Raw genomic sequence first — 72,089 nt, 5'->3', positions numbered from 1 at the left:
GGACGAAACTTGTAGGATGGCTCTACAATGCATGGAAGCCACACAAGCTCGACGCAAGGCTTACCATGACAGCTTCATCAAACACAAGGAGTTCAAAGAAGGTGATTTGGTCCTAGCCTATGATTCACGATTTGGCAAGTTTCCTGGCAAGCTCCAACAACAGTGGATGGGCCCCTATAAGGTACTTGCTGTCAACCCTAATGGCTCTGTCCAAGTGCAGACTGTTGATGCCTCTGATGATCCCTTTATGATCAATGGATATCGCCTGAAGAAGTACTTCCCTCCTTGGGGATCTTGACAATTACGGTCACTTGATCCTTTCCCTCGTTGGCGCAGAACTGTACTTCTTATGTTGCTACTTCTGATAGCCGTTCTTCAGTCACTCCTGATGAAGTGGACGCAACCCTCTATCCCCTCAACCCTACCTTCCAGTCTTGATCTCTTATCCTCTATTTTCCACCAGGGTGGCGAGGTTGGTTCTGACAAATGGTCTTTCTACCATTCCCTTGCTCAATTCGAGAAAAAAAAAAGAAAAAAAAAGAAGAAAAATATACATATCGGTCATGGGAGAAAAGGACTAAGGTCCTTGTCATGCCGAGCTATTCTTCGAGAAAAGGTGGAAACACCCTTAGGAATAGGGGAAAACAAAAGAAAAAATAAGAAAAATAAATAAGAAAAACAAAACTATTATGAGAGAAAAGGAAGAACTTCCCTGTCATAGCAGGCCTCGTTCCGAGAAAAGGTGGTAAACACCCTTGGGCGAGAAGCTGGCTGTGGAAAAGGTGGCAACACCCAGTAGTCCAGAAAGTGGATTCATTAATTGATATCCCTAGGATCCAATTCCGAAGCTGCCTCCCTTGGTATACTGTGTTCTGGGTCTTTCTGCAGAGTGTCTACTTGTCCTCTCGCAGACTACATGTCCTATCTAACACAACATTTGATTTGAGGGCTACCTCCCTGGGTACGCCTCTTCAACAACTGACGACGCGATCTTCATCGACAAACAATCAAGTGACGTGAGCTTTCATCCTAACCGGATGGGGAAGTGAGTATGGTTGCCCTCTATAATTATCAACAGAGAGTGAGACAGAGGGTGGGGCGAGTGACCAGTCTTTTCCCTTCAAATCAAATGAGAGGTGAGAAGTGTGAATGAAGCGTTGCACGCACGGGATGGGCCTCTCAATGCACAAAGCACAATTTGTTTCTGTGCACTGCACCATAAGGCTCCCTGGCCTTCCTTCTCGCACCGTATGCCGGCACAGGGCGGGATGCACACTTGCACCATCAAATGCGCACAAGGCATACAACCTTTGCATAAGTGATTGTGAGGATAATATCAATGGGTTTCAGGACATGGTTTCCCTCTTGTATCTATCAACCGAGCATGAGACAGAGGGTGGGATGAGTGTGAATGGAGTTTCTTCAATCAATTACCAAGAGGTGAGATTGAGGTACGTTACGACACTTGGAGTAAGGTATGTTCCCGTTTCCCTATGCACCCACTGGATGGGTCTTTGCCATCATCACAAGACACATCACCCTGTTCTGTACACTGCACTATCAGGCTCCCTTGCCTTCCTCCTTGCACTTATGCCAGACGGGTTCGACGCACTAATGCACCATCAACTGTGCACCTTGGCATACTCCTTCTACACCATTCCCCCTTGTCGATTCCTCAACCGGGTACGCGATATGGATTTCAATCCTTATTCCTCGAGTGATATTAGTCATGGGGCGAGTGACTGTTCTTTCATTTCATTTGAGTGACTGTGAGTGGAGTGTAGTATTCCTTATCATCGGCAAATTTCCTGTGATTTCTTCCATCAGCTACCTCCCTGGGTGCTGCCGCGTGGTCCCTTCCATGATGGATGTGTGCCGAGAAGATGCCTTGGTACCTCCAGCAGCAGCCGACAACAACATAGGACGTGCCATCGACACTCAACCTTGCTTCTTGACGACATGGGCCAAGTTTTTCTAACTCTACAACTTCTGTTTCTCAGTGATGTCATGTTTTAAGTGTGGGGACGTTAGTGGATGGTCTATGGCGTGGTCCTAGGTCCATGTTGCTCAGTTAATCCTATCCATTAAGATCTTAAGTGTGGGGACGCGTCCCTGCGCGTCTACATTGTATATCCTTTTGCATATGCCTCAACCTGCTCATCCATGTATGCCATGCCTTGCTGTTACCCTGATGGGGTCCCTTCCCACCCACCCGTTTATGTTCCACCTTCCCTTGGGGCTATTCCCTTACAGTTTTCCTTCATTCCCTGTTTTTGAGGATCTGCCATGTGAATGCATCCTACGTTTACCAAAGTCCAAAACCAACCTTATAGCCATGTTCCTCTCTTTACAATGACCATTTTTTCTTTTTACCTACCCCTGTTCCGGTCCACGATTTTTGAGTTATTAATTTTTGAAGCATTTTGCACAAATTAGCCGGTTTTCCATATGAACATGCTTTTCTTGCTTCGGAACCGTGATCTGACATCATAACCCTGACAACCACTTTTCCCTTGATATTTTTCCTTTTTATTCCGAGTTCTTTTGATGCACGGTTTGTCCAATATTAATTTTCCGGTTTTTTACGACTTTTTCATGCGTCTTTTTGACATTTTTCCATGCGAACCTGCCCTGTTTGCATCGGAATTCCAATTTGATTTGACACTCATGTCTCCTGTACCTTCCCCCACCTTTTTCCTTTTTCCTCCACCCTCTTTCGACTTCTGGATTTTTTATTATTAATTTTTAAATGTGTTTTCGGGAGTTTTTTTGGAGTTTTTCACATGTGAACCCCTCCTACTTCCACCGGAACTACCATTTAACATGATAACCCTATGCCACTCCTTCCTGGGCCATTTTTCCTTCTTACTGCATGTCATTCCGGTGAACGGTTCGTCCGCTATTAATTTTCGATCCCATTTTCGAGGTTGTTTTTTGGGTTTTTCCCACGTGAACGTGTCTTATCTCAGTCGAAATTATGTTTTGATGTGATAAGATTGTCGGGCACATCTTTCTGCACAGTTTTTCTTTTTTCTCCACCTCGTTCCGCTGCATGGATCTTCCGATATTAATTTTTACTTGCATTTTTTGGTTCGTTTTTTGTGTTTTTTGCGCGTGACCACCCTTTACCCCCCCCCCCCCCCCCCCGGAACCTCTGTCACACATTTTCCTTGCTTTCTCCCTATCGTCCCGCCCACTTTTTGTTTTTACGCTATTTCGTTTTGACGTTCGGATTGGGAGTTATTAAATTTTCTTTATTTTTATGTGTTTTCTCGCGCTCCGTCCCGCGTGTGAACGCGCCTTTTTCAATTTTACGCGTTTTAACGCGCCCCGATCGCATCCGCGTGTCTCGTCCCTATATCCGGGCGCCCTTTTAATCCCGTCACGACAAATTTTTTTTACCCCGCCCCGCGCACGTGCGCGGGACGGGGGTCCGCGTCCCTCTTGGGCCCCTACCCACCCCATGACCCTTAGCCCTACCTTCTCCCTTGGGCACCCTACCCCCTGGGCTCCCCTACCCCACCCCCCCCTTGGGTGCCCTTATCTCCTCCACACCCTTCCCTATCCCTCCCTACCCCGATCCCTTCCCACCCCAACTGTCTCTCCCCTCCCTCTCCCTCTGCGTGCTCCCCTCCATCCCTCCTCCTCCATTTTCTCCCCTCCATATCTTCTCCTTCCTCCCTCCTCTCCTGCCTGTCCTTTTTTTTTTTTTTTTTCCCTCCCTCACGCCGTCCTCCCTCCTCCTACTCATCTTCTCCTCCCTCACTCCTCTTCTCCACATGGCTGTGCCGCCCGCACCTCCTCGCCTTGTGGCCCGAGCCCCCGCCATTCGCTGACGTGCCCGACGCCTCCGCCGCCCTGACGAGCCTACCGCCCATCCTCGCCGTCGTCCTCTGCCGCCCCGCCACGTGGCGCCCCCGTGTGCCCGCTGATGAGCCTGCCGCCGTGACGGGTCCGCCCGCCCACGGCGCCGTCAGCAGCCCGCCCCGCCCGTCGCAGCGTCCGCCCCGCCCGTCGCAGCGGCTGCCACCTTGTCACCTCCGCCGCCGCGAATGACGCCTCAGCCGCCTTCGCCAGCCTCTCCACCGACTCCATCCGCGCTGTCGGTAACGCCTTCGCCCCGCCCGTCAGCGCCTCACCCACGTGCCCCCTGCAGCGCCTTCCTGCTCCACGTCACCCTCCTGTTCCAATTTCCCGCCTTCCCACCTATTAAAACCTTTCCCACCACACCCATCAACCTTACTACCTACTAACCCCCCATTCCTACACCACCTCCCTACTAACCCCCCTTCCTACCCAACATTCCCCACCCCCCATTCCTACACCACCTCCCCACTAACCCCCCTTCCCACCCATTCCACCCTACACCCCCCCCCACTAAACCCCTTTCCCACCCACCCCCTACCCTTCCCCCAACACACACATAACCCCACCACCTCCCTTAATCCTTGTTCCTGCCCCCCGCACCCACTACCTCTCTTACTCCACACTAGTCCCCTTCCATACCCCATTCCCACACGCACCCCCCCCACCACTCCCTAGGCCCTCTTTCCCTCCACCTTTGCACACACCCACCCCCCCTATCCTTCTGTAAGTCCGCTATCCTACCCCAGCAGCCTCGCAGCACCTGACCCCTCCTTAATCCCCCGACACGCGGCACCTTGCCCACTGCCCCATCCCCACGCCGGATTTCCTTCGAGATGTCGACACACGTGCGGGTGTGTACGCGCTTGTAGTTGATCGTGCGGTTGTTCGTACGCGGCTCCGGGATTTTGATCGTTGGTTGCTGCCACGCAGCTTATTGTTGGGTATTTTCCCAACTTTTTAATTCACACACCCGCAAACCCTTTTACAATTTTAAAAAAAACAAAAAAAAAAACAAAAAACAAACACAAACATTGAAAAATACAAAACAAATCATTAAAAACTACTTTCAATTCTGAAAAAAATCCCAAAAAATCTAGAACACTTTCCGATTATTTTTGCAACCCATGGCCTTATTTTTCTAAACCTGTAAATTTCAGAAAAAATACTGTTGCCTATTTTTAAAATTCCAACATCTTTCAAAATACCCAAAAATATGATAAAAATTCATTAAAAATGCTAAAAATTTCCAAATTAATTTTTGAAAAATTCCTAACATTTTCCTTAACATTTTTATTTATTTTTGGTGTATTTTTCTCAGCTGTCATAATATTTCCTTTCCCACCTAAATTCCTCGCAAATTAAACCGAAACAAAAACAAAATATCAACAACACCTTTTTCATCCAACACCAATTAACCGTCTAACAAAAATCCAGATATTTTTGGATTGAGGAGAGCGCATTCTTTGCATTTTCATACACCCACTACCAGATATTTTCCCTTTTATTTGTTATTGTTATTTTTTTTAGCTCCCCCAAAATCCACGGTTAATATAAAAAATAAAAAATAACCATGAACAAACAAACACACTAACCAACACACACCCAAATAATTAACATAAATGAAACCTACACACCACCATGGCACGCGCATTCGCACTCAACACACCATATTTTTTAATTAAAATAAACCCGCCGTTCACTTCGCACGCGCTACGTGCGCTACAGAGACACTTTAATTTTTAATTAAAATGAACCAGCTGTCACAAGAGCATACGCTGGCAAAAAAGCGCTCCACATCACCTTAATTTGTAATCAATGAACTTGCATTTAGAGACCCAGTCTGGGTATCGCAGTCCGGGATTCGAATTAAAGCACCGTTTTAACCTAATAATTGGTAATTAAATTTATAATAAGGAACCGCCGTTTTCTTGCTAAGGTTTATCACCTAATAAAAATTCACCCATTCTTAATAATTTATTAAAATCAACCCTTCAGTACATTAATTCCCCCTCACTGCACTTAATCCCCCTTTTTAACAAACCGTTTCGTGGGATGGGTATGCGCAGTCATTGGAGTTATTTCCATGGTCCAACACTGGTTTATCAACGATGTAGTCTTGATATGTGTCGGATGTGGTATTGTTTTGGTTTACTGTCTTTGTTACGGTTCAAGGTACGGTATGCAATTTTTTCTTTTATTGCCTGATACGGGGTTCTGGGTGTTTGTCTGATGCATAGCATGAAGCTTTCGGTCGCATTTGTCTCAAGGTCATGTCGAATTTTTTCTAGGATGTGGTTTGCTTGGGGTTAGTTGGTCGAGTCACGTTTTATTGTTTTGATTGTTCTCTTATCCTTGGTTTTTTGTATGTTGCTTTGCAGGCATTCTCCTTGATTGTCTGTGTTTGTGGTGTGTGTGTAACCATCTGAATGGCGCCTTCTCATGCTCCTCCCCCTATCCAGTACGTCCCATTAGTTAGTAGGGATTACTCTTCCCTACTTACTTTTGAGCCTCTCACGAAGGCGGGACTCGCTACTTTTGTGGCTACCTCTTTTCCATTGCTTCCAGAGGATCCGTCGTTATGTGATGAGTTTCTGGCCTCTTACAGCAAGAAGACAGGACTAGTCCAGGGTATTTCTATGACTTTGACACCTCGAGGCTTAGGGAAGGCTCTGTCTCTTTTCTCCAAAGGTGAACCTTTTGTTACCACTCGTCAGCTTTTCTCTAATGAAGAGATTCTGAAGCTGTTGCAAAAGCAGACACGGGAAATGCTGGATGTTAAGAAGGTGATCAACTCTTCAGGAGTTTCCTTTTCTATGATCACTGATCTCGTATGGAAGACGATCTGTCAGTTTCTCCAGGACAGGTTTATGCCTGCCAAAACGCCATCCCAGTACTTGTCCAAAGAGCTTTTTACAGCTTCCAGGATGGTGTTGAAAGGAGTTGCTATTGATTGGAACACTTACCTCCTCACTAAAATGGATCAACATTTCGTCAAAGTCACCTGGGGTAATGTTACCAATGTCACATATGGATCATATTTGTCTGCCTTCTTGACCTATTCCGGTTTACAGAAGACTGTGCCTCCACCTCCTCCATCAGATCCAGTACCTCCTCCTCCACCTTCAAATGAGTCAGAACCCATTGACATAGAGGATGATGATTCTCCACCTCCCCTGGTCATCCAGCGCAAACGCTTGAAGCGGGTAGCAGATAAAGCTCCTTCGGTTCTTCCTTTAGTGCCCATTCCTGCTACCTCTGGTAGTGATCTCCCTAGTTATCTCACTTGTAATAACATGTTCAGAGCACATCGAGAAGGATCCTTGGACATATCAGTTCCCTCCCTGAACAGTCTAGTCTCAGGAGATGCAATTCCTTTCCTCTGTAAAGATATTCAAAGTTCCATTGAGTTGTCAGTGAGACAGCCTGTGTTCAACAGCTGTACGCGTCTTTTTATGAAGAGCTCATGCAGTCTAAGGACCAGTTGCATAAGGCAACATCCGAGTTAGCTTCTGCTAAGGATACCCTAGCAGATTTGTTTAAGCAAATGGAACAGCAAACCCAACTGGTTGCAACCCAACGAGATGAGATCTCTTCTTTGAAGATCCAGTTACTAGAGGCTCAATCACAGGTTACTAGCCTTTCAGAGGAGAAGGAGAGGATGTCCAAAGAAGCGCAGGAGTTCCAAGCTATCTTAGATGACAAACTTTTAGCTTTACAGATTGCTAGTGACACAGTGGCCTCCCAAGCCTCCCAAATCCAGCAGTTGCAAGATCAACTGGCGAAGTCACGCTCTGTTCCTCCAAGCCCTAATGTTCCCTTGATCCCTTGTCTTTCATAGTAGGACTTGGCTGCTCTTCAGAGACAGGCTACTTTGTGCCCTCTATTCCAAGCTAAAGTGGAAAGATTGCAGTCCAGAATGGACTTGTTATGGTCTACATTTGAGCAGTTTCAAGAATATGTTCTACCAGACCATTCTTTCTTTGTCCACTACCACTTATAGAAGTTGGTCTTCTACATGAAGCTTTCCACGATGGATTTACCTCTTCCAGAGGATGGATGGAGTGGGGCTTGGTCTGCTGAGTTATTGACAGAGGTAGTAAGGATGGTGTTTGAAGATTCTGTCACGCCAGATACCATGTTGATGTCATACATGTATCTATGAGGAGACTTGTAAATTCCAGATGAGGTGGATATGGCATGGTATGTGGGAGACGTGGTTCTACAAGCTGTTTTGTATGTCAACCATTTGGAGTTGCGCATAGCTGACATGTTTCAGAGTTACTCCTCCAAAGTGGTTGATTGTCATGATAATTTGTGGCATCCCATGATTGACTCTGTGATCCTGAATCAAAGACAAAACACAGCTCCTACCTCTGCCCAGAGTTCTAATCAACTGAGGATGGATCTCTTAGCCTATCTTTCAAAACATAATCCGTTTGATGCTACCTTCTTTGATGCCTATCACAGACGATCTCTCTTAGGACCTTCTGTTCCTCCCCTCCTCTATTACCAACAAATGGCTCACCGATATGCTCTATATCTTTCCCTTTGTCAATCTAATTGCACAATTATTTTACCCCTTCTTTTCCAACCTTCATCTTTCCCTCAAATTCCCATTTTCACATACTGTTCCTTTATTGAGGATAGGGTATTTTGCCCTTCTCCACCATGTCCTTCTCCATCCATTCATGTACCCTCCACATTTCCTATTTATCAGTTAACACCCTTCCTTAGTGATTCCCTCCAAATTTTTGCCACTCCTTCTTTAACATTTTCTTCCTTTTATGATTTTGCCTATCCCTCCCTTCATCCACTTTTCCTTATTCCACTACCCTCTCCTAACACTTCTATATCTCAACCACCTCAGTTGGTTAGTGACTGTGACGGGTTTGATAATCAGATTTCTAGAAGAAGGGGATGGAGTTCGGATGATTCCCTTACAGGACCTCAAATTAATTGGCCAGTAATTCCAGGAGAATGGACAGCTTCCAGTCAAGCTTATCAGAACTATGTTCATTTTTCTCAGCAGTATTCACAGTCTGCAGATCCCTCAGTGAGATTAACTGCTCACTTTGCTTGGTACCTGGCGTATATGCATAGGCACTCTCATAATGATTCCAAGCATATTCCAAAGTTGTGCATGAATGTCAATGTGAGCATTGATTCCCAACAGCTGGATATATTGTATTTTCATGCCCTTTGTTTGCCTAGCAGATACCTGGTCCTGTTAGAAAGGATGTGCTGTCTTCAGTTTTTTCAAAATCCTCCCAAAAACTTTGTAGATGAATCCTTGTCTATGGATCGTTTCCGACAACATCAATCTTTCAAGAGGGATCATCTTCATTGATACCTTTCCAATGTATGGTGGAAGCTTTTTAATGAAAATCTCTCTTTTTGAAGGAGTCATTCAGATGGTTGTGTTGTGTATTAGTGTTTGTGTTGTGAGTTCATTTATGTAAAACGAACGTGGTGGTTTCCTATTGGATTGGATTTCGTGTGCGAGCTACATTTTGGAGAATTGTGGTGATGGGTTCGTGGTTGCAGAGTTGAAGCTGATACTGACGAAGAAGAAAACTCTTATATCCTTTACAAATTTGTTGTGATTTTCTTGTTTGATAAGAAGTGTTAATGTGTAACGGGTTTTCCTTTCTTTGTATTTTTATATCAGAAACAGGTTATAAGTTGGGGTCGTGGTGGATGGATTCTTTTTTAGAAGAGATATTGACGATTAATGTTGCGATTTTAAATGCACTTGTATTCCCTTTTTCCTGGGTCGCGAGGACGCTTCCTTATTAAGTGTGGGGATATGTTGAGTGTTGAAATGACTTGTTTTTTGGCTGATTTTTGTTGTTTTTGAGAGCTGAATGGTTGATTTTATGAGATGATTGATTGATTTGGAAGTGGTTTGAGAGTGTTTTGGATGATATTGATTGTGTTTTGGAAGTTCATGATGTTTATTAGTGGTTTTGTAATGTTCTGATAGGTTCTGATTGGTTCTGTATACCTTCTGTTTTGCTCTGTTTTGGTCTGTTTTGTTCTGATTGTCTTCTGTAAGGAGGGATGGAGTATTGATTGATGAAGATTGAGATATTGAGAAAGCTTATTGAATGGTTTGTGAGAGTTTGGAATGGTTTGAGTATGAGTTATGTGGTTTTGATGACCTTCTGTAACCTTCTGTAGGTCTTCTGTAGAGCTTCTGTCTCTGTTCTATTCTGTACTGAAGCTGTTCTGGTACTGTTCTGTGACTATTCTGTATGCTTCTGTATGTGTTCTGATGGATGAGAGTGTAGCTTGGGAAAGTTTTCTAGCCTTGAAAAGAGGTGAATACAAGTGCAAAAGAGTTGAAAGAAGTGAAAGAAGTAGCTGTTGAAGACGCAAGTGAAGACTAGAGTGAAGTGACAGTAGTGAGCTATGAAAAGACACTGTAGTGGCTCTGGTGACTCTTCATATCAGACATACCTCTTGGGAGGGGTATCCACGACCTAAGAAGGATTATTGAGTGTGATTTTGAGAGATTGTAGTGAGGATATGATGTATTATTGATGGAGAGAGAGAGAGAGAGTCATAGATAGCCAATTCTACTCAACCAAAGTGATTGTATATGAGAGATTGAGAGAGAAGACTATGAAGATATTAAAGTTGAATACTATGTGATGTATTTCCATTCAAAGATGGTGTATTCCTTTGCTTTCTTTGTTATATTGATGGATTTTGTGAAGATATTGAAGAATATGGTTGATTCTATCAAATCCGTGGGAGATCTACATGATGCTGTATGAAGATTTGTTGTGCTTGGTGTTCTTTTCTTCATTGTGATCATATGAAACATAATAAACAAGCTTGTTGATGTTACAAGATAGATTTTCTTGCAAGAGAATTCCCTTTTCCTTGGTGTTCCTCTCGGGGCTCCAGGAAGTTGATTGAATTGAATCAAAAATCTTAATATACTAAGTTTGCAACATGATAAAAAGGAAAGTACACTAGACCTCCCGCAAGGCTAGTTGTGGGTCCCTTTTCCAAGAGGGATTAATTTTCACCTCAGAGAGTTTCAGACCCTAATGGAGAGAGATCGCTCCATAGGGAGATCCTTGGGCAAGAGGAGTTGAGAGTGCTATGAGGGCTCTAGTCGGCAAACTCTTAGACTCTTAGTAATCATCCAAGCTCCTACATGACTCAGGATGGACTTCGTGAAGCCCTAGTAATAGTTAGGGTTGGAAATCTTAGAAAAAAATAAAGGCCTTCATGTTGTTCTTCTGTATGAGCAGAAGGTGAACACTTTTATAAGAATTACTATTAAATAAAGAAGTTGTCTTCAAAAGGGTTGTTTTCATTGTTTGTGTGTTGTGATTTAAATAACGTGAACAAACACTGTGATTAAAAGGATTAATTAAGGAAGTTGATTTCACTTGTATAACTTAAATATGTTAGATAAGTAGACAACTAAAACTACCTAACCAAAGAAAGTGGGAGGGCATGATTCCTAACAAATTCACCCTAAGGCAAGGTAGTCTTGGTAAGTCGAGAGCTTCTCACAAATTTGATGTGTTAAGTATAGGAAAAATTTTGACTCCAAGAATCAATTAGAACCTTGACTCTGTATCGTTTTAGGGGAACGGAGTGAGACTTTTCCTTATAGAGGTAGAGAGGTCAACGTACTCATGTTCTCCCTCGTTTCTCATTCTCCTTGAACCAAGTGTGATATGAGTCGAGGCTTCAATTTTCTAACAATCTAGCGCAAGAAGTTGCTCGAAAAATGACACTAGTTAACCCCAAATAGGAGACCTTAGCTTACTTAGAAACCAAAATTCAAGTTGATTCTCATGGGAACAGCCAAGATGAAGATTACAAAGTGGACACAGAGCATCTAGGTAGCAGTCCTTGTGTTATTCAAATGAGTACCCGGAGGCATTGCCTAGAAAATCATCTCAATAGACCACTAAATTATGCTACTAAGGATGTCTCAAGCAAGCACATCACACCTTTTTTCATCACTAAATAGGTTAATGATGATGGGTCCCTTCATTAAAATAATACCTACCAACTTGAAATAGCATGGAAACTCCAATATAACCAATGCCAAAGCACACCACAATCCAATATCTCACTAATTGAAACAATTAGCTAGCTCACCACCTTTAGAATTGATGTCATTGTTGTTGAAGACTAGCATTTTGACTCCATAATCTCATCAATTGATTTTCTTGAAGATGACTATCAACTCTTTATACTATTGCTAAGATGCCAAAGTAAAAGAACAAGACTACCTCAATCAATACAATTATTGCTATAACTACAAAGTAGCAGTCCTATATAGGAAACCAATGTCTATATCCAAGCAAATTGATGGTATTTATATTGTAGTCTCCTTCTCAAGAATAGGGACTTCCTTGATCTCACATCCCTCATAAATATGACAACCACCTCTACATTATCTTCCAGCTTCTCCTTGATAAAGCGACTATGACTCAAAAATTCTCAATCTAGCATGATGATCTTGCATATTTTGATCACCATAGTAATATATAATGTTAGTAGTTCAATGTGTTGTAGAGAATCAATCATGTGCATGTCTACAAAGAAAGTAGTAATTTATATTATGCATATATATTATCCATCCCATCAACTCTGAACTTTGGTAAGCTATCCACAATCTATTTTGATTGTGTAATATTCAAACATTGCACATTTACATGATTAATGTAATTATGCCAAATTTCAATATCTACCACAACACCTAAACCTTATGCAAACATAGTTGCATCCATTTCAAGTAGACCTACATCAAGAGTAAATAATCTACCACCATGCTTGCCTTTTGCAATCAACATGTAACCATTTGTAGGTTCCTTTACATAATAATAATCATATGTGAATTGAACTTGTAATCCCTATTTCACCATCTAACCAATAGAATCTAGGGTTGTTTACATAATAATCATCAGATGTGAACTAAATATGTAATCCCTATTCCACTATCCAACCAATAGAATCTAGATTCTTAGTTATGTTTGATACATGCAGTACATCTACTAAGTACTTTGTTTGACCATCCTAAATACTCAAGGGAACATTTTCAATCTGAGCAATGGGGTGGGTTGTATCATCCATTGTCCCTATATAACATGGAGACTTTAGATTGCACGTCTCTCTACACCATTAACAGGCCTTCCATGAAAATATTAAGGTGGAAGAATACCAAAAATCTCAAGGCTATAAAAAAAGTGAAAGTCACTACAAGCATAGCAAGTGCAACAACACGTGCAATATTAATTTTCCAAGCACATATAGTTTTTAAAAAATCATTTTTATCTAACTATGAGAGTCAACCTCACACCTATGAAAGTTGTGAGAATATTTTTAGTTAGAAAAATATCCATTTGGTTAACCTAGGTTGTATGCATAAAAGGAAGAAGGCCCCAAACTTAACTACACCTACGTAGTCCACTTTTGGTTATGGCACATTCATTGTATCTACTCATCTATCCTTAATGGGTTCACACTTGCTAACCACATGTAAACATGTTCTACTACTTTCAAATCAGTCTTTTATCATGTTGTAAACAGTTTTTTTGTGTGGAATAAGAGGAAGAAGAAGATTTCATCCCTACATCTCTATGTGCTCAAGTCTTCATCGTATATGTGTGCTCTTGCTTCCTTTAGCTCCCTCTTTCCTCTATCTATTTACATGGTATCACAATAAATCCATGGTTATGTAAACTCAATTGAAGGATGAAGTAAGGGGGACGACAGAGCATAAAAGAAAGCAAGTAAGAAATGGGTAAGAAGCTCTTTCATGTTGTTCAATTTGCCTTAGAATATAGCTATAGGAGGCTCCTAAGGCTACTAGGGCTAAAATCTCCTATTATTGCAGTAGAACTTGCTGAGCATGAAGAGCAATGTTTATATTCCAAACAATTTCTCTTATGGTTTTTACCATTTGACATCGTTTTTCTCTGTATTCTAGCCCTGCAAGTTGATCAAAATCAATTTTTGGATATACTACAAATTTGGCTATATTTTTCTTTTTTAAGTGTAGACTTTACGGATTTTGGATCTATAAGGTCTTAAGTGTTTGCTAGTTTGTAGACACAAATGGCATTTGTACATATATTGCATGTTGTAGTTATTATTGTACAGTTAGTGAAAAAGACAATGTGTTTTGGTTAAAGTGCACATGGTATTAGCTTGGTTGCAAATTATAGATTTTGCAAGGTTACTTATCCTATCAAAATGTTTCATAATTTTATTGAATGGTTAGTGAGAAGCTTGATAAAAATAATTATATTGCATGAAAATTCAAGATGATAAATTTTTTTAAGGAAAAGGGCATTGAGAATTACATTGAAGGAGGCATGGCAATGGCACTCAAAGTCCCTCAATGAAGTGCTACTATAGAACAGATAAAGGCTATGAAGGATTGGAAGAAAATATAGAGTAAAGTGATGTATTTGCCAATGAGTATCATAGAAAAAAATATGACGGACTATTTGCAATATTTTGAAATCCTCACTCTACTGCTTGAAAGAATTTGGAAAGGTTGTTTAAGGTGAACACAAAGCCTAGAAAGTTGCATCTCAAAATCAAATTAAAAGAGAGAAGCTATTTGTCAATGACTATGCATTAAAGATCAAGAGTATTATTGAAGCACGGATCTATTAGTGTAGCCATTGATGATGATAATATTGTGCGAGCATGTTTAAATGGACTTGGAGAGTAGTACAAGGGCTTCATGCCATCTATGAATACTACGATTGATATCCCTAAAATTTTTGGTTTGATTTCTACGTTGACACTTGAGAAGAAGAACCTGGAAGAGGTTAAGGTCTTGGTTGAGGTTAACGTGGTTCTTGTGGTCAAAGTTATGGTGCACAAAAAAATAGAGGAGGATAGTTCCAAGGCGGAGCCAAAGAGGGCAAGTTGTAGGATTTAATCAACAACATGGAAAGATAACATTATGGTGAGAGAATGGCCATATCTTTAATAACTATTTCAAAAATAATATTGAAAATAGAAATGGAAAAATGCAGCAAGGCAGTTATGCTTTCATTAGCAAAGATAATGGTTACATAAGTGAGGAGCTCTTTTTTCATGCATTATTTTAACGAATATTATGATTGCTAATGGTTCATCTAAGAATAATATATGGTATGTAGACTCAAGTGCCTCTAACCATGTGACTTCTCGTGGAGAATGGTTTAGAGATATATGTAATATAGAGTCTCCATGTTATATAGAGATAAGGGATGATACAACCCACCTTATTGCCTCAGCTACCTCTAACCACATGACTTCTCATTAGTCTGAATGTATTAGCCTACACTAACATGTTTACGATTAGAAACAAATATTGCAGCAAATATATAGTAGGGATGAATACATGTTATATTTTAGTAACACCTTGGTGCCAATTTGCATGCATTCTATACCAACGTGTTTTGGGTTAGGAAAACAAATATGTGTAGGATAGTAACACCTTGGTATCATAGGATAGTAACACCTTGGTATCATAGGATAGTAACACCTTGGTATCATGTTACATTTGGAGTTATGTGTTTAGGATTAGAAAAATTATATCCTAAGAACAAATATGCCTCAAGCACTAACACTGAGAAATATCTCAAGCACTAACACTAAGAAAAAATATGTTTTAGGTGACTAGAAAGATTTTAAATTAGTGTAATCTTCTTACGTCTTGCACCGTCTAAAGAACAAATTGAAGATTCCTCTATAAAGACTTTTGAAATGTAGTGATACACCATTTTTAGCACACTTGTATATTTATGTCATACAGCCATACTTTGACATGCTTTTTTGTGCACTGGTGTGCTTAGGCTAGAAATATCCTAGAATTTCATGCCTAAATTTTAGCATTTATAATAAATTTTTAGCAAAGAATCAACTTGCAAGACTATTACACTAAAGCCTATAGTACTTTATTAACATATAATGATCAAATAAAAAGTAATAAAATAGTTTTTGTAGAACAATTAGATAGCCTTTGTAGTTTGACCATGAATAGAGAATTTATAATATAAATTCAAGGTTATTTAAATATTCATTTCAATCATAAAGTTTAGTATTCAAAGACACTAACATGAATGAATGACTTTTTTTAATTTGTAAGATCAATCATTATACTTTGACACAAACACATGGCTAACCTAGACGACCGCATTGATCTAATAAAAGTGCACAAGATCATTGATGATAGATTTAGAACATTGAGGTAAGTTAGTCCCTTTCACTTATTGTAAGTCCCTCTATGATAGCACATGTGAGGATTTATCTTCGTGTAGTTTTAATGAGGTCAGGGACTTGTGTCCAAAATGCTTCCTAAGGAAGGAGTTATTCCACAAATTAGGTATGTGCAAAGATATAGCTCTCTTAAAGTTTCTTGATTACCAATACATGGGGTTGGCAAATATACTTCTCAAGTGATTCATTGAGATTGAAAGGCAATTCCTCATAATAAATAATTGCCTTTGTACCTTGCGCAATAGACTTATATCCATGATATTCTGAAAAGAGAGGTGAATTGGCTGGAGAAGCCTGTCAACATTGGGATTGGCTTAGAAAGAGCCAATATTGCAACAAGCAAGAAGAGATAGATAGTCCATGATGAGAGAGATATGAGGCTAGAATGAGAAGGAGTCATTAAGAGAGTAAGTGAAAAGTCTCTCAAGCAAGGATCATGACCACATGGTTATGTTTCTGTGATCTCATAATAGTAACATGTCATTAACTCTATGTTTGTATGTTAATAACATTAAAAGTAATATTAACTAGGTGAAACTTAATATGCTAGTCAACCTAGAGGAGTTTTCATGTAACTTGGAGGGCTACTTGGTTTTTTTTAATAGCCCACTAGGCCTATTGGTGTATGAAGAAAATCATGTGGGGTTAAAACCCTAGAAATTCCACTATATATAGAGGACCCTAAACACATTTCCCACTTTTTCAACTCTTGGGTGAATCTCTTGGGGAGTGGATTGTTGTTGGGTAAAGAACTCTTTTATAGGAAAACCTGGAGAGTATCTTCTATATAGAGTAGATGGTTTTGTGAATCTTTCAATAAGACAAATTCCATTTTTGTAAAAACAAGCAACTAAAGCATGTGCAAATAAGATCAAGTTACTTGTTCTAGCAAGAGCAAGAGATAATCCTTGGTTATTTTCTAGTCTTAGTTCTTGTTTTTGAACAAACATTGGGGTAATCACAAAAGGCTTTATATCTTGGGTACTTGGTCCTCTCCTAGGCCATAGGTATCCTAGATATGAAGCATTGGGTTAGACAATAGTAATTAAACATATGTGAATTTTTTTAATGGGCTAATGTCCTAGCCTGGACAATGTCAATTCTCATGGTATCGTTGTTGTTTGATACTATTTAGAATAGGTTATTTTGAATTGAAAAAAATTAGTTCATTAGTATTTTTTTGTCATTAGTTTAAACATGTGCTTTAATGTTATGCATATTGTTGGTAAGTTGTGTACACAAATTGCTTATTAATTTGTTATATAATATTAGAATATAATTATGTGTGCATAATATATATATATATATATATATATATATATATATATATATATATATATATATATATATATATAAGTGTCTATGAATGTGCATGTGGTATAAAATCTATAAAATGTTCACATCATCATTGCATGTTTACTCATCTTTTTTATAATTCTTTCATATCATGACTCGCATGCATTATATATTTATTATAAGTACACAAAAGATTTATTACAATTTTTTACTTTATCACCAAAATAAATCGTGTTTGTAAATTTTATATAGTTATCAAAATAATATAAGAATAGCATTTGCATCAAGTGAATCTATGTTTTTTATTTTTAATTAAATTAAATTTATTTATTGAAGATTAACCATTTAAATGATTGATTGTTCCATGAGTTATTGTATAGTTCATTTGTCTATACATTTGTTAAATTGTTCCATAGATTGTTTCATATATTACTTTCTTATGTGTTTTATTCTATTGTGAGGATTCGTTTTAACTTGTTGCTAGTAACATTATAGAGCAATGATCATTGATCATTTACTTGTTACCTCCATGTCCACTGCAGTATCTAAGAATATGAGAGCACTAATCCCCAATTTTCAAAGACAACCAATGCTTCTTTCTCTTGACCAACCTAATGCAAAGTCGTCTTAGCTACAAAAAAGCTGCCAAGGATAGAGTGTTAATTTTATAAATGCATTTTAGGTGGATATATGCATTGGGAGTATAATATTTGTCATATCATGAAGTGATCATTGATCACTTACTTGTTATCTCGGGTAAGTTACTCATGAATATATGTGTGTATCGTGTGAGTTCAAAATAAGGTATTTTTAAAATACCATTTTTATATATTTTTACATATAGATGGGTGTAATATAAAGGGGTTATTTATAGATTAAATAAAAAAGGGTTATGTTTTATTCAAGAAAAATTTACAGATAAGGATATTTATAAATAGGCCTTGAACGCACGTGATGTAGAGGATATACATATAGTAACTTCCCCGAGCTTGTTATCTCCATGTGCACTACAACATCCAAGAATATGAGGGCTCTAATTTTCTAGTTTTCAAAGACAACCTATGCTTCTTCCTTGGACTAGCCTCATGCAAAGTTGGGTCCTAATAACTATTTAAAAAAATTCACTAAGGATAGGGTAGCAATTTACCAAATACCTTTTAAGTGGATATATGCATTGGGAGTATAATTTTTGTTGTATCTTGAAGTCTAGTGCACCGTGCATTAAATACCATTTCCTTGGTAGTGTGAGGAAGTCCACCCATGTATATCAATAGTTAGCCACCAAACAAGCCACTAAAGCCATTCAAGAGCACTATGAAAGCAAGAGGGCTGCCATTGCAAGAAAGTCACGTGTTGAAGTTGAGATGTTTGGCTCACACATCGGTATTGTTAATCAATGGAATGCCTCTCAAGCTCAAATTCCCCATGCTTCTAACTCTAGAGAGTTTCAAGTATGACTTGATGGGGAAAGCTATCAGTTCAAGAACAAAGTGAGTGTATGTCAAAAATCTCTCCATGAGAGTTTTCGTGTGACACAACTAGAAGAAGCACAGATGGCCTTGACTAGGGCTTTTTTTTCTGGCATGCAATGACAATTGTGGATATAGAAGAAATTTGGAGTTTGTCTCTAGCTTTTTCTCATCATCTTATCACTCAATACAACCCGATGTTCTTGATAAGTGCCACTTAGAGATAAAGGAGTTGGGTTATACTTTGGAGTCCTTACTTTGAAACAAGGGTGCTATGATAGAATAATTCCTATACATGGATATGTACAATTGGAAGGCTCAACAAAGTGTGAGAGTGAAGGATAAGGTTTTCGAGTTGCATTCTAATTGTTTGAACAAGTGGTGGTAGTCTATGGTTGATGCATATCATTTAATGATTCATATCATGTATGCCATATGCAACCTGGACGAAGGAGTGGTAAACATGGAAAAAGTATAGATGACATAGTGGACTGTGCAATAGAGTTTAGAGTCTCCTAAGGAAATTATAGACTCCATTGCAAAGCCCTAGCCAAAACCATTTAAGGCATCTCAGAGAAAGGTGTTGTTAAAATATGTTCAAAGATGGGTTGCAGCCCATATACCATTGCATAATGTCTCATATCTATTAGATCATAAAGTATTGAGGCCTGGACTTGCAAAGCAACAGTGAGGTCATTACATACTTCGGAGGTCTCTAGATTTGAACTAAGATAAGGTTTGTTATCTAATCCATTTGTGTAGGAGATGGCCAAGGAGTAGTTGGCATGGAAGTGGTAGCCATGAATGTAGGAGATACTTGTCCACATGTGAGAACTCTCACTGTAAATGTGCTAGCAACTCCAACTCGAAGTGAAATTGGAGCACATATAAATATGTTCACAACACTATTCAAAATAGATAGTTGGTAGACAAGGTCGAGAAGTTGTTATACATGCATTGTAATGATAGGATCTTGCTGATTCTTGAGAATAGTGAGACTAAGAGGAGGGTATGCCCATGTGGATATACAATCATAATGACATTAAGACCGAGACATCAAACTCTAATGGGATCAAGCATTTTGAGGGCAAGTCACACCCTTCTAACAAACATTGAGATTTAGATGAGCATAGAGGTAACGAATGTAGACATTGAGGATTGTCTTACCTATTGAATGACTTGATTCCAAGCAGCATTTGTCAAGCTCATACATCATGATGAAGCAATGGATTAGTGTGGAAGCTTGACCTCTCCTTTTACCTTGATGTAAAAAATTTAAATGCTATAATAAAAGATCGACTTGTGGATATTTAATTTTTTTAATAGCAGTAAGTTTACAATGTCAAATTTAGTGTACCATGAAAGAAGCATTTATTGTTTCAACTTTCCATAATTTTTATATTTTGAAAGCCACCTCTTTACATACAATCAAAGAGTTGTATTACTTATCATTCAATTCTTGTCATTATCAATATTTGTACATCTAAGTATTTACATGTAGTTTTCAATCAAGGAGGTTGATAACACTAAGTACTCCTTTGATCTCACTCTTAAGGTTACATATAAGATATCTTATATAATGCTTTAGGAAAAAACGTTTCGCAAGAAGGACACTATTGTTAAGAATCATTTGACATCCTAGGTAAGCAGGGGGTACATAATGTTCACATGACAAATAGTATGAATCCATTTCACTACCAAATGGCATAAAGTAGCCCATACAGACATTGCTTGAAGGGAGTGAGCCCTGAAGTGAAGCACACTGAGCAGAAGCAAGAGCTATGGTGGAAGGAGCAAGAGCAAGAGAGAGAGACACACAACATGTGAAAACTCCAATAGTCACAATGTGTGATCGGTCTTTCCTTTATTCAAATGTCATTGAAAGAATAAAGAATAACGTGATAATGATGGACACCTACCACATGCAATGTATAGGTGTGTGGGTATGCAGGTATTGTCAGTGTAACTAATACACATGCAGCTAAGCACATGCGTCTTTACCCCCAATAACATTCCACTTAAAGGTGAATGTGCTCCAAGTGAGAAGAGAACAAGAAAAAAGTGAGAAAGTACCAATGTACATAAGTACAACCAAATGAAGAAAGACGTCATATCATCCAACGCCCATCAACCTCTTAAGAAAGTCAAAACACTCCATTGAGAGACTTTTAGTGAGAAAATCTGCAGGATTTTGGTCAGTTGAGATCTTGACAAAGCTCAATGAACTTGTCCTCAATGACCTCTTGAATAAAGTGGTAACACATCTCGATGTGCTTCATCTTCACATGGAAGACCGAATTCTTGGCTAACTAAATAGCACTTATAGAATCCAAATGCAGTGTAGGAACCACATCAATAATGCCAAGGTTTGCCACCAGGATGGCCTAACCACCAAAGAGCCTCCTTGCAAGCCTCAATGGATGGATGCAACATACTATGTCTCTATAGTAGATAGGACCGTGCATTTCTATACCCTGGACATCCAAGAAACAACACCTCAAGCAAAGGTGAAGACATAGCTAGAGGTGGACTTCCTATTGTCTACATGTCCCCTTCATAATTAGAGCTAATGTATCCCATGACTCCTGTATCCTAGCCACTATAACATATGCACATAGATGTTGTACCCTTCAGGTACCGCATGATACCCTTGACGGCATCCCAATGCCATTTTCCAAGTGTAGCCATATAACATGCCACAACTTCCACTACAAATGCTATGTCAGGGTACGATTGGCTATCATGCATACATTAAACTACCACTACAGATGCATAAGAGATCTTGGCCATCTCGGCCTTCTACTCATTAGATGACTGTGAACAATCAGCTTGACTCGCCTTCACATGTCAAGGACCTTCTAGATATACTCCTTCTATGACAAGTAGAGGAGCCCTTAGAGCGATCGTGCATAATCACATCCCAAGAATATGTGAGGCATGTCCCATGTCCTTCATCTCAAATCTCTTTTTGAGCTGACCTTTTAAGGCATCCAACTCATCATGAGAACTTCTAGCAATCAATATACCATCCACATAGAGGATCAAAATCATAAGGCTTCCATCATAAGCATTCTTTTGTATAAACACGGATCCATATCACTATAGGAAAATCCGTGTGAATGCATAAAGGCATCAAAATTGTGACACCATTTCCTAGGTGCTTGCTTAAGGCCATAAAGACTCTTTCGCACTCTATACACTAGGTGTTCTCTACTACCACGTTCTACAAAGCCCTTAGGTTGCTCTATGTAAATCTCATCATGCAAGTCCCTACTAAAAAAAGTCACCTTAACATCCATATGATAAAGATCCAAGTCAAGCTGAGCAACCAAATCTAGTATCAAGCATAGAATAGGCATCTTTATAGCAGGAGAAAAGACTTTATCAAAGTCCACACCATGCTCCTACTTAAAGCCCTTAGTAACCAATCTAGCCTTATATCTCGGCTTGGGGTGTCCAGGGGTACTTTTCAACTTGTACACCCACTTGCATGGCAAAATCCCACATATGATTTTTCTACAATGAATCCTACCTGACTGCATGGTCATCTCCCAAGAGTGACTATCACCTCTATGCATGGCCTCCTCATAAGTAAGAGACTCACCAGCATCTGTCACTATAACATAATCCATAGAGGTCTCAAATCATGTAGGCCGTCGACTATCTCTAGAAGACCGCCCCAAAGCTAGCTGTGGGACCTATACATCCTATGAAGCATCAGGGACTTGGGTCACTAGGGCATCAACTGCTACAACAAGCTGTCTAGTTGGCTACACATTAGTAAGAGAATCCTCCTAAAATATCACCTTGCATACCTCAATGACATGCTCAAGCTGCTTATGCATTTTCTCCTCATGGAAAATAACATCATGGCTGCAGATAATCTTTCGAGCTTGTGGATCCCATAGGTGATAGCCCATCTCAATTGCATCCCCATAACCAAGAAAGATGCATTTCCTAGACTTAGGATCCAGCTTATTGCACCTATCCTTGGGTACATGGCAAAAAGCCTCACAACCAAAGACACGCAAATGAGCACATGAGGGAGGTTTTCCAAGCCATACCTCCTCTATAACTTGATCATCAAAAGCAGTACATGGGGACCGATTTATCAAGTGTACGACAGTAGTAGTAACTACCTCAACCCAAAAATATTGTGGTAAGCCTTCTTGGCTAAGGATGCTATGAACTCACTCCTGAATTGTCATGTTCATGTGCTCACCCATACCATTCTGGGATGGGGTGTACAAGGTGGTCGATTGACGCTTAATATGCCTCTCTTCACAAAACTACTCAAAGGCTTTAGAGACATACTCACCCCCACTATCTCGCCTTAGGCATTTCAGCCTATACCCAGACTAGTTCTCAACCAAAGCAATCCAATGCTGAAATGTCACACCGACTTCTAATTTTTGCTTAATAGGATAGCCCAGACCTTATGCATATTGTCATCAATGAAAATAACGAAATACTTCACACCACACACCTAACGACTGGTAAGCATGGGAACACATACATCCGCATGAACAAGAGCCAATGGCTCACCTGCGCATGTTATACTAGACTTTTTATGTGTGTTACTTGTCTACTTGCCATATAAACAATGATCACAAGACTCAAAGCACTTACAATCAAGGGGCAAAAGATACTACAAATGGGTAAACATTTTCATTCCTTTCAAGGACATGTGCCCAAGGCGACGATGCCACAGAGATACATATGGAACTGCATCCACTGCCAAAATATGGTCAATTGACCCAGATACAAGCGAGTAGAGAGTATTGGACTTATCACCATGTGCAATGACAAGATTCCCACGGTAATCTTCCATGAGGAATCACCAAAAGAAACTACATAACATGCATCATCCAAAGTGCCAGCAAAGATAAGGCTCTTTGTGAGAGCCAATACATGACATACATCATGAAGAGTAAACATGCAACCCAAACCAAAACTGCAACAGCAGCTGGACATCACCAAGACCAACTATCTCCAATGCTAGGTCATTACCCAAACAGACAAATCCAATGATACTGTGATAGGAATTAGACCACTCTCTGTGAGGAGTCACATGAAAGGAAGCCCCTGAATCTATCAACCAACACTGAATATACCCTAACAAACCATCATTCATCTATGAAGTATCATGAGAAGAAGCTACAAGTATGAAATCATCATCAGAATCAATCTGCACAACATTAATCTCTTTAATCTTAATGCTTGACTTGTTAGGGACAATGCTACGATTATCATTTTTGTCATGTACTTTACCCTTGACCTTTTCCTCGTGCTTGTCTTCGCGTATTTTATGGCACTACGGCCGAATATCTCCTACTTTCCCACAGTAATGACAAGTCAATGAGGACTGACAGTTACATGACTTACTGCGAGATTGTCCACATGACTGAGAGCGAGACTATTGAGAGTCTCTTCCACTATGGGCATTACCACTCCTACCATTATTGCCTTTTTTCTTAATCTCTTAAGTCAAGTGCACCCTCCTCTACATCCTGTAACTATCCCCATCAATAGGCAGGTTGGCACAAATAGCAATACGAAATTTTTCCCATGATTCAGGCAGTGTAAGTAAGAGGAACAAGGGGAGTAGAGTACCCTTGAATTCAACCCCCTAAGAAGACAAATGACTGATAATGGAATGAAACTCATTTAAGTGAGCTAATATAGAAGTGTCCTCCTTAATGTGAAGGTTCATGAGTTGCTTTAGCCAATACATCTGAGAAGCAAGGCTTTGTTTGGCATAGACATTGTGGATCTTTTCCCATAATTGCCAAGCGGACTACCCATCAAATACAACCTTATAGGACACCTACTTAAAGAGGGATGATATGATGGGGGGACTTTTATAGCTCATCTAATTTAGACCAATCCTCTACATCAATAAGTTCCGGCTTGATAACCTTATGTTTCAAAGGCCTAACCTGCATTTTATACACTAAAACTTACCAAATTTGGGCCTTCTAGTAGCTACAGTTGGTGCCATCCATCTTGTCAATATTAAATATAGCACTATCACTCAAGCCACCATCCATAATGAAGGGAAACAAGTGCACAAACTATCAAAGCAGGCTGTTGTAGTTACTGCAAACAGCCCTAAAACCACTATTAAATCAGGCTGAAAACAAGGGAGACTGAGCGAGCAATGAACTGTCCACAAACTCAATGCAAAGAATTGTCAAATGGAGGTGACTACTCGCATAAACAATGTAGTAAACTGCAATTACAACATGCAAAAAATGAAGTATAATAGTAAGAAATCAATGTCAAAGATGGGCAATCATTGATATAAGACAAACTGCAATTGCTAGGGGATAGCTCCAACTAGCAGTGAGTGAATATGTGACTAGCACCAAGAACTGTCAAAGAATCAATATGTCAGACTAGTAGACCATCATGCATAGAGTGGGTCTCACATATAACAGAAGAGACTAATTAAAGGGGATAGGTGTTGGTCCAAGAGGAATGTCAACTTGGCCCATTAAGCATCAAATGCATCCATAAAGCATGCCAAGAGCATGTACATGTCACCAAGTCCCACAATCTCACCGGAAGACCCTCAAGCTCAACCACATAACCAAAATTCTCAATGTAATATCCAAGTGTCAAGTAGTGGATCCCATTGGAATAAAAGTCAAATGCCAGACAAGCAAACAAAGCTCAAAACATCATGTCGAAGGCATCCATACATCCAAGATCCAAGTAGCATATATTCGGGAGCATCCAAGTCAAGATGGTTTGCAAAGCATCCACTGTAGCATCCAAGGAAATGTCTAGACCAATGTCACTATCTAAAGCTCCAAAATAACTCAATGCAAATCAAGATGAAGCCCAAATTCCATCATACATAGCGAATAGCCCAAGTATCATCCAAGGTTATAGACATAAGCTATCTCAAGGGGATGCCTATTGTAGCAAATGACAAACAATGTCAATCAAAATAAGCTTCAATCACAGCTCAAATGCATTCTAAAGCCATAACAAAGCATGTCACATTATCCATAAGCATCGGTAGATCACCCCAAATAGTAGATAAGTATCCGAGAGCAATAGGCTTTCACTGATAAAATAAGCTTCAGCCCTATTATAAACAATAATGAAGCAACCTCTATAAATTGATCCAAATGAGCTCAATAGAAGCCCAAGAAGTATCCCAAGCATCAAGCTAGCATACGAGCATCCATGTCAAGCCTCACAAGCATCAAATAGGTAGAGATAAGCTCAATACTTGCTATCCACAAGTAGTATATTGCAAACCACTATGAGTACACAGTCAAGAACTGAAATAAGAAGGCTCAAATCCAACTCCAGGAGCTAGTAACCAATTCCAAGGTGCCAAAGGGTGAATGACTAGGATTTAGCCAAGGAGTAGAGGCCAAACGGGAGGTGGGAGAAGTGCCTAATGAGGCAAGAAGAGGGGCAGGGATAGCATGCACAAACATGCTGTCTACTGCAACCCCTCTTGCTATGGCTATTGCTGCCCACAATTGGAGCCCAAGGCAATGATTAGTGGGGCCAAGGGAAGACTTAGAGAAAGCCTCAATAAGTCTTCTACACCGAGAAGAAGAAGAGCACTAAATCATACCTCTCCAAGCTGAGCCATGGTTGCAATTAAAACTATGAACTTAAGCTTTTCTCCACAAGCTAAAGCAATGTTGGGTTGAGCTCCTTAATGCCGGTGCAATGGATTTGATACCAATTGAAGGAAGTGAGCCATGAAGTGGAAGCATGGAGCGGAAGCAAGAGCTATGGTGGAAGGAGCAAGGGCAAGAGCAAGAGAGACACAAGTTGTGGGTTGAGCTCCTCAATGTCGGTGCAATGGCTCTAATACCAGTTGAAGGGAGTGAACCCTAAAGTGGAAGCATGGAGCAAAAGCAAGAGCTATGGTGGAAGAAGCAAGAGCAAGAGAGAGAGACACAAGATGTGGGAACTCCAACAATCACAATGTGTGAACAGCCTTCCCTTTATTTAAATATCATTGAAATAATAGAGAATGAAGTGACAGTGATGGGCACCTGCCACGTGCAATGTATAGGTGTGTGGGTATGCAGGTATTGTTACGTAACTAATACACGGGTGGCTAGGCAGAGGCGCCTTTATCCCCAACATTGCTCGAGCTCACGGGGATATTTATATTTTTCTTGATGGCATGGGGATGAAGTATGGTGCTCGGGAAGTTGTCTCATGGTAACCCCCCTCGAGAAGCACTCTTTATGACATGGTGCTCTATGTGCTCCTCTGTAGTCCGTGTGGGTGTCTCAATTTGTTCCTCAATGTGGGCATACACCTATGGCTATGTTTGGGATTACATGACTTGCTAAAACTCCAATTCCCTTTAGGCTAGCTTGTTCTTCAAGGGCTCCTCTCTTGCATATAAATCCAATGTAGAAACTTGTCGTGGAAACTACAAATCATCTTGAGTGGCTATCACACTTTTATGCATCTATGTCCTTGGTGGAATGGTGGGTCTCCTTTGGTGAGAAGCCCACCGGTGCCTAGTCAATCACAAAGTACATATATAGCATCTTTTTTAGGTACAAGAGGGAGTCAGCATTGTGAAGAGGTTGACCAAAAACCTCGAGAGCTATGCACTCAGTGTTCTTCCTGGTATCATCATGAAGGCATTTGCTCACTTTCCATCACCCTTTCTTTATCTTGACATCTTTGAGCACGACCACACTTAGGCTTCCTCGATTTTCTTATAGTATCATCAACTTTAGTCTACAAGGTAGTACCAATGCTTGTGGCTAGCATTTCCAGGAACGTTAAAGCAAAGAGAGAAATTTGAAAGTGAGAATGAAAGGAGAAAAAAGATCTAGTATTTCTCCTGAATAGAGTTTCCATGCAAAAAAAGCTCATTGTAGTTGAAGAACACTAAAATGGAGAATATGGATACTAAGACCTTTTGAGAGATGAGTGATTTGAGAGGGTGTCTTGAATTCCATATCAAGCATCCAAACAAGAGCTATCATGCCAAACCTACAACACCAATGTTCTTTAAAAGGAAAATGTATTCTTCTTCGACTAAAAAATATGTTTTAGATTAATTTTGGACTAGCTTTGGCTATTTTCAACTTTATGTTGGGTTCTTCCACATTGATAATGAACTACCATTTTTTGTCTCTAAAAGGCCCTCCAAATGATCACCAAAGTTTCCTAATAATTAAGGTTATAACTTAGTCCAATCAATTGACATTTGTCCAATAACTAGATAGTAATTAAGTCTTAGTTTTGTACTATGCTTTATGTGCAACTTTATAGGTAATTTATCTTTTCCATGGTACTTTGAAGTGACAGTTGGATCCATCTTTCGCAAGTAAATTTTATTTCTATTTTCTAAGGTTCAAGTTTTAAACTTCATCTAAAGACTTGATCTAGATTTAATATTACCAAAAAATTAAGTGATAATGTTGCACTAATGTCTTAATAAGATAGCTTATTACAAGATTAGTGAATATCGATTGTCATCACAACAAATCAATGGGACAACTCAACATAGTTCAAAGCTTGCAAGTGCCACTATTTTATTAAGTTATTTGGTATAGGCTATACATGCTCCTTTTTTGGCACATTGAAAAGTCTTGAGTCATATTTGTCATAATTTCACATTATAAAGTTGCATACTTTATGCGGCTTGTAATTAATGTCATTAACATTATTCTTTATAATTTCACATTATAAAGTTGCATGCTTTATGTGACTCGTGATTAATGTCATTAACATTGTTCTTTATAACCCTTAGATGCATCAAATATCATGGCTTATTTTTTTCAAGAATTGAAGTGTCATGAGAGTGTCATATTAGAGTGCAATAGTATTGTATCCCTATTGCTATTTCTTTCTTATAGCTATTGTTTTTATAACCACAACTTGGACAATGTCACAACAAACTCTCTTTGCAATGCCACATTTCACAAAGAATCAAAGCATTCAAACAAGGCAAAAAAAAGTGAACTCGAAGAGAGTTATTTTGAAAGGATACTATTCTCAAACCTTCTTACGATCAAGCCAAAGATGATGATCCTAAAAATGAATAAATAGGCATTTATCATAGAGCTTGGGCCCACACATTTAAGAATGGTATATTTTGATCATGTGAGTACAATGATGTTTTCCTTATATTGCAAGAAAAATAAGTGTTCCAAAAGTGGTTTTGGAATAAATGGGTTAAGAAAATATATTTATGAAGCTAAGAAGGCTTGTATTGAAGAGGTGAGTCAAAAGTACAAGGATGTTGTAGAAGATGTAATTATGAATATTTTTAGGATTGCCTACTATGGTGCAAAAGAAGATCATACATGTTCATGCTTTCTAAGGACTTTGGTTCTCCTTTACGAATACAAATGTTTAAATATCACTAGAGACATATATCACTCTATATTTTTTCTCTTAACAATTAACAAGTCTACTTATAGCAAGCTAATGTAGCATATGGTGGTCTATACATCCTTTACTAAGGAGGATAACTCCACCATATCCTTAGGCTTGTTAGAAATTTAAGATAGTACTTTATACATTTATTTGAGCATCCATGTACTTCTTGAAGCAGCTTCACCTTGATATATTGAAAATGGTACGCTTGGGAACAAATGGTGTGTCAATTGTGGTTGGACATTTAAATAGACTAACTTCAAGATATAAACAATTAAATCTATACATGACTTTCATTCATTGCGTAGCTCATAAAGTTAGTGTATACCTTGCAAATGATATGAAAAAGTCTACTTATATACAAAGATATGGCAATATTATGTGGGACATTATAGGAATTTTTAATAAAATCTATAAAAGAAATAAATTGCTTGAGACCTTGAGAATAAATTTGGATGTATCATTCTTCATATGAGTCACATTTCATAATGTGCAATTTGGCAAGTTGAGCTTCTACTATGCATAAAGTTTACAAATCATTTGAGCCACTATTAGTTTTTTTGAATGAGTACAAAACTCCTCTATTTTAGAAAGTTAAATCATTTGAGTTCATTTAAAGTCTCCATTTTATGGGAGATATGATAGATAAGCTTGCTTACGTGAGTAGTATATACATATGTAAGTATATTTGGAATCCTCATAAAAACAAAGATAACACTCATAAAATTACAATTTATTGAGCTACCTATCTTTAATGTGAATGTCAAGACTATTGATGATAATGGCTATCATATTATTATAAAGTATAGGCAAATAGATAGCTAACTTACTACATTACATTCATCAACGCAAGGCAATATGTAAATGTCAATGCTTACTCATCAAGAATTTGATAGATTGGACATGGAAATAGTGACGTCTTTTCAAAAAGAGTTCATTAACTTTGTGATTGAGAATTTGATAGAGTGATTTCCTGATATGGTATTACTTCATGCTTCAAATGGCATTAGCTCCGTGAAGGGCACCAACTTGAATCTGTGTGAAGATAGGATAAAGGAGCCAATAAGCATTATCTAACAATCCCCCATTGTAATTTTTATTTCCAAGTAACTTACATAAATGTTTTAATAATCAAACTATGTATATCATATAGAGCTCCAATAAAACAACTTTGAGGTCTTATCAAGTAGATCTAGTTATAAATGAAAAGTTTATAAAAGAATAACAATGAGGGGTCAATAGAGTGACATTCAAAGATGCATTGTTTTAATGTCAAAATCCAAAACATAAAAATTTTTACATAACTTAATTGTTTGACTCACATTGAGCTTGTGTGTGTGTGTGTGTGTGTGTGTGTGTGTGTGTGTGTGTGTGATATAGTTTTATTGGCTTGTATAATGGTAGTTGCCTCAAAAAATACTATCCACCCAACCATACCTTAGATGAGACCCAATGTAACCTAGTCTACCAAGTAGGACAAGGCAGTCACCAATGGTTGTCCCTATTAGCGCAATCATCATAGTTGTTGACACAAATAAAGGAGCTACCTTTAGGGATGCTATCAACCATCACATCAATGTTGTCATCACTAATCAAGGAGCTTAAAAAGAAATAAATATTAACACATTGATTGATGAGATCTCAAGACGAAATCTCATAGCCTACCACATATGGGAGCAATACTTGAGCTTTTATTTATGACCATTGATTATTAGAGGATCATAGGATCACCTTTGTTGAGCTAGTGTTGTTTCATGCATGTATCAATTGCTTGCTTGCTATGAGCCTTTAAGTCAAGTTGATGCCATCCCAACACTCATTCACAAAAAGACAAAACATAGGACAAGAAATGTCACAAGATAATAAAGGCAATATGTAGGCAAGCTTAAGGTTGTTTGACTTGTGGATGCCTTACATGCAATGCAATAGACCTACAATGTGTAGTTTTGAGCATGTGCTCCCAATCAAACCAAGAGGCTTAGACGTTTTGGTGGAAATTGATGGTATTCAAGTACTTGGTTACTAGGGTTGGTAGTATGTAGGCAAAGCTTAAGATTGTTTGACTTGTGGATGTCTTACATGCAATGCAATAGACTTGTAGGTTGTTTGACTTGTGGATGTCTTACATGCGATGCAATAGACCTACAGTGTGTAGTTTTGAGCATGTGCTCCCAATCAAACCAAGAGGCTCAAATGTTTTGGTCGAAATTGATGGTGTTCAAGTACTTAGTTACCAAGTTTGGTAGTATATAGGCAAGCTTAAGGTTGTTTGACTTTGTGGATGTCTTACATGTGATGCAATAGACCTACAGTGTGACATTTTGGGCATGTGCTCCCAATCAAACCGAGATGCTTAAATGTTTTGGTCGAAATTGATGGTGTTCAAGTACTTGGTTACCAAGTTTTGTTAAATCAGTAAACATTACTTTGGCTTGAGTAACCCTCTACTGCTTAACTCCAAGATACTAATTCCTTTTTTGCATATGAAATGTGACTCTCCTCCAACTTACGTCAATATCTACAAATAATTGCTTCACATTGGCCAAATTGCTGTAATATTAGAATTTCGACTCTGATCATATGCCAAGTGACTATTACTTGACCAACCATCTTTTACACAGCAAAGGCAATCTATTAGCAGCCATTCCAAAATGTACATTCAGCCATAAAGGGAATGATCAGATGCCACCGGTCAGAAAACACTAAGTATCACACTTGAATTCATCACATTGAGCTGCATTCTTTAGTATCATCATATGCCTAAGTAGGCTGAAGCTCATCACTAATTACCATTGCAACTGCTGATCTGTGAGCCCATGAACAGCATAGACCATGTGATATCCATCAAAGAAACCCTCTCTCCAGAGAAAGCGTGCTGATTGCATTCTTGCAAACCCACAAGAAGAAGCTAATTCTTATTCACATTGTCCAGTAATGGTCTTCATTTATTAGTGGCACTAAGGTCATGGACATCATATTAGCAACATTCTGAGTGGTATATAGATATATTCAGATGAGAAGGGACGATGCACTTAGCTCAGAGTAGAATGCCTGATTGTTTATACACACAAACCATCAGAAGTCACAATGCAGAATTTGGAGTCAGCTGAAATGCAAAATTAATTTTACGTTCCAAAATCCCCAATGCCTTCACTCTGTACCTGTGCAGAGTTCTGATCTTTCCAGTGCCTCACAATGGATTGAGTTGCCCAATGAGAAAGCTATGTGGTTTGACAGAAATTGACCAGCATAAATATCATGTAGTAGTAGCCCAACCTGGTAGGGGTGCAGAAAAACACACATCGACCGCAGTGATTGGATGTTTAAAAGACATGCTTTCAGCATGCAGCAAATGCGTCTCATGAGTATTTCCTCTCCAGACAAGAGGGCCCCCATACTTCACATCTCCAAGCAATGGAAGTCCAAGAAACTGGCTGTGCAACCTGACCTGATGAGTCCTTCCTGTCAAAGGGTATGCTCTAATAAGCACTTCATCCCCAAACGCCGGCACATTGCAGTAAGTTTGGTCCCTTCTTGCTACTACTCTCTCACACGATTGTTCAGTGCAACATTTAGAAATTGGTTGTCCATTTACAGAGATGACACAAAATCTGGTAGCCATGTCTTTAACAACACCTTTCTCTGGCAGCTCCCTGCCAACATCTTCTCTAGCATATATTCGCCATGCACCCCACCTAGATCGACCATGACCTGATTCTACCAATATATCATTCCACATGGGACAAGGTCCAATGCAAAGGGCAACATAAGTCTTCTTTACCATTCGCCTCTCGAACATATGCGTCAGTTTGCCAGCTGTAGTTTTGCACTTAGTGATAACAATCACGCCAGACGTATCTCGATCTAAGCGATTAGCAAGGTGCAGGTGAGGCTTCCCTGCAGAAGAATGCAAAAGTAAATCCTCCAGTAAAAGTCCATCAGCAAGTTAATCTAGATCTAGGCAAACAAAGGACACATATATATCATTAGTAAAAAGCCAAAAGAAACCAAACAGCTCCAACCGGCATACAACATAAACCTGTGTTTTATTGCCCAAATGGCAGAAAAAAGGAAATTTATGTTTTAAGCTAATGTACAGAACAAGAAACTGAAGTCAATCCAAATAATAATGAGCAAAGTAAAAGTGACATTAACTCCATTCTGCTCTCTGTATCGTTCTCTTCAACAAAAGTTTGACTCCCACCCATAGAGCAGCATGTGACTGCACAAGAAACCGATAAGCCCCCATTTAATCTCAGACAGTAAAACCAGAAACCTACAGAAGGAGGCTAAAAGAACGTGTGCTAAAGATGGAAGCTTTCATCACAAGCTCTAGAGTCTTGTGTCACAATCAGTGAGTCAAAACAGTTGCTTCATATGAAAGTGTGAAGATATAAAAACACATAGTAAAGCTCGAAGAACTAAGGATCTCAAGGGCAAGAATACAGACAATGTGTGAAGATATTAAAACCCCAATCAAAGCTCAGAGCACTAGAGACCTCACGGTAATGTACACAACAAGAAACTGGGGCCAATCCCAAATCTTGATGAGAAAAGAAAAATCTACATCAACTCTGTTCTGGTTTCGATATCATTTATTTTCAGCAGAAGACTGCCATACTAAACATATGGCACCCAAATTAATCTAGATAGCAGAACCTGCAAGTAAAAGCTATGCAAGAAGAGGCAATAAGGAAGGTGTGCTAGAGGTGGAAGCTTTCATCGCAAGCTGTAGAGTCCCATGTTAAACAACCACTGCCACATCAAAAACAATTTTAGTGTCCTTCGTGCAAACAATATGTGAAGATGTAAAAGCCCTGGTCAAAGCTCAGAGAACTAGGAACCGCCAGGATCTAGGAACAATACAAGTCCTTTCTAGACTTTTACCCTGACTAAGTTCCAATACTATTTCATTACAAAGAGCCATAGCAATGCTGATGGTCCAAGTCTCACAGTGACAAGGTTATAAATAATCCTCAAAAGTTATTTACCAGAAGGAAAGAGAGGTTCCAACAGTATCATTAGACCCAAACAGCTTAAGAGAGTCCCCTTCGTGGTATTGCTTCAAGGGATTGTGACACTTGAACTCATCCACTTTGAAGTAAATCCATCTCTGACCAGCAAGTTCATCAACCTTGAAGAAAATGAGTAATCCCTAGCTCCTACATTAGTCTCTAATGACACCTACAGATGGTGATAGGCTCATCTTGCTACAAAGGAGACCAAGTAGCCTCAAGTACCTACAATGCACGTGTCTGTGAAAGGGACTCCCCCTCACTAAGGAAAGATAAATCCTTGTTATCTAAGGAAGAAGGCTTTCCCTCTGACAACTCAATCACCCCAAAAGAAACCTTAGTAGATGCAAAAGGGGTAGAAATACTCAATGATGCAAAAGGGGTAGAAATACTCAATGACTAGGTAGAAGAAGAAGAAGAAGCCATCAAGGGTCAAAGGAGAGAAGGAGAGAGAGACAATGTAGTAGAGGAAAGAGGGGGAGGAGTTGCTGACAAAGATGGGGTGCGAATGGGTAACCGGAAAGGCAGGGGAGGGACCAATGGTAGGGGAGTAAATCGATAATGAAAAACCACTCGCAAGAGAGAAACCATCATCTTCAGAAGCCACAACCTCATCAAAGATCACATCCTTGCTCACCATGCCCAAAGAAAACCTCATAGGGAGTCATATCCTTCAATGCTGAGGTAGAAGACTTGTTGTGGATATGAGCCATTAAAGCCACTCCCTCACCCCAAAGGAAATTCTAAATGAGATAGACTCCTATCCTCCAACATCAATTGGGCCATTTGGAATATCATCCGATTGGCTTGCTCCACCGCACCATTCTTGGATGGTATGTTTGGATGGAAGTACTCCAGCTGAATACTATGATCCCTACAAAACTAAGAAAATATGTTGGAATAAAACTTGCCTCCGTGGTCTGCTCATACACCGCAAACCTTGAAAGGCATTTGTGTTTCTACAAACACCTTCCACTTGCAAAAGTGAAAGTACGCCTCACTCTTGTACTCCAAGAAGTAGGGCCATACATTATGGCTAAAGTCATCAACAATCAACATGAGATACTTGGCCTTTCCAAGAGAGACCATGCCCATAGTCCACAAAGGTTAGTGTGAACCAACTCCAATGATGTAGAAGCCCTCCAAGTAGCAACCTGTGGATGATGCTATCAATGATACTTGCCCCTCAAGCAACTAGGACAAAGAGTATGAACAAAACGGAAATTGGGAAGTCCCTCTACCATCTTCTTCCAAGAAGTCTACCTAATAACATCGAAGTTTAAATGCCCATAACAAGCATGCCAGAGCAGTCCAAGCTCGTGTGAAGACCGCGTAGCAAGGTCTGTGAGTGTGTAAAGTCCACCCTCCTATGTACATGTCAAAAGAGTATCATCGATAGACACATCCTGCACAGTGACTGCATCCAAGGGAAAAATGACTCAAGTACATAGTTGTGTAAGATCATAAACAAACAAGAGGTTAAAGCCCAAATCCGATACATAAAGGACTTTGGCCAAAGAAGTGTTTCAATCCAACAATAGGGGAATGGTCCCCACTCAACGAGCAGGGACATAAGAGCTATCACCAATGGTGACAAATCCCCCTCTAGATCTCACGTCCTAAAGACAATCTTGGTAGTAAGTTATGTAGAAAGAGGCCCCACTATCCATGAGCCAAGGCTTCTCAAAAGAAGAAACAAGAGCGGCATCCTTCACCTCAAACAAATGGATAAAGACATACTCAATGGTTGCTGGGATAGCCTCCGAATTCTTAGACCTCTCCTTGGGCTTCAAATGGGGGTACTTTTGCCAACACTTCTCCTCTGGATGAGTACCCTTCCCGCAACGTGGGCACTTGGGCTGCTTCTTGGAATCTTTGAATCATCCTTCTTGTCCTCTTGTTTCTTGGCCTTGGACTTCTCCTTCTTCCCTCCTCGCGAACTTGTTGTGAAAGCCTTCGTGGAGTCGAATCCAATAGCACCTACTTCTCTAAGCTGCTCGTCATGCTCTAAGACTAGCAAGGCTAGATTCTCCCAAACAAGAGTATCTTGGATCCTCCACGTCAGAAGACTATGTAGAATATATCAAACTTTGGAGACGGCAACAGCTCAATCAAAAGAATTGTGGCCATATCCTCTCGAGATATAGTCCATCCAAGAGATGCAAGCTCATCTCTCATGTCTTCCAGTTTGTTGATGTGATCCTTCATGGAAGAAGAATCATCAACATTGAGCATCGGAAGCCTCTTCTTAAGGGATATGCGGTGGGCAAACATCTTCTAATGGTACAAAGACGCTAGCTTCTTCCACACCTCCACAACAAACTTCAATTTGTGAACATGCACTAAGAGGGAGTCCTATAAGCTCATAAAAAGAAAGGATCTAGCTCAAGAATTGAGCCAATCCTATAGGGTTGCACCGTCCATTGTTGATCCCACTTTGGGATTCTCCACGAGACGAGGTATTAGATAGGAAACAAACTCCCAAAAGTCCAAGGTGTCAAGAATGCACTCCATCTCATACAACCACAATGAATAGTTGGAACCATCCAAGCAGTCCTCTTTGGGCAAAGAAGGGAGTACGTGCACTTGCATTGAGGGTACCATAGGGGGCTTGAGACCAGCATGATGGGTCTTTTGGAAAACATGGTGGAAGGAGGAAGAAGAGGGCTACCACATAAACGGACTTGGTGACCTCCATTTTTCTCGATAATCACGTGCTTTTTTGCAATATTCTTCGCAATAATCTCACCGCCTTTCAAAGGAATGATGAGAGCGCTCCTCTAAATCATCAAAGCCTGAAAACTTGCAATAAGACATCTTCTATGACCTGCAAAGTACCCAAAAAAGTTGTGCTTGCTATAGACAGCCCCTTGAACAATGGAAATCAGCTATACGTTTGCAATGGAATCGATGTAGATGGTCCGTCTAATTAAGATCAGCAATCGACTACAAGAAAAAACTTGCCTTTTCAATGGAGACAATGAGAGAGAGAGAGAGAGAGAGAGAGAGCACACGCAGAGAAGATAATGTGAAGTGATAAACCACACTGAATCTGAAATGAATGCTGAATACAGAAAAGGGAAAAGAGTGGACTAATCAATCCCTACATGCAGCCCACAGCATCAATGAGGGACCGGATCAGGTTGAGGATGATGATGGCGGCACCAGAGATGGAGAAGTATGCTAGAGACAAAGTATGCAAATCAGCAACCTGCAGAAGATGAAGATGGGAATAATCTACCAAGTGCAAGGGGGGATATAAATGGCAAAAATCCCCACAAACTGGCCAACCTGCATATGGACCCTAAAAATGGGCTGACCTGCCAAAAAATGCCTAAGGATTGCAATAAATGCAGTCCGACTACACCAAAAAAATGCACAAATGCTCAGGTGGCAGTACAGATGATGATGTGGTAGTCTAGAGCAGTCGCAATGTGGCAAGGACAGCAAGATGACTAGAAAACCTAAGAAATATGAGAGCAAACAATAGAAAGAGGAAAGTGAACACAAAGAGGAGGCGAAGAGAGAACGCAGGAGAGAAGGAACAATGTGACTGCAATGGCTGAAGGTACAAGGCTGCAACAATCAGCCCCAACACACAACTCTACGCGTCAATGTGGGCGCCAAACAATAGCAAGGGGATGAGAGAATGAGGAGGGATGGCTAATCACAAAGGATCAATGATGGATAATGGATAATGAAAGTGGGAGGACATGCTGCTTATATATAGGCAAAAAAGAGGGAAAACCCTATATGTGGTCAAACACCTAAAAAATAGCCAAAAGTACACAAAAAGAAATGCACTAATGTGCCTTCCATCTAAAGTATCTAGAACACATAAAATGACAAATAAAGACAATGTCAGAGATCCCAGTGTCCTCATCTAACTCAGACTACGCCTCACATGAGAGATGATCACACATGACTGCAAACGCCCCCTCTCAAATCATGATGTGGCGAAAGACCAAAGGAGATGTGGATCCAAGGGTGGCAAGAAGAGTGCCAATGCCAATGTAGTCCGTCGAGGGAGAAAGTCAACCAAGGAGCAAGACCCCCTCTCCATATAAACATCCGATCAAACAAAAGGCCACCAAAGGGCAACGAAAATGCAGAGGCCTCGAATGGATTACTCCAGAAAACTCCATTCGCAGATGGGTGAGTCAAGCCTCTAACCCGACTATGAGACCATAGTAAGGAACTATCGAAGGCGCCATAAGCTGCATCAAAATACCAAGGACCAAGGCCCAAGCAATAGGGAATGTTGGCTCAATGACGAAGAAAAGGCATGGCTGTATAAAAGAAAGGCCCAAAGTAGACTAGAAACCCTGAAGAAACTCCTCACTATCTTGGGGAGCCCCCTCTGAAACACAAAGGACTAGGAAATCCACAGCTGCATCACCAATATCGTCCCCCTCTTAAAGGGATAGGAAGTACGACGAAACCACCAGAGGAGATGGTAGGGGATGGGATGGAACCTGTGGGATAAATGGTGCACAATCGGAAACAAGTGCTGTAATAGAAAACTACCTCAAAGGGCCTTGCACAATGGGGATGGGATGGAACCTGTGGGATAAATGGTGCATAATCGAAAACGAGTACTACAATAGAAAACTACCTCAAAGGGCCTTGCACAATGGAAGGGGAATGGGGCATAGATAGCCCCCTTTCCAATCAACCTGTCACAAAAGTGGCTCTAGTAGAAGAATCCTCAACAAAGATGGCCGACTCGATGAAGATAATGCGGGTCCCGAGACTAGGAAGGCCATAAACTGAGAGGAGAGAGACGCCCAAGTCACGAATATATAGGGTCTCAAAAATGGAGCTTAATTGGACGGTCAGACAATAGAGGCAAGCTGCCGCCCAGCCTGCAAATGTACCGCCCACCAGGAGGACCAATGACCTGCTTGCACAAAACACAGAGATACAAGGGTTGCCTGCACTGAAATCAGCACCTGAAATTTGTGGAATTGACAAGGATTTTAGATTCCAGGCCATCCATTGTGAATTGGGGCAACATTTGGCCAATTGGTGGTTCCGTTTGTGCAATTCCTAGGTGAAAATCAAGGGGCAATTGGCCCAAATTGCTTGTCGATTGTATGTACAGCAAGGGGCTTTTGGATTAGCAAAGGAGATTGTGGAATCTCAACTTGTACTCAATCCATTAGCAATTAAAGTTAAAGAAATACCGAAAGGAGAGCCAATTTTGGGGGCAACCGGGTGTCTATTGTCCAAGATTATTAAGGTAAATTGTGCATTTCAATTTATGTTTATTTGTTGATTGCTGTAATTACGTGCTTCGTCAGAGAATTACCACCCTTTCCAAGAAGGAAGGCCGGTATCAACATGGGCAATGGCACCAGCACCTCTCTCCATCGAAAGTCCACCTAAAGAATGATGATGATTGACTGAGTGAGAATAGGAGGAGCCCCACAATAAATAGGCATGAAATAGGCCTAAAACAGCAGCTGGCTGATTGGCATAAAATGCCACAAATAAATCACTATAAAAGTGCCTAAATAAAAGACAATGTGCCCAACCCTAGCAGGCATGCACAATGTAACCAACCTTCCTTCCGTGGATGGGTGGTAAATCCTTGATTACAACTTAATTACAGTAGCAAACAATAAATACAAATCTGAAAATACAAATTTACCTACTGATCTTGGACAATGCACACCCGATTGGCCCCAAAATTGGCGGCCTTTCAGTATTTCTTTAGCTTTATTGAAGAAAAAGTTGATTTACAATGGGATTCTCCCAATCCCCTTCGCAATCCAAACTCCCCTTGCTATCCAAAGTGACCAGCAAGTCTTCAATCAGATTTGCCCCTTGATTCAGGCACTTAATTGGCCTTCACCCACTTCAAAGACGATGGAAATGCCCCAAATTCAATGGCTAGCTAGTCCTCCACCTAAATTTAGCTGAAATTCATCTTCAGCCTTGAAAAATGCAAGTCTTGGAGCTTCCAATTTTTGGCACACTTCCCGAGCCTGCTGCTAAACCCTAATTTCTGCTGTAAATTAGGGTTTACAACAGAGAAATTTGCAATTTCTCAGCCTCCAAGGGTCCAAATGCTGAGATCTTCGAAGCGAGGCTGTGAAATGGCTAGGAGATGCGAGAGAAAGCTATAGAGAGAGAAAATTCAGAGTTTTGTCGCACAAAGAATGACTGAAAATCAATCAAATGCAGTTGTTGCCCGGTCGCAACAACTTGTAGATGCAAAGAACTGAAGAAAATCAATCATTTACTGTTTGCTGCCTTGTCTCAACAGCCTATAGATGCTGTCACCTGCTATTGATTGATCTTCTCCTGCCCTTGGCTGCCTCAAAAGATCCTCCAATGGCTGCAAATCAGACCAGCAGGATCTCCTCTCTCTCTCTTGCAAGCTAACTACACTAAAAATGCCTCTCTCTAGCCTCTAAAGACGTTTTTCAGTCTTGCATGGGCATTTTTTTACAAGTGGCAACCTTCCCGAATGGTTTTTCAGCATTAACCATAATTAAATATTAATTTTCAGTCTTTAAATACTAAAAATTAATCTAATAATTATTTCGGTGCCCTGAAAAATAATCTGACTAGCTAATAATTAAATTGGCTAGGCAACTTCCATTCCCGAGTGTCTCTGCACCATCTTTGACCATTAGATTGGCGTTAGGTACCATTAAACGCCATATCTCTAGTGTCACCAACTGACACTTATGGCCAAATGAATGACCTAGGTCAACAACTGGCACCAAATACCACCAAGTACCTATGCGGCATAACTTATAGCAACTTTTGCCTTTGACATCCCGTGATTTCCTTGGGTCTCGAGCTCGTAAGTTTACTCTAACCCCAGTTGCACTTCACATGTGCAACATTTACTTAATCATGTGATTAAAAATTAATCCACATGTTAAGTGAGGTTTTAAAAATACATGTCCTCATGACACACAAACTCACATATGAGCTAGCACTCTTGCTAACACCCCCTCTTAGATCATGGATGGTCTGATACAATACAATCATACAATGAGAATGACTCATCATAGTCCATATAACATAGAGCCACCAAAGTAGAACCATGGATATCCAAGCACTTGTAGGCCATCTTGTGGGCTACACATCGATGTCCTTTGATCCATGATCTAGGCTCCCTAGGCATTTAAACTGTCATTAAATGCAATTGTTACCCCTAGTGTAACTTGGCACTAGGGTTAGGGTTTTCCTATGATGGTTAAGCCATTAGGGTTTCATTTTGTTATAAATAGACACTTTGTGCCTCATTAGCACATAAGTATAGCATTATTCAATGTGATCGCCTTAAGCATTGCATTCTCTCTCTTACACACATTAATACATTGCTTTTCATTCGTGATCAAGTATCGTTGTGAATTGATTAATTCTTTCATTCTCATTCATTTTCCATTAAATCAATTGCACAATTGCTCCACACCTAGGCCAACAATGCTATCAGAGCCACTTACCTTCTTCGCTCTCACCATTGCTCACAATCACGTCGCCACCGGCCATTGCCATTGAGCTCTTCCCACTCAGTCCGCTGCCCCTCAAGCCATTGCCCTCGCACCGGACCTAATTCTGTCATTGGCTATTGCCCTCTATCCCCCCATCTTCGCATGTTGTTTACCAATTGCTGCTCAAGGCTCCACCTTGCAACTCCTACACCAGCTTGCAGTTTGGTCGCCACCTTCATTTGACATGAGCTGTCAAACAGCCACACTGCTATCAACAACATGCTGAAATTTCTCTTGATCATGCTCCTTCAACGAGTGATCTCTTTATCACACATGTTCCTTTAGTGCAATATATTTCAGATTTTCTGATTTTAATTCCATATATTGATGATTTGCTTATTATTGGGATCAATGCTGTCCAAATTGCAACATTACAGCATAATTTCCAGCAACCACTCGCCGTCATTTATGTTGGTGTTCTTCGCCTATCTATGGCTTCCTAATTTGTCACCATTGAGTGGGGCATATTTCCATCACCAACAAAGTATTCAGCTGCCCAATCAAGCATCATAACTAATAGCCCTTTTGTGAATCATTGGCAAATAGTGAAGAGTGTCTTCACTTACCTCAAGGACAACAAGGATTTAAGCCTTTTCTTCAAGGCTGTTTCTTCACTTATGCAAGGATTCATGTATTGTGATTGGGCTGGGTATTCACAAGAAATTTTAACGAATCTTTTTATGAAGGCTATTCCTCCATCAGAGTTTCGAGCTATTCATGATTTTTAAAACATGATCTATCATTGATTGTATTATCATAGGTTGCTATATCCATCATGACGAACATATACAACCATGACCACATATATCATTTTTTCTAGGATTTTGTTAATATTCCTGGATCATTCCACCCATTTCATGGATGGGAGTTTGTAGGCCATCTCGTGATGATGCCTTAGGTTTGTCAGAGTGCAGCGATGCGGAAGCGTAGGACAAAGACTGAGAGAGAGTGAACACAGAGAGAAGAGAGAGAGAGAGAGAGAGAGAGAGAGGAGACAGTGTAAACGCAGAAAATCTGCGGTGTAGTATGCTGTATAAGAGTGCAAAAATACACAAGGGGGCAGAGGTAATATCTGCATATGTCTCCGACTTGATGACCTCAATCTCCGTCAGCCCGTCTGTCTCAGCCAACAAATCTCAAGATCAGAATCTGAGATCACTGAAATAATGTGTCAACAATGTGCTGGAGGACTGCTATATAAAGCAAAAATAAAAGGCATAAAATAAACAGGTCGACTGCATTAAATGCAGCCGACTGCAATAAAAAAAATGCCTAAAAACAGTCTGACTGCACTGCACGCTGCCACGTGGCACCTGCACAGTCTGCGGCCTGTCCAGGAGATGACTCAAATGCTAACACCCCCTCTCAGATCACATGTGCAACATTTACTTAACCACATGGTTGAAAATTAATCCACATTTAAATAAGCTTTCAAAAATACATGTCCTCATGACAATGAACCTTGAAGCCAATCCCAACTTCATGATTTGGAAACTTGCCAAACTTCGGTCAATGTATCAAGGGACATCCCTCTCTAGAGCCTATGCACCTGTATACCTGTATAGATAAGGCTTGGTGGCCCCATCTCATCACCCTCTCAAACTCCCTCTCTGGCATTGGAGAGTAGTGAGAAATAAGAGTATCAACTAGACTAAACTACAACAAAGAAGAGGCAATCAAGCCCTTCTCGATCTAAAGAAGTGAACCCCTTCCGCGCCTTGGACTTCTCCTTGGCTGGAGAAATTAGAATCGAAGTCGGAGGAGTCACATTCCACTTCTCCTTCTTCTTCCAAGGGGTTGCTAACTCCTTGCAGACCTGCTAATGGCCCTTCTTATCACAGTGATAGCATTGGGCCTTTGACTTCTTCTTCCTATCACCCCTCTCTAAAGTTGTAAAGGCCTCACCAAAACCTCCATAATGAGATGGAAACGCCCTTGTAAACACAAAGATACCTCATGCTCAAGCAACATCGAGGACATATGTATAAAGTTCACATGTGTAGATAATATCTCCGTCCTCAAAGCATTCACCCCTCTTTCAAACTCCAGGAGGTGCTTCTAGAGGATCGTTCCCACTGGATGTGCCTCCGAAGGGCAGACTATATGTGTCAAAGGTGGTCATGTACATGTGTAACACAGAGCAAAAATGACTAAATGGTGTCCTTCGGCTGAAACTTCATATGTTGAAATTGGCCATAAAGAGTCACCACACACATGATGGAAGGTGTCTTGTACAACATTTGAAGCTTTGACCATACTTCAAGAGATGTCTTGCAAGAGGTAACCCTCAATAGAACTTTAAAAATACATCCAAGGAGAGCAGAGTAGACACGCGCATCATCCAAATCCATGTAAGCACAACTTTCTCATGGTGGTTCTCATCAAAATCTTCGAAAAGCGGAAAAGGACATTGAGGATGGAAAATAGCTCCACAAATCATGTACCAAATCTGCTTCTGTACAAATCAAGCTTTCATCACAACACTCCATGTAAGATAGTCAAGTCTATGTAGCTTATCATCAGTAGAAGTGTACACAGGAGTCCTCTAGAGAGAATAAGAAGAGAAGGTATATTGAAACCAACCTTCCTTCCATGGATGGGTGGTAAGTCCCTAATTACAACTTAGTTATAGCAGCAACATTTATTACAAAACTAGGAAATGCAAATTAACTCACAATCTTGGACAATGGACACCCTATTGGCTCCAAAACTGGCACCCCTTCCAATATATATTTAACTTAATTCAAGAAGAAATTGATGTACAATGAGATTTTCCCAATCCCTTTCAGTATCCCAACTCCCCTTGCTGTCCAAAATGACAAGCAAGTCTTTAATCTGATTTGCCCCTTGATTCGAGTAATCAATTGGCCTTCACCCGCTTTGATGGAGATGGAAAATGCCCCAAATTCATTGATTTGCTGATTCTCCATTTGAATTTGACTGAAAACAACTTCAGCCCTGTTGAATCCAAGTCTTGGAGCTTCCAATTTATGGCATGCTTCTCGAGGCTACTGCTATACCCTAATTTCTACTACCGATTAGAATTTACAAAAGAGAAATCTGAAATTTCTCGGCTTCTGGTGATCTCAATGTTGTAATCTTCAGAGCAAGATTGTAGAAAGGCAGGGAGATGAGAGAGATTGCTGAGGAGAGAGAAAATTCGAACTTTCTTCACAAAGAACTGAAGAAAATCAGTCATTTATTGTTGTTGCCCTATCTCAACAGCCTGTAGATGCTATTACCTATTGTTGATTAATCTTCTCCTGCCCATGGCTGCCTCAGAAGGTCCTCCAATGACTGGAAATCAGACCAGCAACATCTCCTCTCTCTCTTGTAGGCTGAATGCACTAAAATGCCTCTCTCCAGCCTCTAAAGTCGTTTTTCAATCTTGCATGGGCATTTTGAACAAGTAACAACCTTCCCGAATGGTTTTTCCAACATTATCCATAATTCAATATTAATTTTTGGTTTTTAATTACTGAAAAATAATCTAATAATTATTTCGAATCCCAAAAAAATAATCTAACCACCCAATAATTAAATTGGCTAGGCAACTTCCATTCCCGAGTGACTCTGCACCATCTTTGGCCATTAGATTGGCGTTAGGTACTATTAAACACAACTTCTCTAGTATCACCAACTAACACTTATGGCCAAATGAATGACCTAGGCCAACAACTGGCACTAGATACCACGAAGTACCTGTGCAGCATAACTTATAGCAGCTTTTGCCTTTGACATCCCATGATTCCCCTAGGTCCTAGGCTCATAAAATTACTCTAATCCTCATTACACCTCACATATGCAACATTTACTTAACCATATGATTAAAAATTAAACCACATGTTAAGTGAGGTTTCAAAAATACATGTCCTCATGACATATACAAAAAGAAATTACAACCAAACTAACAACAAAGACTACACAAAATGAGAGTTCACATGTAGTGTAACCAAAAACCTGATTAAAAAACGAAGGGTGACTACTGCAATATGAGCAAGACCTTGTCAAAAATTGCCAAAAACAACAAAAATGGTCTATAGGAAAAATCAACCAACCACGGTTAAGAATGGAAAATGCAAAACGTTGGTTGATTAAGCAGCTAATACAGCAAAGTACAATTACAGGTTGTAACACTAACGCAAGCTAAAAATGTAGATTGTTGGTCTGAAAATGCATGCAGCAATTGAGTACACACAAGCTGAAAACAACCAGCAATAGGTCACCTAATCAGCAAAGGGAAAAAAAGGCCTAGAAGCAACACGAGGACCCAAAGCCAAGAGGCTGCTCAACATAGATCTCCTCCAGCAAATCACCATTGAGAAAAGCCGACTTCACATCCAACTGATAGACATGCCATCTCCTATGGCCAACCAAGGCAAGAACAGCTCGAATAGTCACCATACGAGCAGTAGGGACAAAAGTATCATGGAAATCAATGCCTGGGCGTTGAGCAAAACCTTTAGTAACAAGGCAATCCTTGTGCTTGTCCAAAGAACCATCACTAAGGTACTTGGTCTTGAAGACCCACTTGACGCCAGTCACCCTCTTGTGAGAGGGATGAGGCACAAGAGACTAAGTGCCATTCCTCTCAATAGCCTCCAACTCGACTTCCATAGCCTTCCGCCAATGGTCAGACTGCAAAGCCTCCTTCACTGAAGTGGACTCACGATCCTACATAACACAGGTCATCAAACAATAGTTAGAGCAAACAAGCTCTGTAGAATGTGCATGATTCCTCCGTGACCTCCGCGGTCCATCTTACGATTCCCACTCCTCAAGGACCCCCTTGATCCCTCAATCTCGAAGTGTGTCACGGGCCCAACGAGGAGGAGAACGAACCTCTCCCCATCGCTCTCCATCTGCTGAAAACTCGGGTACATCCACCGGCAGAAGCTCCTCGGGGGTGGCTGATGGAAGGGAAGACTCTGAATCAGAAGAAGAATCTCCATCAAGAGGCTCTGGCCTCCAAAAGAATTGTCTCAGGAGCCCAACTCTCCCCTGGATCTCCAAGGACGGGGTGCTCCTCACCCCCCGCCGTGGCCGAAACTTCCATAAACTGCACATCTCAGCTCGTGTAGACATCCCGCTTGACAGGATCAAATAGACGATAACCTTGGGACTGGGAGCTATAGCCAACAAAAACCTGTCGTCGGGAAGCCGCCTCAAACTTGTCACACTACAGCTTCGGGATGTGGACATAAGTGTTACACCCAAAGATCTTGAAATAAGAGGCATCAAGCTTAGTCCCGAAGTAAGCCTCAAAAGGTGTCATCCTGTCAACGGCCAAAGTGGGAGATCGATTGAGGATGTGAACTGCGGTTAGCCACTGTCTTGACCCACAGAAACTGAGGTGTCTATTGGTGCTCCATCATGGTGCATGCCATCTCGATCACACTTTGGTTCTTCCACTCCAAAATGTCATTCTCTTGAGGAGTGTTGGTGTTAGCAAACTCCTCGTGAATTCCCCTATTTGCACAAAAACGAGCAAACTCGTTAGACATAAATTCACCTCCCTTGTCTGAACACAAGGTCTTCAGTCGCCGGCCAGAACAGTTCTCCTCAAAAAGAAGCCAATCCTTGAAGTGAGAGAAAGCCTCCAACTTCAAAGTCAAGATATAGGCCCAGGTCATCCTGTTGTAGTCATCTACGATCAACATGAAATACAAGCTCCCCTTCAGGGACTCAGTCCTCATCGGGCCACAAAGATCTGTAGAGACAAGCTCCATAGGTGAAGTAGATCGCCTCGAAGCTTTGTTGGGAATCGCATCCCGATGCAGTTTCCCATGAATGCAGGAGACACATGGTGGATGGCTCACCACTATGTCCGGCAAACCTCGGACAAACAATCCTCACGATGCCTTCCAAAGGTACTCATAGTTCAAGTGGCCAAACCAAGCATACTATAGCTCGGACTGTGTCTGAGAAGTAAGAAGAACAGAAGTAAGAGCTGTAGAAGACTTCAATTTGTAGATGCCATTCTCCTCATACCCTGCAAAGAGAACCTTCCTCGATCCACGATCAAGGACTCGAACAATATCACTGTCAAACTCCACCAAGAGGCCAAGAGCACAAATCTTAAGGACTGAAAGCAAATGATACCCCAAGCCTTGCACATGCAACACCTCGGAAGTGTGGGTACCACCACGTCCATCAAGAATAAGCTACATCTCACCCCACGCAACAATAGACACGGAAGAACTGTCTCCAATGAGAATTTGCCCACGCGAAGGTTGCAAATGGGCAACACCAACAGGAGAAGGAGTCATGTGCCGGGAGGCACCACTGTCCACGATCCACTCACGAGCTTGGGGAGCTGCCATCACAGCATTAGAAGTCTTCAATATAGAGTCCTCAATGACTGCTAAGTGTAGAAAAGCAGCTGATGAGGATACATCCACCGCTCAAAAACCCTTCGTATCCTTCTTGGTATCCTTCTTGTCTTTGTCGGGGCAATCCTTTTTCCAATGACCGGTCTTACCACAAATATGGCAAGTCGATTCCTTCTCCTTGTCCTTCTTGGATTTGTTGTCCTCCTTTTGGTCCTTCCCCTTCTTCTGAGAGGCTTGACCAACCAAAGCCTCCAATTTGAAAGCATGATATCCCTTCAATTGTTCCTCTTGGTCCAAGACCATAGGAACCAACTCTTCCCACCGAAGAGTCGACTCCCGCCTTGATGCAATAAGAGCAGAATAAAAGGTACCGAACCGTAGCAACAACTGAGACAATAAGATAATCACCATGTTTTCGGAGAAAATAGGCTTCCCTGCATTTTGAACCTGCATCTAAAGCTGCCGAAGCTTGTTGATGTGTTCCTGAAGCGAAGAAGACTTATTCGCGAACGAGGTCCGCATCTGCACCTCCAAAGAAACCCTCTTCATCAGGGTCATCCAGTTATACATTTGGTCGAGCTCCAGCCATATCTCTCGAGCCACCATCAAGTGCTCGATAAGAGCTATCACAGCTGTAGTGCAAGACAGAAACAGAAAAGAACAAATCCTAGCATTTAGTTTGTCCCAATGAGACTGGGCCTTGGTCAACTCCACACGAGCATTGGAAGAGAGTTTGGACTCATCTCTCACCGAGGGTCTATTAATCTCCTCCATCACCAGTTCCGCTAAATCATAAGACTTCAAAATGGCCAACATCATCATCCACCATATGCAGTAATTGTCACCATCAAGCTTTTGATTCGATGGAAGAGCCGTTAGGACACGTACCTTCCTATCCATGATCGCCTAAAACTCCAAATCAGTCTCTATAGACATGTTCACCTGCAATGCCTGCACAAACACAAAATCAGCCTCCTTTGACTGTGTAAACGCAGCCTTCTCAGGCTGATTCCTCCGCTGCCCAAGCCTTCTTCACCCACCGGAGGCGATGAAAAGGTAAAATCTGCAATGAAAGACCTAAAACGCAGCCTTCCTCCCCTTCGGACAGCAATAACCAGCAACAAATTCACCAGTTGGACTCCTTTCCCGCACGCCCACGCTCGCTTCAGCCTTGATCCAATGCGCAGCTCGCCCGCTTGCCCTTGAATCCTAGAAACACAGCCTTGTGTCACACTGAAATCTCCTCTTCAGATAGGTTCAGCACTCAGTCAGTCCGTCTTCACCGCTCTAATACCATGTCAGAGTGCAGCAATGCGGAAGCATAGAATAAAGACTGAGAGAGAGTGAACACAGAGAGGAGAGAGAGAGAGAGAGAAAAGGAGACTGTAACGCAGAAAAATCTACAATGTAGTATGCTGTATAAGAGTGAAGAAATATAAACGGGGGCAGAGGAAATATCTGTGTGTATCTCCGTCTTGAAGACCGTGATCTCCGTCAGCCCGAGCACAGTTAGTCTCAGCCAATAGATCTCAAGATCAAAATGAATCCGAATATTGGAGTATGCCACAAACTGGCTATAAATAGCCAAAAAATAGGAAATACCAGCACCAGGTCAACTGCATTAAATGCAACCGACTACAGTAAAACTGTCCGACTGCACTGATGATGTGGAACCTGCTGGCGTGTTCTCTGTCGTACAGTGCTGACATGGCACTACCGTACTTTGCTAACGTGTCCGAGTTCCTATCCAAGGGATGACGCTACCTCTAACACATATATCCCGTGACAATACTATGAGTTATTCTATGAACTCACAAAGCATATAAGAACAACCATAGCCACTCTTTCATCTTCCCTCCACATGACTTGGCTAAGGTGTTAATGATAGACAGATGTCCACATTCACTTTTGTCATCATCTTCTGAATTATAGACTGAAGTAAGAGTCAACTTTATCCCTAAGCAAGAGAAGAACTCTCGTGCTTTATCTACATTCAATTCACCCTTATCTGTTGTAATTTTACCAACACACCCATACCAACAGAAAATCTTTTCCAAGAGAAATGTACACACTGCCTAAGTAGCCTTCGTCCTAAGTGCTTTTCCTTCTACTTGATTCGTCAAGTCTTAACGCGCAAGCACAAGGTACCGCATCTGCAATAAACCTGTAGGCAAAGTAACCAAATCCACTACCCATTTAAAATGAATAGACAACGGGTAAGTTGGCTACAACCCATCCCAATGCCTCACTAACGAATACATCTAACAAGTAGCAAAAGATTCCAACCTTACCACCAATATCTTTCTTTAATTTTCTCAAAGGTGCCCCACACACCTCTATGACCAGTCCACAAGCTTTTATAGAACTCTCGCATAACCTATACGGTATACCTGTGACGCTAAATCTCCAAGAACTCATGGTGGAGCTCCCCTCTTCTCATTGTGACAAGCTGCAAGTTGGTGATTGTAAGCCCAGCAATTCCATGATGGAAAAGTTGTCCAACCATGAGGTTGAAGTTGAGAGCTGACACAATAGCAACCAATCCAAGTGTGGCACTTAGTGGTAATAGTTGCATGAGAGATTGTTATAAGCAATGGCTATGGGTTAGCTGCTTTGATACCATTGAGTGGAGCAATTATATGATTTTGGAGGGCCATTTTGTTGTTTGGGGGGGTGGGGGGAATTGAAGCACAATGATATTCAATCACAAATGGAAGCAAATGTACTAAATGATTGAATGAATGTAGAATATTCAATAGACCACAATGAATGATGCCACACTTAACATGCTAGTGTTGCACAACTTTTCCCTCTAAAAGGAGCTTCTATCAAATTGCTTTTTTGCAATCAAATCAGCTACAGCCCTCTTCACCTCTCTTCATCGTTGGTTGTGTGTACATATGTTTTGGAGCAATGTAGTAAGGTTTTAAAGGAGTTTGGACTAGGATAGTTGGTTGATGATTGATCCACTAACAAAATATCACATGCGTTCATTTACTACATTAGATTTAGAATGTAGGGTGCACACATTACTAGTTAGCTCTGGCTTTTTCTATAAACCTCTAACACATTAATGCCAAGCAGTACCAGCACTGCGATTATCTTTCTTGAAAACAAGGCAGTCGGTCAGATTAGTACCATTTCATAATTCAATGATGATAGGGTACATGTTAGGTACCATCTGAATTCGCTCTAGCCGCAAGCATAGATTCGACGGATGCCAAGATATGGCCAGCGTAGATGCCAGAGGGTTTGTTGATGACAAGAAGCCAAGCATCTTCGTGAATGATATCCTGCGAGCTGAAGGCAGGCCCAGAATTCATGGCAGCTTCAGCTCTGAGAGCACGTTCAAGCTCGATCTTCCGGGCTTCGTCTCCAGCCAAGGGGGAGAGGGGTGCAGGCCATCGGATTTGCTCTGGGCCTTCCTCTGCCGGGTTCTGAGTCTCCTCTTGCGCCATTTCCTGAGGCAGGATTTCGCGTGCGGGGCCAGGCTGCAGAGCTGCACGAGGGAAAGCGTGGCGAGGCGTTAGGAAGCTTCCCTGCTGGAAGGGAAACACAGACGGGGCCGTCCGCACTGCAAAGGTGGGAAAGGAGAAGAAAAGGAATGGGTACGCCAACGCTGATGGAAGGGGAGTGCCAGAGTGAGCGCAGCAAGAATTAAACCTTGCCCGAATAGAGAGCATTTCTACGAAAACGCTCGGGTTGGCAACCATGAATTTTGGCAATTGAAGGACCGCATTGGCTTAGCCTTGAATTTTCGGAATGTTTGATTCATCCTTAATTTTGGCAATTTTGGCGATTGAAGAAAATCATGGTCTAAGGGTGGTCACACACAGCCTCAGGCAGCTGGGTTATGTGCAAGTTGTCCATTGTTTTGATTACACACTAAATTGCGCCCAACTATTTCACCAAAAGGGAGTTGGCCCATTGGTAATGAATTTGAGGTGTGAGAGGATTGGTGAAGGTTTAATTCCTATTAGTCCCACTGTGCTCCATTAGAATAAAAGTGTTGTTGTCTTGTGCATTAGGCGTGCCCAAATTTTGGGACACAAGAGATCCCCCGCCCAAAAGTGCCCGCCAACCGTTAAAATTGGGCCTAATGACCTTTTGACACGTAGTGCAGCAGACGCCTCTTTTTCCACCTCCTATCGATGTGTAACCGGCCTAAGGTAGGTTATAAACCAGGCAAAGAGTCCTACATGCCCTCAAAACAATCCGTGATTTTGTTTAGACACGGGGCAATTTTTGCAATTGAAGGAACTCATGGTCTAAGGTAGGTTATACATCAAGCAAAGACCCCCAGCTACCCTCAAAAACAATCTTGATTACCAAAGTGTTTGATTCATCCTTGATTTTGGCAATTGAAGGAACTCATGGTCTAAGGCATGTCATACACCGCACAAAGACCCTTGCTTGCCCTCAAAATAGTCAGTGATTTTGTTTAGACACAGGGCGTGGTTTAATTTTTCAAAGAAGTGAGTTTTTTCTATCGGTTAGAGCCTATGATTCTCTTGTGATTGATTGGCAATTAAAACTCGGCAATTCAAACCCTATCATATGCATTCCACTTTTATTAATGAAGATGATTGTATTTTTCCCCCTTGGATGGGGAGATCCCCCCATCCACGTGTCCACCATGCACATTTTGCGGATCCAACAAAATATTGATATGTCAGCTCAATGCTCCTATATTTTGTGTGCTCATTTGGCCGACTAAGCCTGTGTGTAACCAGCTTAAGGCCAGGTTCAGCATACATGGTTAACTTTGCATCTACTCCTCCACTGTTTATATAAAATAGCAAACATTGGTCTAATGCAACAACTCTTCTTGTTATAATCATGTGTGTGGAAGTTGTTGGTTGGCTGATAACTAATAAGCAATAGTTCAAACCCCCTATTACATCATTTTTAGGCTATCAAGTTCATTGTGTCCAACCTGTCCATGCCAAACCACATCGAGAAAGAAAAATTGTGCCATGCTATTCAAATAGCTAATTAATGCTCATGAAGGCTTTATGGATTGGTTAAAGCTTGCTTTCCTCAACCATTGGAAATTTTATTGTTATAATACATTGTGGACAACAAGCATACAACTTGAATGCTTATGTATTTGATGCCTACATGCCACCTAGAGATGCTACATGGACATATGGATGCTTGCCACTAATCTATATGCATGGTTATGCTCTTGTTGACCTTTGAGCTTTAGTTTTGAGCTCAGTTACATACCTACTTGTAGTGGCTACTTGGTTTGTTGGTTTCTCAATTATAGGCTTGAAGATCTATTGTATGTATATGCTCCCAAATGTACACTCGATATGCTTGAACTTCCCGGATGCTATGAGCTTTGTGTAATGACCCTACTTTAACATTCTGGATTTGCTTCAAGTGGAGTACCTTGGCATTTCTTTACAGAGCTTGATTCATTAAAGACTATGGGAATCTCTTATTTATGTACATACTTAGTTGATTTATGCATACATTGTCTTTGCAAATATTGCCTACTATGGGATGATCTACTTTTGCTTTGAATAGCCAATACTTATTCATGTCAATGGATTGTTAGTGGTAGAGACATGCTTATTAAGCACTTTGGTATGTGTCTATGCACCTAACACTTTTGGATGTTTGACAGTGTTTGGTGCTTAGTGGTTTATTGGCATTGCTAGTTGCATTGTATATCTCGGTTGCTACTTAGATTTCCTTGGCAATGGAAGTTTGTTTTTTTTTTTAAACCTACACTTGTATACTATTTTACTGTAGTTTTATGGATAGCAATTCATTTTATGGACATCCATACATGTATTGCACTCTATCTCTTGTCTTTAGTTTTGGGTTGGTTTAAAGATGATTTACTATTATTACAATAGCCCATTCTCTCCTTGCTTTATAGTCGTAATGGTATTTGCTTCAAGTGCTTTTAGAGATAGTGCCTTTTTCAACATAGACAAGTTGGATGGTAGTAACATAGGCAAGTTGGTTTAACGATGATTTACTATTATTACAATAGCCCATTCTCTCCTTGCTTTATAGTCGTAATGGTATTTGCTTCAAGTTGCTTTTAGAGATAGTGCCCTTTTCAACATAGACAAGTTGGATGGTAGTAACATCAACTATTTGAAGACCCAAATATGGCAAGTTTTGGTACAAAAGAAGCAAAGCAGGCCATTGAAAACTAAAGAGGTAAAACCAAAAGTGTATGATTTAGAGACTTGGGTTGATCCTTGATGAGTTCTGCAAGTCCACTATCATCTTATTTTTGTCAAAACAAGCCTACTTTAATGTCATTGAGACCAAGGGTAGTGCTTGGCAATTATGGGAAAAAATATGTAATCTTTACGATAAGCAAAGCCTTGCTTTTTAATTATATTAGCTTAAGAAGCTCATGGATCTTTATCTTAAAAAAGACACTACTATGTCTTCTCATTTGAATGAGTTTCATTCTATTTTCAACTAGCTTACTTCACAAGGGATTACCTTTGAGAAGAGTGCTAAGGCTATATTATTGCTTATCACTTGTCTAAAGTCATGGGATACTTTTCGCATTGCCATAAGCACTAATGCTCTTACTGGTGGTTTTAAACTTAAAGACGTAGAGAGTGCCTTAGTTTTTATTGAGGAAGTAAATAGAAAGATATTGATGCAACCCGTGCCTCTCATACATGTGTTTATTAGAGGCTATAATGATGGCAAATATGGTAATGACCACTATAACATAGATACACAATAGTGTAAGCCAAAGTCTAGATATTGTGGGTCACAATAAATCTTGTGGCTCCAAGTCATCTCTTGCATGTTATTATTGTGGGTAATAGGGTCATATATTGGCTCATTGTGCCATAAAATGCGCGAGGATAGACATGATAAAGGCAAAGAAAAAGTGCAAGATAATGTTAAGGCTTCAAATGATCATAGTATTACAAAGTCTACTATCAAGATTGAGAAGATAAATGCATCAAAGTATAGTTCTAATGAGCATATTCTAGGTGCTTCTTCACCTAATGTCCATTTGACTGATACCCGATCCTCTTTCTCTTAGTGTTGGTTGCTTGTGATTCATGGGCTTCTTTTCATGCAACCCCATATTTTGCTTGGATCTATATCTATCTTTCTATGATAGGTTTTGTGAGACTGGAATATAAACGTATCTATCATATTATTGGCATTGGTAATGTATTTTTTAAATTTTCCACTAGTGCTTTCTTTGTTCTTCCATGATGTACATCATGTACCAACTTTGACCAAAAGTCTTATATCTATAGGACAATTAGATGATACTGAATATCATTCTCATTTGGTAATTCTGTATGGAAAATCACTCATAGGAACCTCATTGATATTGTTGTCTTAGGTATATATCCCTCAAAGAAATGAAAGTCTTAACTCATTTGCAGTATCTCCCACCCTTAGATTTTTTTGTTTAGATTCATGTGATCATTGTTTATAATATGGTAGGCAAACTCGTAATATGCATAAAAAGTATGGCTATGCGTACATGAATGAGCCTTTGGCTCTTTATTCCTTTGGATGTTTGTGGTCCCATGCCCTATTAGTCCTTGGGTGATGCTAAGTATTTCATTATATTCATCAAAGTGACGATTTGTAGAAAGTATGAGCCTATCCCATAAAGTGGAAGTGAGAAGGTTTAGCTACTTTTGAGTGCTTTCTTGTTGCTATGGTTGAAAACCTATTTGGACATAGGTCAAAATACCTAAGATCTGACAATGGAGGTGAATATGTCTCATGTGCTTTTGAGGAATTTTGTGATGAGAGGGGTATTAAACATTAGTATTGCCCCTTATATCCCACCCTAGAATGGTGTTACAGAGCATATGAATAGGACTATTCAAGAAAGAGTTTGCAATATGCTTAGTTAGATAGAGGCTTACCACATATATTTTGGGCTAAGGCAATTACTATTGCAATTCACTTGATTTATAGATCCCCATATACTACTCTTGGTGGTAGAGTTATAGAGAAAATATGGTATGGTAAACCTCCCTCATATGCTCATTTGAGAGTCTTTAGATGTGAGGTGTCTTGCCATTTGAGAGTCTTTAGATGTGAGGTATCTTGCCATATTCCCAAATACAAACATAACAAGCTGGATCTTAAATCCGTAAAATTCATTTATCTTGGATATGGTGATGTAGGTGAGATATCGCCTTCTGGATCTACAGGCTCAGAAGGTTATCCGTAGCCATGATGCTGTGTTTCATGAGAGCAAACTACATACGAAACCAAACCAAGTGATTGTGGTATACATGATGATCTTTCAAGAGGAGCTTTATGTTACCATGTAATCAACCCTAGTTAGAAAGTGTACAGTTGTTGATGATGTAGTGGCCTAGGATCCACTTGTTGTGCAGGATCATGATCTTGGATAGAGAGAACATAACGTGCAAGCCCCCTAGCCAATCTTGAGACACTCTAGTATATTGTAATGAGCCCTCTATGCTTTATGTCATGGTGATAGATTTTGATGAGCCCTTACTTTATGAGGAGGCTATGTGCAGAGATGATAGTCACTATTAGGAGAGGGCCATGCAATTTAAGTTTGATTCATTGCTAAAGAATCACATGTGGACTTTGGTTCCATTGCTCAGTGGACAATGTGAGTTGCCATGCAAGTGGGTGTATAAGTTGAAGAGTATCCATGATCACCTTAAGCTAGCATATTTGCCCATGTAGTCAAGATGACTACCCTTTGCTTGGTTTTGCTTGGTTGCACAAATGGACATGGACTTGTACCAAATGGATGTGAAAACAACTATCATGGGGGGACCTTAACAAGGACTATATGCAGTAGCCTAAAGAGCTTTGTGGAAAAGGGTAGGGAACAACTAGTGTACAAGTTGAGGAAGAGTCTTTATGGACTTAAGTAGGCACCTAGAGAATGGTATTAGAAGTTTGATGTTTTGATGCAATGATAGTCATATTCCCATAGTGATATCCATCCATGTCTTTACAGAAGAAGGCTCGTGATGGTAGCCTTATCATTTTGGTATTATGTGTTGATGACATGCTGATTGTTGAGAGTGCTCATGATGAGCTAAATGCTTTGAAGACTCATCTCAATAATAGCTTAAAGATGAAGGGCATAGGGCATGCTTCTCACATACTTAGTATACGCATAGCCTGTAATCGCTCTAAGGGACTCTTCTACTTATCATAGAGGGAGTACATTCACAAAGTACTTGAGCACTTCCATATGTAAGGTAATAAGTCGATTGGTATCCCTTTACCTCCTCATATGAAGGTGAGTTGTCCCTAGCTAGATGATGAGAGGGCCAAGATAGCAGAGTTCCTATATACATCTACAATGGGTAGCTTGATGTATGCCATGATAGCCATTAGACTTGACATAGCATTTGTAATGGGAGTTGTGGTTTGTTATATGGTGACACTTGGTAGTTGACTTTGAGATTCCATTAAGGGTATCATGAGATATCTTAAGGGCACTATAGACTTGTGCCTTTGCTATGGCAATCAAGATACTGGAATCATGGGTTACATAGACTCAGATTATGTAGTACATGCAAATAGTAGGAAGTCCATCTCTAGCTATGTCTTCACCTTTGCTCTAGAGGTGCTATTTCTTGGATATCTAGGATACAAAAATGCACTACATTGTCTACTAACATATCAAGATCTCTAAAGATGAGAATCTTGCTAATCTACTCACTAAAAGCCACATGTGCCTAGCCACCCACATTTACCTTGTACTTAGTGCATGTACACTTGCACATTGTAGTTGGTGGTCAACCATCTCACTTTACTATGACCATAGTAAAGGGAACATAGGTCACACATTGTGATTGTCAGAGTTTCCGCACACGATCTTGCTCTCTCTTGTTGCTCCAACCTCCATAGCTCTTGCTTCCGCTTGTGCTCTCATTCTTCCCTACCCTTTCTACATTTCATTGTTTTTTATTTGTAACTTCCATTTGATGAATTTGGCTAGGATGACAAAGGAACGAATGTTGGGATAGCAACTTACTTTGGCTAATAATAACTAGGTTAACCGATGAGGCAAACCCATTTGGGCTTGGGGGGTTCACTATATGTAAATCCTCTATAGTATGTGAGTTCAAGTTTTATTTAAAAATACCCTTATTTGTGACATTTCTTTAAATAAAAGAAACCCCTTCTTTATTCAATCTATGAATAATCCCTTCATATGGCACCTTTTTGTGTGTAAAAAATGTGGAAAAATGTTATTTAAAAAATTCTTATATTGAACCCATATGATATGCTTACATATTGATAAGTGACCCCCCAAGCCTCGAGGTCAAGTTGGTTTATTTTTTCATTGTAACTTCCATTTGATGAGTTTGGTTGGGATGACAAAGGAAGGAATTTGAGATGGCAACTTACTTTGGCTAATATTTAAATCCAATTACTATTGTTTGAGTATTTTTACCTCAACATTTTTTTCATAAACTCAAACGTTTGAAGCATTATTATCTAGAGGTGTTAGTAGGTGAGAGATGCGTAAGAACTTGACCTTGAGAGGGGACAACTGGGATTCCATTCACCATAAATAATGATTGGTTTTGGATAGCTAGATGAGGAAGTAGGATCAATCCCTACTAATAGCCTATGTTATGCTCGAGTCTAGCCTATACGTACACAAAGAGTTATTAGGTCGAAATTATGATGAGCAATACCCTTTCTATTTCTTTTCCAAAGCAAGGTACCAATAGTTGCAAAAGTAGGAATGATAGCGCAATAGATTTTTGAAATGTTCAATTCACCCCCCCCCCCCCCCCACCCTCCCACCCCCAAACTCCAAACGAATGGATCTTGGTTCCTGTAAAGCACCATAAATAATGATTGGTTTTGGATAGCTAGATGAGGAAGTAGGATCAATCCCTACTAATAGCCTATGTTATGCTCGAGTCTAGCCTATACGTACACAAAGAGTTATTAGGTCGAAATTATGATGAGCAATACCCTTTCTATTTCTTTTCCAAAGCAAGGTACCAATAGTTGCAAAAGTAGGAATGATAGCGCAATAGATTTTTGAAATGTTCAATTCACCCCCCCCCCCCCCCCCCCCACCCTCCCACCCCCAAACTCCAAACGAATGGATCTTGGTTCCTGTAAAGCACCATAAATAATGATTGGTTTTGGATAGCTAGATGAGGAAGTAGGATCAATCCCTACTAATAGCCTATGTTATGCTCGAGTCTAGCCTATACGTACACAAAGAGTTATTAGGTCGAAATTATGATGAGCAATACCCTTTCTATTTCTTTTCCAAAGCAAGGTACCAATAGTTGCAAAAGTAGGAATGATAGCACAACATATTTTTGAAATGTTCAATTCATCCCCCCCTCCCCAAACTCCAAACGAATGGATCTTGGTTCCTGTAAAGAACATTATGATTGAAAGGACACCATCATGACACATCACCCTATCTAATGAGAATCATTCAATTGCACATGCAAGAGAGGAAAGAATGTTGCAAAGGTTCTAAATGCGAGTGATGGGATGGATGTAGCTTAATGTTTCTTTTGTTTGCAAGCATTGAGGGGTCATGAAAGAATAAGAGAAAGCTCTATGCAAAGACCACAAACACTTTAGTGAATAAAGGCTTGTTGACTTCAAGGATGATTAAAAAAGGATATCCAAAGCCCTCATTGCATCCTCTCCAAGCTACCTTAAACAAAGATATCTATCTCTTTATCTATTCTACATATTATAGAAGATTTGGGCCATGCTTTGCCCAACTATATCAACAATACACATATTACATATTCTAAATTTAGAAAGGCAAAAACTCTACAAAGATTTAATAAAAAAGAGAGTTCTACAAAATGTCAAAGAAATAGATATCTTCCTATGAGCTTTAAAAACACATGTTTAAAAGAAAAGATCTAGACTCTCTCTCTCTCTCTCTCTCTCTCTCTCTCTCTCTCTCTCTCTCTCCAAAAATATCAAGTGATAGGCCCTAGTGATAAACTACTTTTTTAATTAAGACATTGACTCGGGTTCAAATCTTCCTTTTTTGTTACTATACTAAATGATTATGTGGATGTAGGAATTGAACTCAAGGCTATCAAGTCCCCTTGCGTTCAACTTAACCAACTAAGCTGTGTCTATTTGCGCTTGCACACGTGCATATGCACATACGCACACACGCACGCATGCATGTGCACACACACACACACACACACACACACACACACACACACACACACACACACACACACACACACACACACACACACACACACACACACACACACACACACACACACACACACACACACACAATGAAAACAACATATCCCCATATACCAAAGTAATAAGACATACACACAATCAATTATTCATCATGGAATATAGATGTCAATGAAAGGTAGTAGAACTCACAAAGCGAATGATAGGGTACATGAATAGAATATCATGTTAGAATGCAATCCAAATGACCACATTCAGAAGCAACTTATAAGACCATAACTATGCTTGATATGAAAGGTAGAGCTCAAGTGGAAGCAAGAGCTATGGCATATGGAGCAAGAGATCAAGAAAGAGAGAGACATTGTACGTGGGAACTCCAACAGTCACAATGTGTGACCAGCCTTCCCTTATTCAATAATCATTAAAAGATTAAAGAATAAAGTGATAGTAATGGATGCATGCCACCTACAAGGTATTGGTGTGTAGACATGATGTGTGAAGTAAATATAGGGCTTCACAGAGGCACATGTGCTTGTAACCCCAACAATGTCCTACTTAAAGGTGAATGTGTATTTAGTAAGTAGGGAACAAGAAAAAAAGTCACAAAGTACAAATGTACATAAAGTACAAGAGGATAAGGAATAGACATCATCTCATCCTACACCCATCATCTACCCAAGAAATGCAAAATGTTCCATTGAGAGACTTTTAGTAAGTAGATCTGCAGGATGCAATCAAGATCTTAACAAACTCAACAAACTTGTCCTCTACCACCTCCTTGATGAAGTGATAGTACCTTGATGTGCTTTGCCTGCGCATGGAAGACCAGATTCTTGGCCAATTTAATAGCACACATAGAATCTAAATGTACTGTAGGAGTAATAGTAATATCAAGGTCCGCATAGCCTAACCATAGGTCCTCCTTGCAAGCCTCAATGGGTTGTAATATACTTTGCCTCAATAATAGATAAGTCTATGCATTTCTACACCTTGGACATCCAAGAAACACCACCTCTAGCAAAGGTGAAGACATATCCAAAGGTGGACTTTCTACTGTTTGCATATCCTATATAGTTGGAGTTAGTGTAATCCACAAATGTAGTATCTTGGACACCATAGTAAATTCACATATATGCAATGCCTTTCAAGTACCTCATGATACCCTTCACGATGTCCCAATATTGGCCAAGTGTAGCCATGCATCATGCCACAAACCCCACTACAAATGCAATGTTAGGGTGAGTGGCTAGCATGGCATACATAAAACTGTCCACTATGGATGTATAAGGGATCTTGGTCATCTTGTCCTTTTGCTCATTTGACTAGGGAGAATAGGCTCGATTGACCTTTATATAGAAAGGTAAAGGATAGCCAAAAGGCTTAATATCCTACATATGGAAGTGCTCAAGGAACTTTTGTATATACTCCTTTTGTGACAAGTAAAGGAGCCCTTTAAAGTGACTATACATGATGGGCATCCCAAGAATAAGTAAGGCATGCCCCATGTCCTTCATCTCAAAGCTTCTCTTGAGTCAAATTTTCAAAAGCATCCAACTCATCATGAGCTCCCCCAGCATTCAACATATCATCCACATAAAGTACCAATTCAATAAGACTAGCATCATGAGCCTTCTTGTGTAGAGACATGGATCCATATCACTATGGGAATAAGATTGCGATGGTGTAAATACATCAAACTTATAATGTCATTCCCTAGGTGCTTTCAAAGGCTATAAAGACTATTTCTCAACTTGTGCATTAGGGGTTTCTTTCTCTTTTTTTGAAAGCCCTTAGGTTATTGTAAATAAATCTCATCATGCAAGTCCCCATGCAAGAAAGTTGTCTTAACATCCATCTAATAGAGATCTAAATCTAATTGAGCAACCAAGGCCAATACCACACATAGGGTAGTCATCTTAACTACAAGAGAAAAGATTTTATCAAAGTCAACAGGATGCTCCTACTCAAAACCCTTAGTAACCAATCTCACTTTATATGTTGGATTGGGACATCAAGGATTACTCATCAACTTGTATACCCACTTGCGTGACAATGCATGTTTTTCACTAGGCAAAGTAACCAAATCCCATATATGGTTTTTCTATCATAAATCAAACTCAGATTGTATGGCCCTCTCTTAAGAGTGACTATACCAATACAAAATCCAAGAGAATGGGCTATTGTAAATGACTACAAATTATCCCCAAAAACTCAATCAAAACATGAGGGAATACCAATGTATAGAGTTGTCACACCAACTGTAAGCAATAGACTACTAAAGTACAATGTCTACTCTCCAAGACAATGCTAAAAATTGCAATTATAGCAAATGTTGAAATAAAGACAGTAGTATATATCAATCCAACTATGGGCAAATAACCAAGAAATAAAGCTTCCATTACTAGGGATATCCAAGTAGCCACCAAGATATAAAGAACGCAATTAGTAGTAGTGACTAAGAATAGACCATTGGTATCAAATATTGTCATGAACTCAAAGCATTAGTAAACTATACATCCCATAAGAATGTATATTATTAACAAAATACTATTAGAGGTAAGAGCCAGTGTCCAAAGCGTATGGAATCAAATCAGCCCCCCACAAGTAGAGGTAACTACATCTAATAGAATACAATATATAATAAACACATGAAGTAAGAGTCCCACTAACTCAAAGAACCAAGATTTGCCAAGTAAGTATAAGTGTATCCTATTGGAAGCAATGTTGGAATGCAAGTTGGAATGCAAAGTGAGCAATAAAAGCTCAATACATTTACATTGAAGCATCTAAAAGCCCAAGTGCATCACAAATACATTCGAGAGCATAAGTGTCCAATGAAGCTTCAATATCTGTAAGTGAGTAAGCATGGAGACTCAAAGCAACTGACTAAGGCCCAAGTACATAAAATGTACCTCAAATACAAGTACCATAGCATGTCATAACAATAGCTAGGCTCATACATCAATGCTAGACATAACTGTAGTAGACATGTAGCATACTTGAAATACCATGTAGGCATAATGGGCGTTCAAAGCATGAAGCTCACTATTATATGCTTGCTAACTAAGCTATTATGATAGCAATAAACCTTTGCAAAAATAAGCTAATCAAGCTCTAAAAAATCCAAATAACATCTCAAAAGCATGATCATACCATTTGGGCATCAAAATAGCAATGTCAAAGCATCAAACATGCATTATGAAATTTAATGTTTGCTATCCAAACTAGAACTATTATGTTGTGTGTAAAACAAAGAACTTAAAATTGCATATAATCAACTCTATGAGTGCTCAAATCTATAGCTCTTGTTGCACTCTTTATTTTTAGCTATATAGAATGGCTAAATTCGATGTCATATGCAAAAGTTATGGCCAAAATATGAAAGCGTTGTCAAGCTGCCTTAGTTGTCCACAACTTTATAAGATGCTTTGTATCCACTTGAAATGGATAGAGTGGCTACTCCTCATTTCAATAAGCACTCAATAAAGCTTATCTAAGCCCTGACAAGCTAGGAGCAAGCTAGGAGAAGGGAAGACTCAATGCATACCTCGAAAGGAATAAGCAATGGCTACCATGAAACCTTGGGTTGAAGCTTTGGATCCACATTGTAGCAAAGGATGAAGAAGATCCTCAAATGCCCACTCTGATACTAGTTGAAAGGTAGAGAGAGAGAGAGAGAGAGAGAGAGAGAGAGAGAGAGAGAGAGAGAGAGAGAGAGAGAGAGAGAGAGAGTATGTGGAAACTCCGACAATCATAATGTGTGACCGGCCTTCCTTTATTCAACAGTCACATTGAAAGAATAAAGAATAAAGTGACAGTGATGGGCATGCGCCATGTGCAGTGTACAAGTGTGCAAATATAAGGTAGAGTAGGCATAGGTACATTTACATCCAACATGATATGGATGAGGTCATTCACTTGGGAAAATATGGTAGACCAAGGATGTTGTGCATGCTAAATGCCATTCCTCTCAATGGCACTACTATTCCTCTATTTACCTCTTCACCTAAGGAGATATGTATGTATGCATGTAGATGTAGATGTAGATAGAGAGAGAGAGAGAGAGAGAGAGAGAGAGAGAGAGAGAGAGAGAGAGAGAGAGAGAGAGAGAGAGAGAGAGAGAGAGAGAGAGAGAGAGAGAGAGAGAGAGAGAGAGAGAGTAAGAGAGAGAATAGTAATCTTGATAATTTTGATGACTTCAGTAGCATTGATCTCTATAGCTTTACAACAAGCCCTCTGAGTAATACTTGCATTATTGTTACTAAACCTTAAGAAAGACTTACCACGTTAAGGATGCAAAACAACATACCACTAGCATAAATCATGGGTATGGTTTGCATACTGTAATGGCCAAGGCTCCTAGTAAAGCCTCACATGGTAGCTAGGAGAAAACTCTTACATGGTAAGGGGGATGCATTTCAACCTCTCACTATGTTTGATATCTTTTGTAATACAATATCAAAATCTTAATGAAAATCCTCTACCTGAAAGAAGAAGAGAGAATCAAGGGTGATGGCTCAAAGGACAATGAGACAATTCAACAATGTTAAAGCATTTGAACATGTAGGAAAACCATACATGTCATTTGAGAGAGAGAGAGAGAGAGAGAGAGAGAGAGAGAGAGAGAGAGAGAGAGAGAGAGAGAGAGAGAGAGAGAGAGAGAGAGAGAGAGGGGCAGGGGGGAGACTTGCACCACACATAAGCTATTCTTGTCTTTCACATCAATTACACACATAAAGAATGAAGAAGGAAAAGGATTAATGAAAACCAATTTCCATGTGGATACATATGCATACATGTGTGTGTACATATATGCTTATATTGTCAATGTAACACATGTATAGGAGTGTATGCATAGAGGGACAAAACAATATGTGCATGTGTGAAAATTTTTCGTACATATACATTACAAAAATTTAAAAAAGATGGGCATTTTATATTGTAAGGTCATGGTAATCATACATAGTTTGTAGGTAAGATTCTCAATGGTGGGTATCTATGGCGAAGCGATGGTTTGGAAAGCTTTGATGGGGTTTGCTAGACTATCATGGCATGCACACACATCATGCACACATGCACATGCATGCATGTGCATGCGTGCACGCACGCACGCACACGCACACGCACACGCACACGCACACGCACACGCACACGCACACGCACACGCACGCACGCACGCACGCACGCACGCACGCACACACACACACACACACACACACACACACACACACACACACACACAAAAGCTTTTTGTTGCATTAACATATCTATGTGAAGGAGAGCAGGAATCAAAATGTGGATGAAGTGTGGAATTATATCTCTCTGAAAAGAAACATGGATGCAACTAGAGTAGCACATCTCATCATCACTTGTTGCATATAGACATACATACATGGACAAAGGTGGAGCAACATAGGTCTTATCATTGTTCAATGCGCATGGATAGACTTGCAAAGACACACACATGCACGCACATACACACACCCATGCGCGCGCGCACACACACACACACACACAGTGTGTGTGTGTGTGTGTGTAGGGAGGGGCCAGTATAGTGACAACTAACTTCTACTCCTTCAATTAGGTGTTGTATGCAACAATTCCAAGAGACCTATGGTAATAGAAGAATTTTGCAGTAATGATGGGAAGCTTCAAATTTCTTTTGGTACCTTGTGAAGCTCCAAAAGAGGTAGACGAGTAAGAAGAAGGTTTCACGGTTGAAAAAAAAAACATGTTAATGAGGGAACACACTTGTTATAGTAAAGAAAGAATAGAGGGAAAAGCCACACAACTCCTTTTCAACAAATAAGTTACAGTCAATTTTTCATCTTCAATAAACATATCTCTATAGTGTCCTTGTAATAAGGGAAGAGGTGGGTGTTGTCACATTATGGGGGGCCAATAATTTAATGGCCCTCTTACCCTAAATATCAAGAGAACCCTAAGATTTTGCCCAGAACATGAGAGCCTCCCAAGAAAATAGGTCATTGCGCGTAGAGCATCTCTCTAAAGGTTCAGAGTTTCTTGTATGAAAATAGAGTTTGCATATAAGTACATCTATGGAAGCAACCTATAGAGTGCTATAAGGACCTCTCCTTTGTTAAAACTTATGTACTTCAAAAAACATTTATTTTACTAGACATTTATAAAATGTGATGCCAAGTGCCATTTTTGGCTATAATAATCCACTTGGAAATAGAGAAGAATCCTTGTTTTATTGACATTCTAAGCACTAATAAATAAAATCCTTAACATCCATCTAAAGCCCTTTCCAATAAAAACTCTTATGAACCTTATCAAATGTCTTAAAAAGGCCCAAATACCCCACCATTGGAGAAGAATGCATCTCTTGAAGAATCTTTTGCTTGAAGTTAGACAAGGAAGTCAAATATACCCAACCTTTGAATTGTAGAATACCATTATGCCAGTTATAAATTTGGGAAATTCTCCATCATCTCCTTACTATATTTTTTGCATTATAGTGGTTGCATGTTGGTCCAACAAATACTCTTCTTAGATATCATCTATCCAATCTTTGTAAATAGTGGAGATGGTTGATAATGAGCATACCCACATGCATGAGAGAGCATCAACCACAACATTATCATTTTTAGCCATGTAAGAGATCTCACAATCGTAAGTTTGAAGAGTGACATATGGTAAACTAGTTAGAAAAGTCTAGGCAAACTAAGATAGATGTTGAAATAAGTAAGGACTTTAGCTCATTGAAGCTCTTCTTTGCTATAACATCCTAAAAGAAGGCTTCTTTCTTTTAGCTTGTCAATAAGAGGTGCTATAACATGGGCATAATCCTTAATAAACTAACAATAGAAAGAAGAGAATCCAAGAAATCCTCACAACAATGAAGTAGTTTTAGTTGGAGTAGGCTAATCCTTTATGGACTACACTTTCTTGGGGTCCACTGTAATACCTTGCTTACTAACAATATGACATAAATACTCCACCTCCTTTGCTGTAAGAGTGCACTTGGACTCTTTTACAAATAATGCTATCTCAAGAGCTCAAATACTTCTCTGACATGCTGCAAATGATCCTCCTTGTTCTTGCTATAAACTAAGATATCATAAAAAAATACAAGGACTATTTTGTAAAGGAAAGGATGTAGTATTTTATTCATCAAAGGTTCATCACTAACCTCTTAATGCTTGAAAGGAGGCTCAAATCTTGTTAATTCAAGTATCCATATGAAGCACTAGAGAGGAGATTATGGTTGTGTTGCTACGAGAAATCTGCCCACAAAATGTGCAAATCTATTCTAAATCTCCATGTGTCAGACACACTACTCAAGATCATTCAATCTGGTGCTTCCTTGAGGTCCTAGAGAAGAGAGGAATCAAGCTTTCATGTTTGTGGAGAGAGATCAGGTCATGAAGAGAAGATTAGGTCCAAGAAATCTCCATGAGAGTTTCAACCTATGAAGAAGATAAAGTGAAACCTTGCCTCTCTAAAGAAAAGGCACTTTAGTTGCCCCTAACTCGAGTTCCTTTCTCTTTTGACAAGAAGACCTCCAAAAATGGCTTTACTTTGATGAAAACATACTAGAATAGCAAGAAGACCACCATTTCTTCAAGAATCTTGCCCTAGTGACCACAAAATGATCATGGTTTGTTCTAGTAGACCGTACCTAATCACGGCTTAGGAATTAACTAGGCATGTGACTAAAATCAAACTATAGTCCTATGTCCTAGTCTTTGCAACTAAATCCATGGTTGATAATGACAATAGACATGATCTAACATATTGCTCTAATACCAAAATGAAAAGAATGCTTGCACTAATTATAAAAGGCTAACATTTAATGACTAAGAAACAAAAAATGGAACTAAAATTGATAAACTTCCATTGATAGATCTCCATGAATCCATTGTTACGACAAGATACAATGGAGAAGACCACTAAAAATGCTAAATATTCCTTGAAGGTTGTCAAATGAGCAAAAAGTATGTACAATGCAAAAGATTGTGTGCTCAATAGAGTCATTGGCTTTAATAGACATCTTGTCTACACCATACCTTGGACTAGAAATTTTACTCCAAACAATATCCTTTTGTATGAGTGTTGAGTTTGGGTGGCTTTCCCTTCTTTCCAAAGTAGCTAAAAGGTGAGGTTGTAGCCCTCATGGAGTATTGGCATTGAATTGTATCTATCAAGGAATGGTGTGGTGTTATGTAAGTAAGAACCACGTTAAATCTAACCTATCTAAATTTGAATGTATGACAAACTTTTAGGCTAAACAAAACATACTATCTAAGTGCTTTAAGTAATCCTTATAAAGGATTCCAATTTGTTAAATTTAGTACACACAATGCACTAGTTAAATTTTAAAGGAAAGTCTAAGTACTTATCTTAACCTTTAAAAGGAGGACAATTTTCATCTAAGCTTTAAATGTCATGCTAGTTACTGAGTTTATTTTAACTTAGTCCAATACATATTAGATTTCAATGAAAGTAATGTCTCTTAATTTTCCAAAAGGGTCTATTTATTCCTATATTAGGAATATTTCACAATGCATCTAAAAGAGTTTCTTTTTACTTAATGTAAAGATGATCATTTTCCTAGAAGTTTTCTCTTAATCAAAATAACCCTAGATTTCAAATTTACTATCATTTTGTTACCTAAGAAAATATTGAATGCTTTAAGTTCTGCTTAGGCTATAAATTCTATCAAATTTAATATTGATCTAACCTAAGTCCTTTGTTCTTTCAAGACTTTAACTAAATGCAAAGAAACCTGTAATTGAGTGTTTGGTGCTAGGACATTGTCCACGCTTGCATCTCCAACTCTTAGAGCTCTTGAGCTTCTTCTCTCTGGGGCCATGATAGTTCCTTTGTGTGATGCTCCTAGTGTTCATTAGACTTGATGATTCACCACTTGGATTTCGAGATGATAGAGTTTTGCAAGACAGAGGATGGAATCTGTGTAAGATAGAGAGAAGATAGGCCTTTGAAAAGAGATGAATAGATCTCTTACAATGGGATATGTGATGATGATAGAGAAAAACAAGCCTTGAGGGTGTCGGAGATGCTTCCTCTCCTTCGTCTCTTTCTTTACATTCTTTCTTTAGCTTCCTCTTAGCCTCATCTCTCCCTCTTAATCTTTTCTTTTGTGTCTCTCACTATCTCTCTCTCTCTCTCTCTCTCTCTCTCTCTCTCTCTCTCTCTCTCTCTCTCTCTCTCTCTCTCTCTTTGTGAACAACGTATAGTTAATAGGCAAAAGGACTAATGGCTAATAAACTAAGGCTTTTATATCCTTTAAAGGGGGAGAGGGTTATTCCCTCACTCTCTCATAATATAATTGACAATCTCTCTCTCTCTCTCTCTCTCTCTCTCTCTCTCTCTCTCTCTCTCTCTCTCTCTCTCTCTCTCTCTCTCTCCCCCCTTGTATCCAATGGTGGGGCTATGTGCTTGGTTCACAGGGCCAAGAGGTTACATGTATGTGCAGTGGACTGGGGGTGATCGAGCAGTGATGGAGGCAAGCTTATTGATTTGTGCATGGTAGTGTTGGTTAGCAGGACAATGTGTGATGGTGGCATGAATTGTGGCGGCAATTGTTCAATGAAGTTAAGAAATGTAAGATTTCTAAACTTTTGGAGGGATATGGATGTTACATCCTCTTCCCATTAGAGGAATAGAGATGTTATTATCTTGAAAGAAATTGGGGGATATTATTTACATAATGATTCTTCATCGATCCAAGTGGCATCCTCTTTAGGATAACCCTTCCATAGGATGAGGTACTCTCTAAGGATTCTGCTTCTCAAGATCCTCTCTTTTACATATCGTGTACCCTATCAAGTTGAAGCTCAAGGACTCCTTGGCTTGCATAACAACTTGTTGACTATCAAGAACACGATCAGGATTGGCTACATAACCTTTCAACATGCTAACATGAAATAAATTATGAACTTTCAACTGTTTAGGGGGTTATAACTTGTAAGCATTGGGTCCTAGACACTTGGGAATCTTGTATGGTTTGTAGTATCTTGGGTTCATGAGAGCAGGATTTTGAGCCTGGGAAAAGGCCGAAAGTGTGCAAAAATTTGTCATTTTGAAGCGGAAATGTGATCCCATTGGAAGCAGTAGATGTAGATCCGACCATTTTAAGCGACTGTGAAAGATGGGTTTCAAAAGCGCTTTTAAAGATGGACCCTCACAGCATAGTTGTAGATTTTTTAGAATTTTTTTGAGTGGAAAAATTGACCACAGAAAATGCTAAGTAATGTGGGAGTCCCAAACAAACAAGCATAAATTTTCAGCTTGAGAAATGGACGACGGATGCAGAAACGGGGAGTGGTACCTGATTGAAAGATAAAGACAAAGTGTAAAACAACTTTAAGGGGAGGGGGGTATGACTCTTGGGAGGCCCCCCTCCCCAAAAAATTCATATGATAGACGGAGGGGGGGCATTTTTTTAAAATGGCAAAAAGGGGGGTCATTAACAGTCGACTATGATTTTGGGAGAGAGGGGGACCATAGGAGCCTCAATACACCCCTATTGACTAATCATGGCAAGTGATTATTGATTTTTTTCACTTCAGATTGCTACCCTTAGCTCTGGCAATGGCGGCTTGTATGAAGAGTAGGAAAATGAGTCTTTCTCTCTCCTCCCTCCCTCTCCTCCTATAGAGAATTCATGTGGCAATTATCAAGATAGAAATGGGATGGAAGACAGTTGTTCGGACGAAGATAAGATAATGTTGATGTTGAGAAGTGATGATTGACACCAAGTAGAACCTGAATCTGGACTCATTTATTGGCTATGCATTTAAATATAAAAAATTGAAACATGGAAAATCTCAATAAGCTTCATTTTGAATGAAAATTTGGTTCTTTTTATTATTTAATGATATAATTGATGTTCATGTGGTATAAAAATTGATATGTGGGTAGAATATGATGTGTTTGAGGGCTATCATAAAGAAAATTGAGAAATTGACACCATATTAATAAGAAATTAATTATTCAAAACCCAAAGAAACATGCGAAGTAAGTTGTTTTTATAATAAATTAAGAGAAATGATAACAAGAAATATTATAAATAGTTGAAATATTATATGTGGATTTCCATGATTAATCTTTGCTAATGCGTGATAAAAAACACAAAATAATGAGTACTTATAATAGGAATGATTGAGGAAAATTAGAGAAAAATAGTAAAAAGTCATGGAAAAAATATTTTAAAGCTCAAAAAATAAGAGAAAAAATAGCACATAGCACTTTCTATCAAGATGCCATTAACATACGCTTGAACCCTAGGGCAGTGCTTCTCCACACATTCCCACCATTCGCTGCCCACTCGATTGATACCAATAGGTTCTATAACATAACTTGTTCATAGGATTTTCTTGAACTCCTTGTGAATGTTAGGTGACAATCACATTAATTGTAGCAAGTTCACATTTAGCTTGACTTCATATAAAGCATTTACTAAGTCAAACTCATGGAAGTTTACAATAGCTTTTTTTTCTTGCCACAACATCCTCTCTTTTGGTTTTCTGATAGCTTTAACAACCTCCTTTGCTTTTGACTTATGCTTGCTCTTAACCACTGGCTCCTCTAAGACACCTTCAGATTTAAGAGAACTTGCCTAGGTATTGGCACCTCCAACCTTCTTGTCAATCATAATAGGCTGAGGGTTAGCTTTGCTTATACTTGGGTATCATTTTGAAAATCTTTCATTTTCTGGCCCCTAATGATTGCTCTTACTTTGTTAGAGATTGTTTTTCCATCAACTGGAAGCGTGTC

The 72,089-nt window shown here is 39.9% G+C and overlaps 1 protein-coding gene across 2 annotated transcripts; it reads right to left on the bottom strand.

Annotated features, from left to right (window-relative positions):
• Positions 1-32,313: 32,313 nt before the first annotated feature.
• On the bottom strand, positions 32,314-51,882 carry LOC148038202 (Pseudouridine synthase family protein). 2 transcript variants are annotated; one of them, XM_087669873.1, is made up of 3 exons: positions 51,313-51,882; positions 33,429-33,495; positions 32,996-33,170 (listed from the first exon to the last, which is right to left on the bottom strand). In XM_087669873.1, the coding sequence occupies exons 1-3, from the start codon at positions 51,845-51,847 to the stop codon at positions 33,146-33,148; spliced, it is 627 nt and encodes a 208-aa protein (XP_087525999.1). In that variant the 5' UTR covers positions 51,848-51,882; the 3' UTR covers positions 32,996-33,145. The 2 variants fall into 2 exon arrangements, with proteins under 2 accessions (XP_087525996.1, XP_087525999.1); XM_087669870.1 differs by lacking the exon at positions 33,429-33,495 and having other exon boundaries at positions 32,314-33,170.
• Between the last annotated feature and the right edge of the window lie 20,207 nt (positions 51,883-72,089).

Source organism: Lygodium microphyllum, chromosome 3, assembly GCF_053477565.2.
Source record: "Lygodium microphyllum isolate KBCC chromosome 3, Lygodium_microphyllum_v1.1.10, whole genome shotgun sequence".
Lineage (NCBI taxonomy): Eukaryota > Viridiplantae > Streptophyta > Polypodiopsida > Schizaeales > Lygodiaceae > Lygodium > Lygodium microphyllum.
This window is presented reverse-complemented; position numbering and strand designations above follow the sequence as displayed.

Bases quoted from the DNA above. Each gene is read 5' to 3' on its own strand.
- LOC148038202 (XM_087669870.1), bottom strand. From the start codon at position 51,847: ATGGTTGCCAACCCGAGCGTTTTCGTAGAAATGCTCTCTATTCGGGCA. The intron at 33,171-51,312 runs GTACCTAACATG...ATTCTTCTGCAG, and splicing joins GGCTAGAGCGAATTCAGATG to GGAAGCCTCACCTGCACCTT.